The sequence below is a fragment of the Diadema antillarum genome, unplaced genomic scaffold (genome assembly GCF_040938485.1).
Source record: "Diadema antillarum isolate AM-2024a unplaced genomic scaffold, OU_Dant_1.0 seq00001161_RagTag, whole genome shotgun sequence".
NCBI classification, from domain to species: Eukaryota; Metazoa; Echinodermata; class Echinoidea; order Diadematoida; family Diadematidae; genus Diadema; species Diadema antillarum.
The window spans coordinates 140190-195000 of NW_027271970.1; the positions used below are offsets into that span (position 1 = coordinate 140190).

The window sequence follows — 54811 nt, forward strand, 5'->3', positions numbered from 1 at the left end:
TAGGTATATTATATCTTTTCATTTTCGGATTAACGAAGCTTATTTCATTTTCAGATTAATAAACCTTTTAAAGGTCACTTGTCATGATATCCATATATTTGTTATATTTTGTCAAATCCATGTATTGTATATGCCACCTTAGTAGACGGCAATGCAGTGAATGTGTAAATGAATGAATGTGTTTTGTTTTGTTTTGTTTTTTACTCAATTTCTAATCCAATCGCTCACTTCCCCTGTAGTTATGTGATGGGCGATTGTAAAATTAAGCTTATACAAAGGGGTCCACAAATTCAGATAAACAAAATACAAATGTTGAGCTTAATTATGGTTAGATAATTATACAAAACGCAATGAGAGAGAGGGGGGAAGGATGAACCCCATGCAGGTGGAAATCACATTGTATTCATTCAGTGAAAATAAAAGATCACTCCTTTTCTTCTTAATTGAGTTCTTTATCTACCGTAATAATCTTTTCATTTATTTGTATGTGCCTGTGCATGTTTCGTTCATTTGATTCCTCTTCCACGCATCTATCCTGTAAGTTTCTAAGTTGTATTTCATGGATATAACAACAACAACAAAAATGCTGAAAGTGACGAGTAGATTATTTTGTAAATGCAATTACCGATATGATCATTTTATCAATCTGAGATATTTGAAATTGATGATGCTGAAAAACAAAGAAAATAAGAAAAAGCGTCCGCCGTAATTTTCATGATTATCTTAAGATCATTTCTTTTGCCATGTTGCGAGTGTAGTATTTAGAATCAAAAACATTTTTCTCATCCCTCTTCAATGATTTTAGAAATTATCATAGTTTTTCTTCTTTTTTTTTAGTCAAACTTCTCATGTGTTGTCACTCTGGACATTGCAATCATATAGTAAATAGAGTTCGATTTTTCTTTGCCCTCTTTTTCTTTTTGATCAAGGTGTGTTTATTTGCCTGAGTGTGTTTGTCTTTAGAAACTTCATATTAATCGCATGGAGTATAATATTACTCACACCGTGGAAAACTGTCACCTTCAAGAGTTTCCACGTGGAGGGTTCATATAGAATTAACTTGCCCCCCTCCCCTCTAAAAAAAGGATACTATAATAAAAGTAAATAAAAAAGTGATGCTGCCCTGAACTGAATGGATCAGCAGCTGGAACACCGGTTGATTAACCTCTGGTGACTTCCCTTTCGTATCGTATCATTCGGACAAAAGAATAGATCACTAATGAAATGCGTCTATCGTATAATAATCATATATCTTAGTGTTCAAGGTGTATATCATGAAACTTAACTGACGCAAGAAAGTAATTCAAAGTGAAGTTGTTTGATTGCTTGACGCCTACTCTTTTTTTTACTACCGCTTAGGGAAAATCGTGGTTTTTTTTTCTATAATTATATTTTTGCTCTATGAGGGGAGTGCATTCTACAAGCCCTGCTTTTTAGCAGTCCCCTCCATTTCCAGCAATATTGTTTATGCATTTACCACAGTGACGTAATAGTTATTTGTATCTCTGTTGATAATTCATTTATATCTCTTTTACAATGTTATTCTGTTTATCGCATTGTGGTACTGATTTCCTGACGTCTGTGTATACGAGTGTTTCATTGTATTTCTAATTATTTGTTTGTTGGAAGTGAAATAAATCAGCTTGAACTTGAACTTGAAGGGATCTAGATGGAATGTCTCTCTCACTTGACGGATTTAAAAAACGATTGCCTGTGAATGAGTAGGGCCTATTGTCTCTGATAGGCATTCCCTACATTATAGAGTCAAAAAGAAAATAAGGGGCTTAAAACAACAAGAGTTATCCTTCCTATTCAAGTACTTTCTCTTATCGTGGTACTCACTTTTATGGGGTTCTAGAGTTCGTGTCCATTATTATATGAACGCGCGTTCAATATCAAGGCCTTCTTTATTAAACTTTGCCAAATTAAGAATATACAAACCGTAGAATAACATAAGAAGGATTCTTATAAGAATAATTGTACGTAAAAGAGTATAAAAAATTCTGGATACCTCAATAGTTGATTACATGTACATTTGTCGTTTACTTTGTAGAGACGCTACTCTTGGATGAGTATATGTACTATGGATTGGCCACTGCATGTGAAGAGTTTGTCCATTTTTGAAGATTTTTAAGTACGGTCTCTGTCATAAAGTACAAAATAATACCTTTTAAATGATCACATTGGTCACTACATAATTATAAAGGTACATTTTTGAAGTTATGGTCAAAAGAAGCAAAATTTTTCTTATTATTCTATTGATCTTTCTTGACCTTTAATCGCAAATATCTCCATTTGGCAAATGGACTTATCGGTTTTTGCGAACTAACTCTCCATATATTATAATAAATATCCTCCGTAAACACAATTATTACAATGGAGCGCGGCGACAGACAGCTTTACTGTTGTGTAAACAACGGTATTTATTGTACTTGCATGCTTTACGTATATACATGTCTAGGTACTGTTTGTTGGTCGGATTAGTTGTTGATTTTGAGGTTCGGGGAGGGTCAAATACCGCATATTACTCTCTAAAAAAAAATCGAGTGAAAGTATTCACTCTTAAAGGAGTGAATTAAAAAAAGAGTGAATTTAGAGTGAAATTGGAGTGTGAAATTTAAGTGAAAATGCTCATTTTTCACTCATTTTGGAGTGACCTCAAGGATCACTCGAAGATTTTGGAGTGATCCCTGAGGTCACTCTAAAACGAGTGAAAATGAACATTTTCACTCAAAATTCACTCCAATTTCACTCTAAATTCACTCCTTTTTGAAAAGTGAATATTTTCGCTCGATTTTTTTAGAGAGTAGATATAGGCAAACAGAAGACTTATTATTCTAAGTGATCAATATTGTTGACTAGTTCTAGAAAATCATGTAGGCTACTTACAAGGCCATCCGCACCTACAATATATGCAGGGACAGATCTATTGCTTTCAGTACCAAAGGGCGGAGGTTAGTTTTGGAAACTAATAAAACAAACAAACAGACAGACAAGCACATAAAACCTATCTTCATATTTTTGGGTGTCATTTCTCTCCCACTATTGACTGAAAAAGCAAAGCAAAACAAAACAAAACAAAACAAAACAAAACAAAACAAAACAAAACAAAACAAAACAAAACAAAACAAAACAAAACAAAACAAAACAAAACCGAAAAGAAAAAAAGTTCATCACATTTTTTTTTGCTCTCATTTGAAAACATCAACAACACTGAACGAAAAATTAAGCGGGGGGGGGGGTTAAATCAATTAAAAAAGAAAAAGAAAGAAGGAACACGTACCGTCCCCCCTCCTCCGGACCCCCCCCCCCCCCCCCCCCCCCGCCCCATCCGCCACTGTGCTGATGCATGCACTAAAGAAAGATCTAAGTCAAAATGTTACGAAAACTCCTCCGAACAGACGGACTGACGTATAAAAGAAGAATGACAAATTTTGGGTTATCACTACTGGACGGGTGGATTAGAGGCAAAATGCATGCTGGTTGAAAAACCAACGAACAAAAATAATGTAGGAGTGTTTACATATAAACAAACAATCCTGTGGTATATGACTCATATATTCCAATCTGGCTTTATCCACTCAAGCACACTTACAGGTATAACATTTATCAGATTTGTTTTATTCCACACATTCTAATTAGTAATTTAAACTATAAAAACAAACAAATAAGCAAGCAAGCAAATTGACAGACAGACGCAGACAAACAGACAAACAAACAGACTATATATAGGAACAGAAACAATTAGGGGCCTATACCAAAATACTAGTAGTATGCCAGTCAAGGGAGCCGATTTGTACAGCCGAACATTTTGACGCCGAGTTGCATGTAAGTTACGAAACGTCCCGGGCATCGCGCGATACCCTGCGAGGCTCTGCATCTGTTTATTCAGGCTCTTGTGTCAAAGGTCGGCACTTTCTCAACACGCCACTCAATGTACGTGTGATCAGTGAATGTCCGCCAGTTCATGCAGCAGGTTGACAGATCCACCGGCGAGAAGCAAGCCGGTCCGTCCGCGGTATGCCAACCCACCATACGGGTGATTTGTTGTGGCGACTGAACGATTGGGATGTGGTTTGGGAACAACTAAGGAGTGTTCATTGGAGATCTTTTCAAGGAGAAGGGAAATGCATTTTCCTCACGCGTCTCAAAGGTCAGCACCTTTATCCTTAGCATTCAAATTGTTGGATTTCAAACCATCTCTAGCCTAAAACGTAATTCTACTGTGACCGAAAGATCAGTCTGTATCGTCGGGACCGAGCGGGGATGTGCTAACTTTCATTCCTAACTTCAACAAGGTTAAACGTTGGAAATGTATTTTAGCATCATCTAGATTCTATGTCTGTAAGTTACTAACGAGTACCGTTTGTAAATTGCTAGGCTGGGTGACATTTAAATGTTAGAAGTCTACTCAAATGACAAATGTCAAATCATTAACTTAAAGTTAGAATTAATAGAAGTCTGGTTAAAGGCCCTAACGTTAGGTGTTGCCCTGTGTAAGCTGTTGTTGGTCAAGTTGGCCGTTGGCGTTGGTGAGCTGCCCTGCCCTGTCTTTTTCATTTGTGTAAAATAGAGTCTAGAAAACTAGAAATGTCTAACTGTTAGTTGTATTTTTATGTGATTAATTGGGCAATTATGGGAAACTGGATTCCGTCAGTTCTGTAAAGCAATTAGACAGAAAGATCTGTCTGTTTGGAAGAGTCTTATTTTCATTGACGTTATCACTCTCCTCCGTAGACACTGTCACTGTATCTGGTGGTAGAGTCTATAGGAGGGGATCTGTGAAGCCAGACGCAGTCTCCGCGGAACATCCCGACAACCAGATACAATTCAATTCAATTCAATTCAATTTTATTTGTTCAATTCCGCCAAGAAAACAAATTACAGAAATTGTAATATTGGGCAAAGACAAGAAATCAATGATTAGACAAACATGACAGATAGCTAAAAAGAGTTAACATATACATCAGGTGAAAAAGATAGGAGACCTGCTGAGAAGCAAAACTTGTAAATTGCAGAAACTCCTATTTACAAAATAAAAAGCCACCAGGTACACAAGACTGAAAATTTCAGCCTGAAAAATATGTACAATATATACATACAGTATGCGGAAATGAAATGATAATTGTGTGTGTGTGTGGGGGGGGGGGGGCAGCACACTAACGGATGTTAAAAATATTTTTAAAAATGTACTTAAACAGAATGAGGGATTTAATAATGGGGGAAAAAAATTAACCTGGACTTGGACACACAGTTACAGGGATAAGAGTAAAGAGAGTGAAATAAAGGCAATGACTTATAAGATATCCAGTGCTTAACTAAGATGTAGCTCAGCATTAATCAATGGAAAAAAAATTGTAAAACCAGTAAAGCAGATTATATCAAAAAGCCTACATATGTCTAATTACTCATGAAGATGTGACCGATCTTTCAGTCAATAAAGCAATGTAACTTAAGATAACATTAAAAAAAAAAATAAGAGACTTCTACGGACATACGGATCTGTCTGTCTACGTAACTTGAAAGTGTCTTTGAGTCAATGACCCAACCATTTTATTCACAAATTGCTATCAAAGTAACTAACCTTAGAACTGTACTAGATCTATCATCTAACCTGCTACTGTTAAGAATAGATCTGATGTCTAGATAGAATGTCTACTGAAAATCTTAAAGATTGTGATGTTAAACTTAGTGATCTTTAGCCATTGTGATAGCAACTTTGAATTTGTTTACCGCAAAATCTCACAACAGGTGTGTTGTTAACAGATTTTATAGAGCCCAGCAATGCCCCTTCACACAATGATTGGTCACTTACAGCTGTAAGTTGCTGTATGTTTATTTATGTTTCACAATTTGCACCAAATAATTAGGTTCTCCTCTGGACAAATAATAGAGACCTTGTGTAAAATCTGCATCTGTACGTAAAATACCAGCCCGTCAAAGACAAGGGGGTGGGGGGTGCATATGTTTCTTGCTCCAAGTCTAAGTGCCCATAACACCATTACATAACGTCAAAAGCAATGCACAACATCATAGCACAGTCTCTGTAGTCTATATCGTAGGGTTTCTATACCAAGTGTTGATTCTGTGTAACACATCTATAATGCATATGTCTATACTCTTCGGTTTGTGTTTTTCCTGCAGACCTGAGCAAGAAAATTACAAGTAAGTGATGGCATCTTCAGAATCCATGTTGACTGTCCTCCCTGAGGGACTTTTGTATCCCCTTGGAGTATCGGCTATCTTTGGCTTTCTTCTCTACCTCGTTCTGGGCAAACCCTCATCTTCGGTGAGTACCCTGGTGACCGGTCCCTTTTCAAGAAGAAATTTCAGCAAATATGAAGTTGCTCTAAATGCTCAATATAGAATTAGGTAAAAATGGCTGAACAAGCTGTTTCCATTATTGTTTCGCTCACTGTTCTTTTGTACCTGTTAGAGTGTTAAAAAAAATGAAAGAAAGAAAAAGAAAGGAAGTAGTGCTGTTCATCTACATCAACTAATGATATTACTGCAGGCAACTTCAGCTAGATCTTTTAAACAGTTTTTGTGGCAAAAAGTATTTGTAATTTGACACTGTGGAGAAATTGTTTACTTTGCTTTTAGTTTATGTGTAATTTGATGCTCACAAATTTCATAAAAAGTTCTTGTTATTGTGTCCATCTGTTACAATGTGATGAATTATGTTCCCTAATACATCAAATGTACACCCTCCAAATGCACGTTGCTTACTATCTGATATGATAAGAACATCACCCAAATTTCATCTACTGGCAAACCTCATGAATTTGGAGTTCTTGATCTTGCATTCCTTGTACAAAATGTATTGAACAAAGTTTGGAACTTTGGAAATGTCCCTTTAAACCAAATAAATTTTATACCCTGTCTTACATGTAAGGTTTACATTCCAGGATGCAATGTTGTACATTATAATCTCCATCTATTCTGTGTCTTATGTCTTGTATTCAATGAGCCATGCATAATGTTTATGCCTCTTTGTTATATATAGAGGAGACAGTTTCCCACTGCCAGTCATGTGACCTCATCTCAGTCACCTGACACTGAGGTGCTCATCATTGGGTCGGGGATCCTGGGCTCGGCCATGGCAGCGGTTCTGGGGAGAGATGGGCGCAAGGTGACAGTGATTGAGAGAGACCTCAAGGAGCCTGATCGAATCGTCGGGGAACTACTTCAGCCAGGCGGATACAGGGCTCTGTCGGCACTGGGCCTGCAAGGTATGATAAGGGCCCCCTGGTCCCTTCAAGCTTCTCCATCCGCCAGTCGACAGGTCTACACTGGTGTGCTTGTCTTGTACCAATAATGATATATTTCATTTGTTTTAAGCTACCATATATGTAATGGTGCTTTCTTGAGCTCCTCCATGGAAATAATGAGTCTGACGAGCTCCCAATTGCAGGAGCTTTATCAATAAACTCCTATACCAAGACAATAATTTGCTTTGAATACATGGTAGGCATAATTAATGATATTGCTCCTTTTCTTTTATTGTTAATATTGGCTGGGCAGTTTATTTCCAGTACAGCTATAGTGTACCATTGATGGTATTTGTTTACTACATCATAGTTAATTGTTTATTTTTTTTTCCTTTTTTTTTTTGGGTAAAGAAAGCAGAGATAAAGTAAACTGAAGAGTTTATAAATAAGTATGCAGTATCACCTATAAGGTAGGTGTACATGTAATTACACATAGTATTGAGGTAGATGATAAGTACATTTTTGGGACCTCTCCTGCTTAAAGGAAAAGTCCCACTTAAACCCAAGATGTTTTAACCCGTTGAGGACGAGTCCTGAGTATACTCGGGCAGGTGTCTATGGGAAATGTGTGTTGTAGCAAAATCAGCCCGTCCTCAAACGGGTTAATATTATATGAGATGTGGCAAGTATCGCATGGTTATATGAAAGGGAAATGGGTAGCTGATTCACAGGGAGTCAACTGAGGCCATGTAAACGGGTTGGCCTTGACATCCAGATACTGTTGTCAGTCAAGTAGCAGACTTCAAGATAAGGAACAGGAATCAAATATGGTCATAGTTCCCTTTGCCTTTGATAAACCTGTGCTGTTGGAAGTCATCAACCTTAGAGAAGTAGTTCAACGATAAACTTATGTAAATAGTGTGTTCTTTGGAGAGGTACTTATCCAGACAGCCCTTGTGTCATTGTCCTCTACCTGTCTGTCTGTCTGTTTATCTTTCTGTTGGTTTATTCATATATTCATCTTCATATCTAGATCTATCTTTTTATCCATCTATCCATCTTTATCTATCTTTTTATCCATCTTTATATCTATCCACGTATGCCACAACCTCATTTTCTTATCTACATGTTGTTACAGTCAATGTCAGTACTGTTTACATTATGCTAACCGGTGCTCATTGACTCATCCTTAAGTAAATACACATGCCTTCAGCATATGCAATTAACACATTTGACATGTGAGAATTTACAAGAGAAAACAAGCAAATGAAATGAAATCAGCAACTGAAAAAAAAAATAAATATAGATATATATAGATATGTATGTAAACACACACATACACACACACACACACACACACACACACACACACACACACACACACACACATAGTTTCTTAGAACTCTCAAGACAATTGTAAACATACCACTCACCCCTTCAACAACCAACTAGTTATTATGTTTTGTTCCAATATATTCACTTCACATCTTTTCCTGATGTTATCTTAAATATCCTGATGGTGACTTCAAATTGTGTAAATCCTCAGTTTGCGTAATCATTGTAAAGTCAGGAATAGATAAAATACAGACAACAAACTAAGCTTCAACCAACCGTTATATGTTATATTTGACCACGGAGGGCTCCCACATGGTGATTTGACTGACTAGCTTTTGTGCACTATTGTAGAGAAGCTCAATGGGACTGATTCCTTCATACCTTAGTTTCCTGTCTGGAGATGCTTTGTGATCACTGTAGCATAGACCTATACATTATGTAGATAACAATTGATGTGTATCCTACCTACTGATAGGAGTACGTATTCAAAGCATGATTAGTCTTACTGATTCAGACTGTTTCTTTGACATTCCAGGATGACTAATCCTGCTTTGAATAAAGGATTCTGGATACACATTGTCCCCTATGTCTATGCCCCAATGAGCCCAAAGCAGCACTGGACAGGCAGCATGCGCAGCAGGTGAAAAGGAATCATTTTGGCTTGAGAAAGTCCACAGTGAATGGGCAAAAGCTTGAGTCAGTCAAACATATCAGGTTTGGTTAAAGCTTGATTGTGTTGTGATCTTTCTCAACCAACGATAGTTTTTCTGTGCCATAAAGCCTACATTTTATTTCAATAAGTGTGATCTTCTGACCAAAATAAATGAATGAATTAATGGCATGTCATCATCTTGTGCCTGTTGTCCAGAGACATACACAGAATGTAGATTATGTATTTGTAGGAAAATCCTGGAAAGAATAATTATATTCAAACAGTGTAGATACACAGTGTCAGTAATCCCAAATAGGACAGACTACTTGTATACCTCAAAATATTAATGCAAACCAGTCATACAAGAAGAAAGTTTGAAAATGCCTGTCTTTTTTCCATAATGCATACAGCTTATTTCAGATACATTGTAAATGAATCCCTCCTTCCACCTCTTCTTCATCGCAGGCTGTGTGGAGCATCTCGACGAGCACTGGGTCAAAGGTTACGTCATCCATGACATGAAGTCTGGGTCACAGGTCACTGTCCCCTACCCAGAGGATGGTGCGTCAGGAGAACCCATCACTGGACGGTCATTCCACCACGGCAGATTTGTCATGGGACTACGAAAGGCTGCCATGGCAGAAGAAAGGTATAATATTGTACATTTCAGTATGTCTTGGAATTTAGTCAGCAAAATTGGCGACAGAAATTGAATGTCAATATTATTCAAAGGGAGAAAGTAAAGTAATGTATTGCTGAATTTGAAAGTGCCAGAACTACAAGGAAGGCTGTACAGTATGCCGGTGGCCTAATAAAGTAATAACATTATGGATGACAGTTTTGTCAAACTCTTTGTAAATCCTTTACTATGGTATTTTACAAGGCTTTGGTAGGCGCAAGAACATCGAGCTACATGTAAAGCACCCGACCATGACACCCACTACCATTCCAAACACATTGTTTGTTTGTTTTTCTTTTGCTGCATTGATTTTTCTTCAGCTTCTGAAGTCCGATTATAATTACACAATAGCGCTTGATGGAGACTCTTATAACATGGCAGAGTAAAGATTGATATGGATTTTGAGCAAAGTATGATTTATAACAAAACAAAAAGTATTAAAGAACACAAATTTATGTGTGCTATTGTATATATACAGTCTGTTTAAATGTGTTTGATTATCACTCATCAATTTTTGTCTCTTCAGGGTGACATACATTGAAGGTACGGCAACAAAGGTCCTGGAAGAAAATGATCGAGTTGTTGGTGTGAGCTATAAACTAAAAGGGACCCAGGATGTCAAGGCAAGTTATTGAATATTTGTTGATGTTCCATTTGATATGCAAATAATATGCAGGAATGAAGTTTCCTCCTCTGTCTTTTGCGTACAAATTAAAGTTAGTACTTTGCTGAAAGAAAGGAAAATATCTCTTTGCAAATGTCACTTTTACGAAAATTAATGTTGTCATCATATCAGTATTAATGTATTATTACCTTAATCAGACATCAATAGAGATCTATAAACAGTTTCGATGTCAGTGAGTCATTTGTCACAATAAAATACAGTATTGTACCTTAACCCATTGAGGACGAGTCCCTAGTATACTCTGGCAGGTGTCTACAGGAAATGCGTGTTGTAGCTAAATTAGTCCGTCCTCAGTGGGTTAAAATGATTTTCATTCTCAAATCATAACCTTTACATCGGGTGTATCCAAGTCCTCACAAAAGATTGTGAAGATATATTTCTGTGGATTTGTTAAAGAAATCAATTTGGTTTCATCATCTGAATACCATTGATATACAATTGATCATACAGTTGCTTGTCTCTTGAAAAGAAAAGAAAAGAGATCTGTATTTTATCTGTTGTGTCCTAGCTTCATTGAAACTAGAACATAATTGTTGAAATAAAAGACATATTTGAAAGTTTATTGTTGAGTAAATCTCATGTCAAAGTACTGTATTTCTTGGTGTATATGCTTTGCTTATTGATTTGTGTATTCTTATAAAATCTCTTGACTTGAATTTTTGTATTCATGTATTTGACTGAATAAATGTGTAATCATTTATTCAGTCTTTTAAGTCATTTGTTTATTGAATTGATGGTGTATGTAAAATATTGTGCATTGGAGCCTTTAGGAATATAATGCTGACTGCTCACATTATTATAACAGTTCTTACTCCTGTCATTTTACTCTTGGTTTATCACAACAGGAGATCCGAGCATCCCTCACGATCATTGCCGACGGGTGCTTCTCCAAGTTCCGGAAGCAGCTGACCACGGCCGCACCTCAAGTCTCTTCCCACTTTGTCGGGACCCTCATGCACAACTGTCCCCAGTTCACCAGCAACCATGCCGAGCTGGTCCTGGCCCATCCCTCCCCGGTCCTCATCTACCAGATCTCGTCGGAGGATACCCGGGTGCTGGTGGATGTCCGGGGAGGCATGCCAAAGGACATCAAGGAATACATGATGGACAGCATCCATCCACAGCTGCCGAGTAAGTGAACTTTCAAAGACCGAGTATCATCTCTCAGAACCTCATAAGCACGATGAAATAAATTTCAAGACAGGTGCGATAAAATAGAATAGAATATGTGGAGCAAAAAGAGAAATTATGGCCATAATTAGGAGTATGATCCAAAGATATACAATGTATGGTGCAGTGATGAGCAATGTCAATGTGCAGCAATCTCAATATGCGATGGGATGGATCAGTGGGTAGCATATTTGCCTTTTAGTCAAATGGTACAGGTTCGGGCTTTGGTTCCAATCTAAGTGAATCGTACCTGAGCAACGTTGTGTGTTATCATGCCATCCCCTCTAGTAAGGCAAAACACTCTGACCCTTGGATAGGACAAATAAAATGGAGGTCCCATATAGTGTGAGAGAGTCACAACCCACGCATGTTAAAGATCCCGCTTCATTCATTCATCGCAAAGAGCAGCGCGCATAACCCTCTGAAGTGCCCCCCTTCCCCCCAGGTATATAAAATTGGTCCCCATGGAAGATCAGCTAGTGTAGCTGAATCAATTATGGGCTATCAAGCTATCTTGTCAGATGGGAAATGAAAATAAGTAAACAAACACATGTATTGTGGACAGTCTACTGTATTTGTAGCATACATGGAAGATCAGTTTTAAAGGAAACAATCATGTATCACAAATTGAAACTTTGATGAGAGTGATGGCCCTCTAGAAATGTTATGCAGTGATGGTACTGAAGGTCGCAGTACTCGACATGTTGTGATATCTTTTGTCATTGCAGAGCATATACAAGAACCTTTTGCTGATTCCATCCAAAACGGCCGCATCCGCAGCATGCCCAACAGCTTCCTCCCACCAGCACCGGTGGAGAAGCGGGGAGCCCTGTTGCTAGGCGACGCATACAACATGAGGCATCCGCTGACGGGAGGAGGAATGAGTGTGGCACTGAACGATGTCAAGATCTGGCGGGAACTCTTCAAGACCATTCCTAATCTTGGTAGGATGTCTCAGTCTTCTTTTTCCTCTTGAGTCTATTGAATAGACAAATTGTCACTCTATATGATCATACAGAGTCTTACTTGGGCTTTCTTCAATTAGAATAATCGATTTAACCATACATTAAAGAGGGATTTCATCCATATTTTGATGTGAGATGAGATGCAATGTTTCATAGGACTGTGTCATGTGACATTGTGGTCTCACATTGACAATATGTACTGCTGAGCTATTGGGAGAATAATGCAATATGGTGGAGGCATACCAGTTGCCATAGCAACATTTCTAGTTTATTATAGTCGCACTTCAACAGCGGTCATCTATCTCAAAAGACTGGTCCATTTACTATTACTTTATACGCCATATATTTAGCGAGTCTAGATTTTTCACGAATTGGAAGTTCCCGATTTCGCAGGTGGTTAAATTCACGATCGTGGAGTCCTGTACCGAATGGAGAAATGTATACGCGTACGTCACATTTATAGCTTGATCAGAGTCAATACTTTCATGTGTCTTTAATTTTGCATATAGCACCTGACTCGCAAAATTCACAAAGATAAAAACCTTGCAAAATATATGGCGTAATCAGTAGTACATAATGAAAGAAATTTGACAGTGCGCTGAAACAGCTGTTTGCATTTACATTCATCCTTTTTCTCCTGAATTCTGACAGGTGATGATGAGGTGGTCGCCAAGGCTCTTTCCCACTTTCACTGGCAGAGAAAGTCTTCACATGCGTTTGTTGTGAACGTTCTTGCCCAAGCTCTTTATGAGCTGTTTGCAGCCACTGATGGTAAGTACAAGATTTAAAAGCAAAACTATGATAATGGACAGTAACCGTAAAGAGCTGTACAAGGAACCTTGTTATAACGAGTTGCTTCGGTTCACTGAAATTTCTGTGTTTTGTGGGGTATCTTGTAAGTTGTTATATCAGGGGCCTGTTTCATAAAGAGTTGCAATTGATCTTACGCTCGATTGATTGAGGGTAACTAGTTGAATCGAGTGGAAGATCAATACTGAGCATAAGTCCTGTTTCATAAAGACACGCTTGATTTCGAGAAAAATCAAGCGCAACTCTCAGTAGATGGAGTGTTACTTGCGATCAATCGCAAAGTTGTTTATGAAACAGAATTTGCAATTGATTGCAACTTATGCTCAGTCTTTATGAAACAGACCCCAGGAAAAGAATTTAAAAGGAATGGGATGTGAAAAATTACCTTATTATACCAGATACAGACTATATCTCACTATATCCAACCTCGTTATAGTGAGGTTACACTGTACTTACTAGTGTGATGGGAAGCGATGATTGTGATAAGTGGTCATTGAGAAGATTGATAATTACGGATTGCTTTACAAAGTGAATAAGTTTATTTTTGTGAGTATAAAGAAATTTGGACTTTTTCTGCAAGAATGCAACCCCTATTATCTATTATCTTGACCAACCAAAGGACCTCTGTTGGCAGAATATTTCCACTGTTGAGTATGGTTGTTCTTTGCATGGGGACTGTGTGTAATCTAAAGGATATGTAGTCCATTACAATTCAACCTAAAGGGTATCCTATTGCTTTATTAATTTTACAATGATGATCAACCTGTTGTATGCAGTTTCTGCATTCGTTCTGATTGTGTTGTGTTCTATGTTAACCTGAAACCTACTCAAAGGCCTCACTGAAGTAGAATAGAAAACGTCTACCTTTATATGAATAAAGCATTCTTTTTATGTGTGTCTTGCCTTCTTCCATCTTCCATCTTCCATAGTCCATTTGGTAAAGCTTCGTGAGGCGTGCTTCCATTATTTCAAACTTGGTGGCAGAGCAGTATCAGGCCCAGTTGGACTTTTGTCTGTGTGAGTATCAACTTGAGTCTGCAAAAATTACAATTCTCATTTTTGCAAAATTACTATTCTCATTTTTGCACCCTTAATTCTGTTTGCTGGATGATTTGTTTTTCTTTCTGGTGCTCTTGCTACAGTAACAATGATATTGCTCTTGGAATTGTTTTTGAATGAAGGGCTTGAGGATCGGAGCCCTACATTCTCCTTTTTCCCTTAGTAATTACATGCCAACTCTTGATGTTGATGTCACATAATGTTTGTCGATATCACAAAATATTGTTGACTTTCTGTGATGGAACTGCTGTTGGTGAAGATGTTCCTTGATACAGTGGACTCTTGTTATAGAGAACACTAAATTCAAAAAGAACAATTTTTGCTTGAAGTGTCATTTTTCTTGCCTGATAGTTTCTACGCATTTTTGTTCAAACCCCAATATGACAAAATTGTGATATAACAAAGCGATTCACGTATCCCAAGGATTGTCTTGTAATGAGGGTCTTCTGCAGATCAAAGCTTCACTGATTTGTGCAGAAGCATGGAATTGAGAAAAAGTTGGAAGCGAGATTGCTATCTGCATACCAAACATTTGTATGCACATTGCATGCTTGAAATGTTATATTAGCTTGTATAGAAGGATAATATGTGAAGTAAATTGTGTAGGGAAAACTTTTCATGTCTCCCCCTTATAAAAAAAGACTATGAATGGTGAGAGTAACATTCCGTGTGTGATCTATTTTTCTCCATGTGTGTATATCCCCTACAGATTGACTCCAAACCCATTTACGCTGATTGGGCACTTCTTTGCCGTAGCCATGTACGCAATCTACATCACGTTCCTGGACCAGCCGTGGTACAGCAAGCCCCTGGCCCTCTACGAGTCCACCCTCATCTTCAGCAAAGCCTGCTGCGTTCTCTTCCCGCTGATTCGCTCCGAGTTCCACATGGTGATGAGGTCGTAGTACAAGCTAGTGATCACCTGAAACAAATGTCGCTGTGATGAAAAGTTTTCCTCTCGGCACCCATGAAATTGTGGAATCGTTGACCACGTTCTTGTAGGAAATGGCAGTCAGATGATGGGGAAATGCACGGGGAGTGTGAGAAGACGGTAATCAAGGGACAATTTTCAAATTTGCTGTGTAAATTCTGATGTGTGATGTATCTGAGATGATAAATTGCTCCGTGGAATAATGTCAGTGGGCGAATGCAATCCTCTTGCGCACTAATATCTTGCCACCACCAAAGCTTGGTGCTGTAACTTGATATTGGACAGAATTTACCAGACATTACATTGATGTCCACTGATGCGCAACACCTGTATTTGCTGCATTTTCCAAAGCCAAGCTCGTGCCAAGACTTTCAGCCATGATCACAGTGACCGAGACTGTATGGAAGACGTACACTTTTTTCTCTTTTTTCCCCATGTTAGGATGACAAGTTTAAGTGCATTCACATGCAAATTGCAGCTGTACTTATCATGTACGTGTACTTGTAGTGCAACCATAGTGTAATAAGATTATAGTATACAGTGAAACCCTGTTATAACGAGTTCGGTTAAAATGAGGAACAGCTTATAACGAGATGATATGGTCAGTCCTGTTTTCCTTTGCGTGTAAACCTATGGCAGAAGGAATCGGTTATGAGGAGTTCGGTTATAACGAGGACAACCAGGTCATCATACATTAATGTATAAGATCCCAGCCGAAATGATTCATGAAACTATCGCTTTCCCGCTGGGCACCAACAGCGTAAAAATACTTCGCAAGTTACGGTAAACAACGCATGAATGTTACTCTATTTGCGCTGGTGTTTCGAAAAAGTTAGGCCCTAGCAAACGTATTTTACACAATCTGATTTTGTTCATTGTCAATTTACACTGTATTTTACAAACGAAAAAATATAATTTTTTCAGAATGGTTCAACACAAGCGGAAGAGATAGCAGTAGAAAGAATCACGAATATAATATAGGCATACTCCTCAAGAACACAATGTGCAGCTATTATGCTAAGAGATTTTTGAAGAAAAATGAAAAATGAACTCATTTCAACCCCTACTTTTTTCGTCTAATTCGCAAATGATTTCCCTTCATTCTCTCAATAATAATGATCGATCCATAATTGTGTAAAAACAGTGCAAAGGATGTTCTTAAGTTTCAGTGATGGATGGGTACAATTTTGTATATGACTTGCTTATGTTTTTCTTTGTTTTTGATGCGTACGGTTATAACGAGGTAGTATCGCCGGTCCCACAGACCTCGTTATAATGGGGTTTCACTGTACTTGTAGTATTGTTTCTGTGAACTTATAATTAAAAGTAAAAGATTCTGCTGTCCTTTAATGTCTGTTTCGTAAAGATGTGTACAAAGATTGTACCATGGCAGTTACTGCAATACACACAACTGATTGCTTGTTTTGCTTGGTGCTAGCAAAGTACAGGGAACTCTCTTCATAACAGATCAGACTCCTTGACACCAATAAATCAGTGTAATATAGAGAAAGTTGTTGTATTGAGAAAGTTGTTACATCAAGGTCTGAACAGCAATGAAATACAAAGAAACTTTGAACTCTCGGACAAGAGAACTTGGTTTGTTATAGCAAGCCATATGTTAGTGTTTTTAATGGTAAGAGGCCTTTCTTAACTGCAATTATTTTAACTCACTATAACTGCAAAACCTGTGATAAAATATGGCCCCACCTGTATTCCATCAGCATAGCAGTATTTTGTTGTTGTTTTAAACCAACATCACTGTTTGTTATATTTGATATTTCTGTTTTTCCTTTTTTACTGGGGGGGGGGGGGGGGGGGGGGGGGGGAGGGGGGAAGGAGGGTAGGGTGGATGTAGTATGGGTAAAGGTTTTGTTAGCAAAGCAAGCACAAATCATGGGCTATCATCAGTGGAATCCTGTGCAGATGATGAATGTCAGTACGAATGTAATTCTTGCTTTGGCCAAGCTGTAAAGTGTATGCTCATTATGACGTCCATCCATATCGCATGATGCCATCAAAGACTCTACAATGGCTGACTTCAGTGGTGGACTGAACATCTGTGCTCTACTGATCTAAGGTCAACGAGTGTGTTACATCCTTCTCAAGGTTGTAGAACGATTTTAATTAATTTTGTAAATAGGGCAATAAAGCGCTATAAAGCTATCTTTTCTTGCTGTCCTGTTACTGGCTGAAGTGCATGTGATTCAAAGTACTTTTTCAGACCCCACCTCTCCCCTCCCCCCCCCCCCCCCCCAAAAAAAAGAGATACACGTAGTAAACTAGAGATTGTAATTTGTCATCACTGACAAATTAAGGTGATCCGATTTTTTTTTTTATCAATGATTCGAGTCCTGATCGCAATAGGCATGACCATACAAGTTTCATCTGTGTTTAGAGACATTGGCCGTGTGATGTTTGCATTCTCATTTAGAAAAGGGAGTCATATCTGCCATCTTTGGTACCAAATTCTGTATACACTGAATAATGAAGATACAGCAATGAATACATATGACCTTTGACCCACCTTTGCACTCCCAAGATTGCATCTGATGAAATAGTGGTTATTTTGTGAAATGATTCTCGCGACATCGTCTATACGTGTGGAAAATATGGGAAAGATAGGACAGGTATTCACTAAGATACAAGATGAAACATTTATGACCTTTGACCCTAATTTACATACCCAAGATGTTGTCTGATCTAATAGTTGTTATTTTATGAAATAATGTACGAGACATGAACTAAACATGTGCAAAATATGGGGGTGATAGGGCGTGTTTTTCTTGAGTTATTGCAAAGAGAGTTGCAGAAAGAAAGAAATATCTCAATACATAGAAGATAAGCTTTAATTTCAACCAATTTTTTATCGTAATCCCGACATCGTATGAAAAAACAAAGGAAATAAAACGATAGCGCAAAGTCTCAGCTACAACATATTAAAATCTGGGAGAAATTCACCGAAGGGTAAGTGAGCTAGTGCTCGATAAAGACAATCATGTCAATTTTCACATTAAAGAAAATTCCCTCCCATAGAGATAACACGTCATAACGAAGATACAAAAAGAAGTACATATGACCTTTGACCTCAATTTGCAACGACAAGATGGCATCTGAGTAAAAAGTGGTTATTTTGTGAAATGATCCTTGTAACATGGTCTTTGCGTGTGCAAAATATGGGAAAGATAGAACATGTATTCACTAAGATACAGGGTGAAACACTTATGACCTTTGACCCTACTTTACATACCCAAGATGGTGTCCGATCAAGTAGTTGTTATTTTATGAAATAATGTACGTGACATGAACTAAACATGTGCAAAATATGGAAGTGATAGAGGCCGTTTTTCTTGAGTTATTGCAAAGAAAGTTGCAGAAAGAAAGAAATATCTCAATACATCGAAGATAAGCCTGAATTTCAACCCAATTTTTTGACGTGATCCCGACATCGTATGAAAAAACAAAGGGCACACTTACGGTAGGGTAAAGTCTCAGCTACAACATATTAAAATCTGGGAGAAATTTACCGAAGGGTAAGTGAGCTAGTGCTCGATAAAGATAGTCATGTCAATTTTCATTTCCAGAAAAACTGCACTCCCATAGAGATAACACGTAAACTGGTCAAATTTGACAAGATTACTTTTAATCCATTTTTACGAGGTGATACCGTTATCCAATCAAAATATTGTAATTTTAGGTTTGAAAGAACATTAAATAAACTACATCATACTGAAATCTGGGTGAAAATTGACAAAGGACTAGTGAGATACGCTCGAATGAACTTGAAATTTGATGGCGTCATTTTGAAAATTTACTTTTTTTACTTTATTAAGAAATTTGATATCTTTTAATCATTTTGTCAGCATTGCCACCCCATGAAATGACATGTACAACTCATCAGCTTTCAAAATATGTACAGAAAATGGAGGGTCACCGTCCATCCTGACGAGTAAAATCGGATTTAAAATTGACAGTTTTTTGGCATAGTTGTACTGTATATCGCCATTGACGCGCGCGCGGAATTTCAACTTTGACGGGCCCGTATGACCTCATATTGAGTCGGATTGACTTGAAACTTGGTAGAAATATTCCTTGACATTTCAGGCAGCCGATAAGTGTGAAAAAACGGGAAATTTCTATTGCATATGAGCTGTGCGTGCGTATATGAGCGCGCGCGTACGCGTCCGTCCAATTTTTTCAATTTTTCAAAAAATGCTCCAAATGGTCTGAAACGTGTGCAAAAAAAATTTGAGCTCGATTTGAGCTTACAAATATTTCAACGCGCGCGTACGCGCACGTTTTAAGATATAGAAGAATTTTGAGAATGTGAGTAGAATGCGCTTGACTTGAACTATATGTGACGTAAATTTGATTGAAAAATTCCATTCCATTAATGAGATATGAATGAAAATGTGTTTTCATATAATGACGTCATAGTGACGTCACGGTCGACTGATCACAATGATTTTACAAGATTTGTCGTCTTTGGGTCACCATATATATATGATATAAGTTTGACATTGATAGGCAATGCACTTTCTGAGCTAACCTCTGCACAACTTTTGGGGAGAAATAAAGAAAAAAAAGAAGAAAGAATCCGTACAGATACAGAAGGTGATCCGAGAGGATACTCGGATCACCTAATAAAACAAAAGAAAATGGAGACAAAACATACAGTTGTAGAAGCAGGTGGGCAGGACTGTAGTATTCCAATGCACTTGGAGAATATTTCTTTTCTTCTATTTTGCTCTCATTCAGTTGGCCTTAGTGTTATGACACCCGACTTATTTTCTATTCTCAGTGACTGTTATTTTCCTGTAGTGTGTGAATATTGCCTTTTAAAGGATTTATTGTTAAAACATATGTAACTTATCATGCAAGAGATTTTCTTTCCCTTTAATTATTGTAGATCACTCTTGTTCTTGCCTAACTGCTGTCACAGTCAATTTTACTCTAACCTTGGTGAAGTACAAGTGTATTCATGTCCTATCAAATCATTTGTAATTGTTTGTTTTTAATTATTATGACTCTTGTTTGAAAGGGAGTATGGAGGTGATGATGTCCCAGTCTTTTGTTTCTACATAGTGCTGGTTCTAAACAAAATATCCTTACGCAAGGCTTCAGGGAGATTTAGCAGCGCTGCAGATTATACACATGTATTTGTATACCGATATTTTTTTTTAAATTCTAACAAGTGTATTTCATATAGTGGTAAGTATATGAAATAATATGTGACATTAAACTATGATTACAAAATTACATTTTGTGTTTTATTTGTGATTACTTCATAATATGTGTTGATGTTATGTAAAGATTTTCTTCTGACAGAAAGAACCACAAATTTTCTTTGTCCACCAATCGAAGAAGGCAATTCTATAATATCAAGGCAGAAATGCATTTTGGTGTCTACACTTTTGTCTAAGGCATCAGGGATGTTATAAAGCTCTACCACCACCAGTCATGTCATAAATATCCCCCCCCCCCCACAAAAAAAATAAAAAAATTAAGGCCTTTCATTTTCATAGCCTTTTGAGACAACCCTGACATCGTGCATGCATTGGCCAACTACAGTAATAATTGACACAAATGACCAGCGGCTGGTGAACACACCCTTAAACATTCACTATTCCATTCTCAATGTTTTGCCCTCCGACACCCGAGTCACGGTTGTTGAATTCTTACCACATACATGTACTTGGTATGCATGTATCTTTATACAAACCCACTTTAAGACATTTGTATATTATGCACACACATGTGTACATGTAGTTTATATAATATCTTTGAGCTACGTGTACACTATGTACCAAGACGTGCATATGGTAAATATACTGTATGTGACCCTACATGTGACCCTGCATCACAAAATGAATATAAAGTCACCAGATGTAGATTTTTAGTCAAGGGCAGACTCTGAAAGAGCAGACTATAAGCTTTAAAATGATGTACAGTGTACATGTACATGTATAACTCAATTCAATTTTCAAATGGTCTCTCCTAACCTATCTAAATACTGGAAAGAAAGCAAATATTCTGTAAAAGCGTGTACACTTTAATTTTGTGCTTGTACTGAGAAAAGAAGCTCTGAAGTACAAGGACTATTCAAGTGCTTAATCTTGCAAAGCTGTGCTAGGTGCAATGAATAGGACAAAAAACAGGATGTAGAACTCAACAGCAACGACAATGAAGAGATTATCAGCTCCAGCCGATATTGAGCATGCTCCATCAACACATTCTATCCATGTCTAATGCCAACTTCAAAGCAGTAGCATCATCCTTTGAAAAATTCTTAAGAGTCGAGAGTGAAGAATGTGTACGGGGTTTTAAGAAATATTTAAAGGGGTCTCTATAGACAAACCTTATACTATTCTGCACGAAAAAAGTGTTCTAGAAAAACTGCTACATGCGCAGATTTCTGATTCATTTTCTCATCCAAAACCTTAGAATTATGTAGAAGAATTGCGTTTTCAGAAAATATGAAAATCTAAAGGTTGACTAGGTTGACATGTTATTGTTGAGACTCTTATTTAGAGTCCTGGTGTAAAATCAGGGCATGTGACTTTTTGTTTGATTTGTGATGCACAGTCGCATAATGTATACTGTAGTATGAATTAGTATGAATTCAGGAATCTTACCTACGCATGCAAAAGTATAAACATGAGGGAAAATCTGGTCTTGTTAACTGTGACTTTTGTGATTTGCCAACATCAAACAAAATAACACACTGTTAATTCAAGCAAGGTTATTAGGGTTTATGTATAGTAGATGGGGTAAAAAAAAAGAAAAGAAGACAACCTCGTGCACAACAATGATACATTGTACTGTATAGGTTTATTAATGAGAGTCAAATTTAATGTTCTCCCATTGCTAAAGAGTAAGTGTATAGACAAACAATATTTAGCGGTATCTTATGTACAATCTCAATGGTAGTCACACCTGGTTGAGCTTAAAACACATTCTGGCATTTGGTATCATTCCAAATGACAATGAAATACAAATTGTATTTACCATGATCGTAGAATAACATAAAATTACGATGCAGAGCCTGTTGTGTCAGACATGTTGTGTCAGACACTGAAAAATTTTGCGAATTTGGACCTGTAAGACAATTTTGCAAGTGCTTGCATTTGCCATCATGAACCAAAGTAATGAATGAGATTACTACGGTGGACTCCAGTTATAATGAAGAAAGCAGTTCTATTTTGTTGTATCAAAATTTTGTTGTAATCGAACAAATACACAATAAAAGATATAGAGCAGATAATGTTCCGCCCTGAATTTTTACTCCGTTGTAACCGGAATTTCATTATAACCGTATTCGTTATAACAGGAGTGCACTGTATCCCTTTTCAGGAGAAAACTTACAAATTTCTAAGCTTGGAGACCATATACAGCGCATTTATGTTACAGGAGGCACTGTATTTGCAACTCAAAATTTCACAGTTATTGGTCAACTCGCAAAATTTGCGATAATAAATAATGGTAGTGAACCACACAACATGCCTGATAAAGAACATCATTGAAATAAGAGAAAATAATATGTCAAGTTAAATTACTTGGACAGCAGGAAACAATATTTGAATCATTTTTCTCTTAACCATACGCATAACTTTGGGCTAAATTGTATCAATTTGTAAAAGACACAGGAAGGCAACATCCTGAGATTACAAATAATCAAATCTCATCAAACAATATTATGTGCCAGACTTCATCACAGCATAGTAGTAGAGGTGACACAATGTTTTGCCGGCGTTTTTTTTAACCCCACATGAGCAACATTGATATGCTATGCCTTGTCCAGCTTGTATCCCGACTTACAGACTTTTAGCACTTCAGTGTTGCCATGTGCGAGATGACAGAGGTACCACTTTGTCTCGGAGCATCTGTTAGAATGTATGGTTATTCTAAACCAATATTTCTGCATCCACATAATATAAATAGAGCATCAAGGCATGCAGAGCAGAACTAGTCGTAGTTCCAATCCAAGCCTGCAATGACAGGTAGTTCCTTATTCTCACTCTCTAAATGACATAGACACAGAGCCATCCTTGCGGCATCTGTGCAGGGATGAAACCTGGCCTTGATGTTCTCACATCCTAACTCTCCATTCCCCTCTGACAAGTCTGTCCCCGTCATGTTTTCATTCCAGCCGGCTATATAGTAGTTCCCTGTTCCAACACCTAAGTTGACAGAAGTACCGAACTGCATCACGGCAACTAACAAGGGGAAAAATCCTGACTTGCTGTTCTTTCCCCTGTCTCTTCACTCCAGCATCTTTGACATGTAAGGTCCATCAAGCTCATATCCCAGCTTGCGGTAGTAGTTTCTCGTCCCCACGCCCGAGATGACAGAAATCTTTCCTGACCCGTGCTCCTCTCGTGCTATCCTCTCAGCCTCCTCCATAAGCAGCATACCAAAACCCTGTGAAAGTGAGCAGAGAAACAACAAATCTGTAATACGGGGGTTGTTTTCTTTTAATATCCCGATTTGATATTCAATATATTGCAAGCCATTAAACTGGATATAGGAAATTTCAAATCAGCAATTTTGTTTTTCTTTCCCTGATGTGATAATCGACAGCACGAGGCGTTACTGTGGATAGATTCCCAGAGACTCCAACTCTCCTGCTTTGAGGCCACTTTTCACAAAATCTCCCTTTCTCCCACTCGAGTTTGAAATTCTCTTGCTCCAGCTGCATGTCTTCCCCTTAAGATGTATTTCTCCCACTTAGAATTCAGCTTAGTCCAGCCTGACTTTATTTTGTCCCAAATGTCAAAGAAATATGGGCTACCATTCAGCACCACAGGACATCTATGACCCTAGAGACAGGTCCCGTAAGTGGGCCTTGGACGTCAGTTGCAAGGAATGTCCCACTTTGCCTTCATGATATGCACTAAAGCGCACATTTTGTGCATGTTCACAGGATTAGAATCTCCCAGTTTGCTAGGAGACCTGGTAGGAGAATCTCCAGTTTAAGAGATGCCTAGGGTTGGAGTCTCTGGACTTTAAAGATATGAAGTGCACTGTCTGTGGAATTTGCCATTAAATTCTGGACTCTGCAACCACAAAGGGCTCACCTGATGTTGAAACTTGCGGGGATCCCTGGAGCTGACAGGAACAACACTGCCGTAGCTGATGTAACAGGTCAAGGAATCATGACTTCACATGATGACAGATTCATTCCCACAATGCAAATTTTAATTTTTACAGGATAACATGCTGAGGTAGCATCCTTACGGACAGTAATTTCAAAGCCAGATATGACCATAGATTGCAGATATTAAGAAAATTTACGTTAGACTAACTTTCTTCTTTCCTTTTCTTCTTAATTAGAGCAAATTCCATGAAAGTAAACATGAAGTTTAAACAATGACAAACACAAAAGGGGAACACAACTGCTTATTATGAATACCAGTTGAAGGAAAAATAACAATCTTATTATTTTAGCTGACATGCATGTTTTATCATTCCATACGTATCTTCTATCTTGACATACACTCCCCCCCCCCCCCCCCCCTTCAGAAGGAAGAGAAATGTTCATTGTTCTACCTTTCTTGGATGACTGCAAATACGACATAATGATCGAATAGGGTGTAAACTCTCAACATCCTTCATAACAATTAACTTGCAGTCATTAGTTCCAGTCATTTTGTAGTCAGTTTATTCACTGTGCTTCGGAGAGAGTGAAACAAATACCCATGATAAAACTCACACACATCTGAACCTAAGAGTAATACATGTATATTAAAAGCCAGAAGGGCATTTCTCACAGCACACCATCTCTTCTCAATAACACTACAGTCATAGCAATAAGATGGCAGTATAAAATGTAAGGATACACATGCAGCTCTCTGACAATGGACACGCCCCCTTTCAGCTCAGGTCGGAAGGTCAGCTCTGAACACTTCCTGAGTCGCAGCAGGCCAATCAGGATGTCCTGCTCGGGGTCCTCGTATGACAGAAAGGTCTCCCAGCCACTGTTGGCATAGTAATCTCGCCGGATTAGCTCCACCTGACAGGATACAAGATCAATGGGAATGAACTGTGTATTGTAAACTCGTAACGTACGTGTAATCAACTGAGCTATTTCACGTGAACATCCATCTACATGTACATTGTAAAAAGTGTATTTATAACAAGATTTGTGATTGGTCAAATTGGTACTACGTGACATTCATTGATTTTGTTATACAGTGTAGTTCGCTATTGCACTATTGGTTTGATTCATCGATATCCCAAATGCAGTTGTACACAGGCCATATCGAGCCTTGACAAATTAATGTTATAAATACACTTTATTTACTACAACAAACTATAAAAGTTCTTTCATGCACTATTCTAGCCAATATACACTCCAAATGCATAATTAGCCCTCGTGCTATTCTATTTCACCTCAGCCTAAGCCTCAATATTAAATGCATTTGCCATGCATATAATCTTATATAGTGCATTCAAGATCATACTATCTATATGCACGGGGCTCATCTAGAGGGCTGCAGCTTCTTAAAGTTGTAGTACTATCACCTGCTACTCAGGGTTAAGGGAGTTGGTTGGATGGATGGGCACCATGAAAAGAGAATCAGAGTCAAATGTTGCTTGATTTGACTGACTGCCACAAACAAATGATCAGTCAGATTTTCATCAAATGTATCCTGTAGATGTCCATACACAGTGTACCTCTATGCTTGTGTTGAAGATACTGCGTATGAAATTACAATATTTTAATCATGACTGCTTGGTGGAGGACTGCTCTCTTGGAGTGCTCCTTTAGTTGCTTTATACAGAACGCCGTATCATGTCATTTCCCTATGGTAATCAATATCACATGTGTGTGGTACAAGGAAATTTTTATTCTCAAGCAACGAAAGCATAATTGGAGAGTTATCCTCAAACCACCACTAAGAAGAATAATTAGAAAACTTTACCTTCACTACAAATATTCCAGTAAAATATAAAAATATCTGGAAATCTTGTAAAGCTCACCCTAATAATTGAAAAAAGATTATCAAAATGATTATCACCTTTAATAACCCTTTCTCTGCACCATACATTGTACTTTGGACATTGTGTACAATGTATTGATGTTTGCTGAGCCAATCAGCACTCAAAGCCAATAGAAGGAATACGGATGGAATAAATTCACAATGCCCCCATTATAATCTTTATTATTCACCCATCCTCCTCCTCATCATCATCATGTTCATCATCACCATGAACATCACTATCTCCATCTGATCTTCATCATCCCCCGTTCTCCATCCTCCATGCGATCTGCCACCACCCTTGGGGGTACAAAAGTTGTAAGTTTCTTCATGAGAATGACCCTAGCATTTAACCGAGGTGGTCTGGGCTTTGATATCCCTTCATTTGTCTGAATCAAGACTAATCGTGATACAAGATCCAAGTCAGAGCTGCCGGCACAGTTCTCCCTGGAGATTACTAATTGTAAACACATTATCATGAGTAGTGCACTTAGTCTACATTCAAGGCAGCAAAGGCCTTTAGAATGACCCCTGACCTGGTAAGGCTTGACCTTGTGATGTATTTCCTGTATGCCGACCTCCCTGGTGCGAACATCACGACACTGGGTTCCAAGGTCCTTCATGCGGGCCAGGGCCAGCTCTCGCAGGTTGCCGTGCTCCACCCCAGAGCTCACCAGAGGCATTGGGATGTCCCTGAGACAGGGAGGGGAACGTAGGAGGATCCATGTTAAGAAGCAATTACACTGCAATCTATTCTCATGCAAAATAAACACATACACACACTCAAACATTATACAACACAAACATATAAAGGAGACACAGACAAACAATATCCTTTTGCCTCTGACAAAAATTCTGCTAGGACTAAAAGCTCAGGCCCCTTTTGACTCCGATTTTTATTGAAATTAGAGAACTATTAACATGTCTAACACGAAAGGCATTTATACGAGAGCTTTAAACCCCCATACCCCCCTGCCCCCATAAAAAAAGCACCAAGAATGACATATGCCTACCACAACTTGTCACCTACATGTACACACTGCCTTTAAAGTAATACTTCACTCATATTTCTGAAGTCAACCACTTACCAGGTACAATGTATATGCTGTTGCCCAGCTCCATTTGGGATTCTTAACAAATATGGTGTTTTCCCATTCAAACTGCATAAAAATGAGGCAGCACACATCCAGAGCCACTTCTCCTCAAAACATCGCTCATACAGGCTATGCAGCACACACAAATTGCCATGTTTCTATAGTGTACATCTTTTATTGTTACTTATCCTTACGTGTGCAGCCATACATACACATATTCTATAGGTTAGCCACAAAAAATGGAAATACCAGAAAACAACTTTTATGATGTTTCTTGCACAGGACCCACCTCTGGACTCTGTAGACTCTGGTCCATGGTGGAACCAGGGCCAGTATCCTTGCGACCAAGTCTACCAGGGTGCTGGGCGGGTAGCTCTTGTACCTCCCTGTCTTCCAGAGTTCGTACAGACCGGTACCCCTGATGACGAGGGTTGGGTAGAGTTTGAGACCATCAGGTCGGAAGGCTGGATTCTCAAAGAACTCCTGAAAGGATGGCAGATCATATTTAGGTGACTATGAGAGAATGATGATGGAATACACTTGTGTTTGACACTTTATTGTATTATGTTAGAAATACAGAAGGGGCTCAATCAATTAAACTGCAATGAACAGTTGATCGGGATGCCTCTGCGGTTTTAAGCAATCACAATAGAGTCAAACTTGCTCTGGCGACCACTTTTCTACAATGTCCACTTCTCTTGTTTCCCTCGAGGGTCCTTGGAAACTGGTTTGAATGTGTTCTGCCAAGAGTACATACTTGTAGTTCTTTATGAAAGACAGGCTCTTAAAAGGATGAAAGTTTCACAAGCTTTTAACATAAAAAGAAGGTCCCCAGAATTGGGCACAATCTGAACTTCTTAGCCCCTAAGTTGGTGCATTGGGCCATATTGTCATTGTCATAAACAGCTAATTTTTCTGTATCTCATGAGTATCTAAATGCAACTGGATCTGTGAAAAAAAGATCTCTAATCAGTGAATAAGGCCTTTTGGCTCCTGTCCTGGGTACTCATATAGTCCACCTTAATCACCTGAACAATTTTGTATCCTCTCCCATTATTAAAGAACATTTCCTGCCATATTTGATGGATACTCACAATGGATTTCCAACAAGATGACAAAATACAGATGATGAAGCAACAACTGAAAAAACAGAAAGAACTAGAAATGTCGCTACAGCGACTGGTTATACCCCCGCCAAACAACATTTCATAAGCTTTGGTCAAAACAACATGTCATAAGCTTTGGTCAAAAAACTGAGGAAGTACTTAAATCCGCAAGATCTTTCCTTGATCTTCTGCCATTAATATGCCGTTACCATGGCAACGTACTTTCGGGTACTGTCGAAAAATGCGTCTTGCACATCTACAACCAAAGGCACATATCTGTACCAAGTTTCATGGAAATTGGGCAAAAACTGAGGAAGTAGTTTGCAACACAAAATTTTCCATCATTTTGGCTCATAATATGAGCTGTTACCATGGCAACATACTTTTGGTCACTGTCAAGAAATGTGTCATGCTGACCTATATCCTAAGACAAACATTCAATATGAATTCCATGAGAATTGGAAGAACACTGATGAAGCAGTTTTGCCATGAAGCATTTTGCCCTATATTTTACCAATAACATGCCGTTACCATGGCAACGCACTTTTTGCCACTGCGGAAATATGTGTCTTGCACATTAACATATTCAGATGAACATCTGTACCTAATTTCATAAAAATTGATCAAAAACTGTGGGAGGAGTTCGCGACGCAAGATTTGTACCCATTTTTGCCCATAATATGCTGTTACCATGGCAACATACTTTTGGGTACTGTCAAAAAATACGTCTTGCACATCTACAACCCAAGGCACACATCTGTGCCAAGTTTTATGGGAATCGGTTGAAAACTGAGGAAGTAGTTCGCGACGCAAGATTTGCAACGGACCGACTGCCCGACCGACCGCCCGACCGTCCGCTGATTCCTATATACCCCCTTCAAACTTCGTTTGGCGGGGGTATAAAAAAAAAGCCAACCAATTGCAATAGCTCACACGAGTTCTTGGCTCAGGTGAGCTAAAAAATGACTGCTTCAGCTCAAAGCGATGACTATGGTGCACAAAACATGCTCATGGGGCGGAATACCAAACTTACGATGAACTGCTCGATGTCTCTCTCCAAGTCGACGTTGGGAAGATCAGGCATCATGTGAGACACGACCTTGAAGCCTGCATCCTTGGACATCTGGAACGACTCGCACACTGCCCGCACTGTATGGCCTCTGGAATACAAGAATGCCATGCAATACACAGACATATAACTTTGTATTCCATCCACCAGTGAGATGTGTCAACACGATTACAAAAACTCACACTGTCTTCATACAGCTGCTTACTTTCATAACCCCCCCCCCAAAAAAAAAACAAAACAAAAACAAAAACAAAAACAACTTGTAGAATCACATTGCCATTTCTATTCTGCATCCGAATTTCAGTGTTCATGCACTGGTATATACACATGAGTACAAATGTGTTCCTACAGGAGCAAAATGTTCCACAACTTGCATGTGAAAAGCTACAGAAAAAGGGTGAGAGGATGGCATCACAAAGCATTCCATTAACAGATATTTCTACTCACCTGTTGGTGTCCCTGGCCACGTCTTCGTACACACTCTGTACTCCAATCTCCAGCCTGGTGCAGCCATACTTCAACATGTCACTGAAACGAAGACAAAAAAATTGTGAATACCTTTCACAAAATGCAATAACAGGTGGCCACCTTCTTGCTTTGCTGAGATAGACTACAATGTAGGTGGATCGCTTATAACTCAAGACGATTCAATCATGCTGTCAGGCTCATTTCTGGCTCAAGTCTGAGTCTACACTACAACTCAGCTCTTGAAAGTATTAACCCATCATTGGTGGGCTGTTTGGCGATATAATTGCAGTTTGGATGCAATAGAGTTGTGCATGGCATGGGCAGTTGTTAAAATCATGCCGGCAATTGAAATTACGCTGTGATTTCAACTAATAAGAATCGAGATTGATTTAAATGAGGTACATGAAGGGTCATATTTTCCATTCCTCCATTGTTTTGATTCTTGCAGTGATCTGTGTAAACTACAGATAGTGATAGCACCTGACAAAAAGCCACTTGGATTTCAGTCAACCACGAGAGTTACCTTAGATGTCTCTTGAGGCAGTAGTCTGGTCTGGTTTCTATGGTGATGCCGATGCACTTTGTCCTGCTCCTCTCAGAGAACCTGAAATATGGAAAACATGACCACACTTTATTATCATATTTTACAATAAACAATGCAGTTTTTGTTGAGCAAACTAACCCTTCATATGCTTTGGTTGCCGACTGGCAAGTATGCTGGAGTGCTTTCTACACAGACTGGCACAGATGTCTGGAAACCAGTTGTCAAGGAATAGAGATCACCTTATCCCCTTAATCCCTATTGTGTCACCATGGCATGCCTGTTGGACTGATCTAGGCACATTGCTACACCCGAGTGAGCTAGCTAATTTTACAACTACTGTAAAACGAGGAATGTTCAAGTGCATTTTGTTTTCGCAAACTTCGCGAGAGCCGAGTTTTGCAAAATTAAAATGCACGCTAAAGATGGTGTCTACACTATATGCATCGAATGTTAGAGGCAACTCGCGAAATGTTCATGCTGCCAATAAGGCCGTCGGCTGCCATTCCTGAAAACATTGTGTTTTACAGTATGCCAAGTTACTGAATGCTGATGAAGAGGCTTGGGCACATGAAGGTGTAAAATGAACACAAGTCACTCACCCATTTCTGATTATAACAAAATGCAGAGTATGCTTGTGTTTGAATCATGTTTCATATTAGCAATTCCATCATAAGAGTAAATGCGTTTGCTATCCCATACAACACACATGTTCATCATAGGACCCTTCCCCTTCCCCTTCCCCCCCCCCAAAAAAAAAAAGGATTTGAGATTTATGTTAGCACTGTACCAAGTGGTGAAGTCGTAAATCATCCTCATCTGTGTTGAGGACTCAACTCACTTTACGGCTTCATCCACATTGTTGCTTGTGTGGCCAGAGAGGGCGTCGTGCAGGTTTCGGATAAAGTAGTCCCGGTAGTCCTCTGCGAGGGCCATGAAGGTGCCACCCATCACGATGAACTCCACCTTGTCCACGCTGTGGCCTAGCTGCTTGAGCTGGTCCACCCTGTGCCTGGTCTGCAGGTAGGGGTTGTACCTGGCTCGGATGGCTCTCATGGACGTTGGCTGGTTGGAATTCACAAGCCCAGAAAGGATTGAAAATGTCATTACTATTTTCTCAAGGAAATTTAGCAGAAACAAGGAAAAGTAGAAATTACGCAGGTGCGTAATATATGTCCCCGCCGGAAGTAGCATTTAGTAGCAAAATGTACAATATAGGTAAAAAGATGAAGGTCAAAGGTCAAAGAAGTCAAAGGTCAAAATTCTATGTAGAAGTTTTGAAGCCCTCACCTAGTGCCATCACATAAAGCAAACGGAATCGAAATCGGGTTAGAAATGGCGAAGGAGTAGCATTTTGTAGCCAATGTACAATATAGGTAAAAAAATCAAGGTCAAAGGTCAAAGAAGTCAAAGGTCAAAATTCTGTGTAGAAGTTTTGAAGCCCTCACCTAGTGCCATCACATAAAGCAAACGGAATCGAAATCGTGTTAGAAATGGCGAAGGAGTAGCATTTGGTAGCAAAATGTACAATACAGGTCAAAAATCAAGGTCAAAGGTCAAAGAAGTCAAAGGTCAAAATTCTGTGTAGAAGTTTTGAAGCCCTCACCTAGTGCCATCACTTAAAGCAAACGGAATTGAAATCGGGTTACAAATGGCGAAGGAGTAGCATTTTGTAGCAAAATGTACAATATAGGTCAAAAATCAAGGTCAAAGGTCAAAGAAGTCAAAGGTCAAAATTCTGTGTAGAAGTTTTGAAGCCCTCACCTAGTGCCACCACATAAAGCAAACGGAATCAAAATCGGGTTAGAAATGGCGAAGGAGTAGCATTTTGTAGGCAATGTACAATGTAGGTCAAAAATCAAGGTCAAAGGTCAAAGAAGTCAAAGGTCAAAATTCTGCGTACAAGTTTTGAAGCCCTCACCTAGTGCCATCATATAAAGCAAACGGAATCAAAATCGGGTTAGAAATGGCGAAGGAGTAGCATTTTGAAGCAAAATGTACAATATAGGTCAAAGGTCAAGGTCAAAGGTCACAACTGAAATTCTGTATAGAAGTTTCAAAGCTCCCATGTAGTGCTATCATATAAAGCAAACAGAATCAAAATCGGGTTAGAAATGGCGAAGGAGTAGTATTTTGAACATTTTGATCACACACGGACGCACACACGGACGGACACACGGACGGACACACGGACGGACGGACGGACGGACACACGGACACACGGACACACACACGTACGGAGCCCGTTTCATAGTCCCCTGCTCGAACTCGTTCGGCGGGGACAAAAATGGCACTGGATCTCACTTTATTTGAAGAATAATAGGCTGAAAGCAGAGGTGGGAGTAATTATCATTCACCTTGAAGAATGGTATATCTTCACTACCGGTACTACATAAGATATAAGCACATGGTAAAGGTCATCTTTAGCTATAAAACACTTTGTAAGGTTTGGTTTCAAATCCATTTGGAAACAGTGACTTGCAACTAACAAATGTGTCACTTTAAACCCCTCCTTTTTTTGCTAATCCTTTATGAATGGTAAATGTAAATGAATGTTGTCACTAATATATATACATATACATATATATATATATATATATATATATATATATATATATATACATATACATATATATATATATATATATACATATACATATATATATATATATATACATATACATATATATATATATATAATCATATATATATATACATATATATACATACATATATCATGATATCGACATCTGTACTCATCAACGTACCATAAGTTACAAAAATAGGTTAAAGAGCGCTCCAACAATTGAATTGTTTCATGACTTAGAATACAATAATCATCGGTAGGAAGAAGTCGGTATAATAATTCCTGTTAAGAAACACATGAAATCATCAATTACAAAAGTCACAGTTCAGTGTCTCACTGAAATCTAAACAGATTTGAACAATCAATTTACTCTTATAATCAATTTACTCTTACAATCAATTTACTCTTATTTTGTATTATTTTCTATAGATGGATTCACACTGTCATCCTATTACTCATATTTGTATATGATACAATCAATTTCACACTTGCATGTTCAAATCTGTTTAGATTTCAGTGAGACACTGAACTGTGACTTTTGTAATTGATTATTTCAACTGTTTCTTAACAGGAAATATTATACCGACTTCTTTCTACCGATGATTATTGTATTCTAAGTCATGAAACAATTCAATTGTTGGAGCACTCTTTAACCTATTTTTGTAACTTATATATATATATATATACATACATATATTTATGTACATATGTATATATATATATATGCCTAATATGCTCTGCTTTACAGCATTGAGCACTTTTCGATCCTCAACAAACCATATATTCCCGACGGATATATACCCAACAGATATATATTTATATATATATATATATATATATATATATATATATATATATATATATATATATATATTAAATAGGTAATGAACATATACAGCTACCCAACGTCCTCTTTATCTTCAACCTGTTGACTATGAGATAAGTTAGGTGTCTCAAAGTTTACATGATTGTCCCTAGGGTGACAAGACCTTGCATCTCAAAGATCATACATTTTCAGGAGAGTGAAACCACTTTTTCAATTTCACAACATTTTTTTTTTTTAATGTAGAATGATATCACAGCTGACATCAACTAATGTAGAAATATTGCCTCAGATCACAAAAATCATTGCAATGATATAAAACTCATATCAGTATTTTTGAAATTCAAAATTTAGTAAGGAGATTCTGAAATATATTACAGTTGAGATACACAAGTCTTGTATAACCCTAGGGACGATATACAAATGGAACATCAAGTTCCTCTTAATATAGGGTTGACTTGTTGTCATTAGGCCACACAGAATAGCATTTTGACAAGGCCTCGTGGCTGATGATTGAGACTAACTCGCCACACCAAGCACTGCGAGAAACGGGTGAACGTGAGACCAAGTGGCGCAGCCACCAGGCCTTTTGAAACCTGGGTTTTTTTCCCTACCGCTTCCCGACGAGGGCAAATATGAATTATTCATGAGTCAGATCACAGTTGGTATGCTAATGAGGACGTGTCAACACTGCGCTGGCAATGCAGGCAGCTACGGATGAGCGAGCCGCCGACAGGCATACTTAATGCGTATTCGTTAGATGCGACGGCGTGGTGAGCAATGCAGTCGCTGATTGGCTGCTACCCGTTTTGGTAGGAGAATTGGCGAGAAACAAGGCTCAAGTTAAGAAATTCATGTCAGGTTTCAAAAGGCCTTACATTCACCCGTTCTCTCGCAGTTAGTCTCTTTTTCAGCCACAAGGCCTTGCCAAAAGGCTACACACAGAACAGCACCTTACCTCGTAGCCAGTGTAGGACTGAGTCGAGTATTCAAAGTCCGAGTCCGGACCACCGGGGCAGTAGACACAGATGTTGCCAGTCATGCTGATGTGCGGACATCGGTGGGGCTTGCACATTACGGCCACAACAGCGATCTGAAATGAGGGGAAAATGAAAATCGTTATTCTAGCCAATCCCAGGGCCCCATAATGCTGCTATGCATCCAGGGGCATTTGATAATTACAAGTCAAAATTACAGTTGCCATGGATTACGCAACAACCAATCAGCTCTCAGGATTTAAATCATCTAGTCATTAAAGCTAGCTGCAAGCGTTGAAGGCTATACAAATTGCAGCTCTCTGCAAAACTGAGCCAAGGTACAAACAATTGCTTACACCGTGCCACTCTTCAATTACTTGCCTAATATGCGCCTAACTTCATGCTTGTCTGCTGTTGTTCTTAGTCACACCTCCTCTTTTACCACTCCATTCATGAAATAAACAATATTCAGGGTTCGTCATCTTAAGGCACACTACTCACACTTTTTAAACTCAGAGACTATACTCAGTTATATTGCCTGAATCAAAAAGAAGGGGGCACTGTTCACAAGACATCACAGTCATGCTTTAACGCTATAGTAATTCTGTTGATGGGTCTACAGTTCAATAGAGCATTACACTAAAAGGGTATCACACTAAAATGACTCAATGACATTGAACACAATCAGTGTACATGTGTACCACAAACCCACTTGCAATGGGAAACTAAAGTCCTAAAGTCACTGTTGGGCAAGTGAAATTAAATGACAAAGTACAATGCCCTTGACCAAAGGCCATTTCTGGCTAGTAAAAGGTGTTGTTGTTGTCGTGGTGGTGTTTTGTTTTGTTTTGTTTTGTTTTTTGTTTTGTTTTTGTTTTTTTTGTTTTTTTTTTTGGGGGGGGGGGTTCCAGGAGGAGGGTTGTCAGGGTCAGGCCCTACAATTTTTAACAACATTCATGACTATCTAGGGATACTGGGAAAGCATGATATCACAAGCTCGTGGTCTAAATGACAGATGACAGACTGCGAAAGTTTCTCACCCCACTTGCGGTTCTGATTGGCTTGGCCTTCAGCTTTGGAATCAAGGCCTGTAATGGAGAAAGGACAAGATTTAGTAAAATATATGAATAACCCATCACAATATCATCATTGTCATTATCATGGTCATCATCATCATTGACATTATCATGGTCATCATCATCACCATTATCATTACCATCATCATCATCATAATCATCATCATTATGATTACCATCATCATCATTATCAACAACAGTATCATTATCATTATCATCATCATCATCATAATCATCATGATTATGATTATCATCATCATTATCATCAACAACAACAGCAGCAGCATCCCTTTCCAGCACCCAACTTGTAGGAGTGTTGCACCATAAAGGATTAAACAGGCACAAAGCAATACCAGTACCCCTTGAGAGTAAGTGCAGTGTACACTTTAGCAGCCTCACTGCCACTGTTATAAGGGCAAAAACTGCCTGCTCTGTGAATAAAATGTCCACTGTTGAAGGAAAAACTTGCTACAGGGTTATTTCTTTGATCAGATGATGTAAAGAATATTGGCTCATGGCTCACTACAAACTGCCATTGCAGAGACTCCAACTCTCCCGCTTTCGACGGGAGATCTCCCACCGAAAGCCCATTTTTGCAAAATCTCTCGTTCTCCCGCTTGAGATTTAATTTCTCCCGCCCTGGCTCTATGTCTCCCGCTTGAAATGATTTCTTACTTAGTGTCATCGTATGTTGACAGATAAGCCTGAGATAGCACAAGAAAGCATCTAGAACCCGGCCGCAAGGAACTTTGCGCTTCGTGCACATCAAGTTGGAGCCTCCAGTTTGCTAGGGGTTTCAGGCAAAAGAATCTGCAGATCAGAAGGTGCTTGGGGTTGGAGTCTCTGCCATTGCATGCACTCCCTTCCAACAGTTCTCAAGTATGGCTTGCCAATACGCAATACTAGATGCTTTTAGACAGTTTCTGGACAGATATCATTGTAAGTCATACCTTTTTGTGAGCCTGCGGCACAGCTGCGATGATGTCCACCAATCTTGGCTGAGAGGTCAGTCCGTATTTCTTGGCTGTCAAACTCTTGATCCTATTTCATTTGGAAAAAAATGCAATGTTTCATCATAAAAATGTAGCAAACCATGAGCAAATATAAGTGGGATTGTCACAGGGAGAAACAAGTCTACAACCATAAAATCACGTCAGTCTAGTGCAACTATATATATATATTTTTTTTTTTCAAATCATCAGCTTCATTTTATGGTACAGTATTCATCGCATAATCGGGCATCTGATAATCCGGAACCTCGCTTAAATGATATACGCTTCCCAGAAACATTTCCAATGCATGTTATTTTCACTGGATAATCGGGCGGGGACCTCTGATAAACGGGACAATTTTTCTTCAAGCGATCTTTGATTTTGTTAATATTTTACACAAAAAATCTACCAAAATACCACAACAATATTTCAAAGATTCCCTATCAGTTGTCGTTTACATCGAACTTACAAAGCAAGTCTCGGACTGGTGTGTTTTGACCTCCGTCCATCCAGTACACGTACATGCATAGCCACGAAAGCGCCATGTATAAGTATCCATGCCATTGCGAAACATGCTTTCGCGAACATTCTTCTCCCCTACATAAGCAAAGCCATGTGCTCGCTTGCAATTCCTACTCACATCCAATAAAAAACATGCCTCGCTCACACAGCTCAGGCTGTGTACGTTGTTTAATCTCAGTCATACAGTTTTGAGGGCGAAGTCCAAATTCCTCGTCTCTGAGTATTTCAACTTTCAACCCGGTTGCGATTACTCTACATCATTGCGAGAATGCAGGGAGAGCTAGAGGGTGGCGCCGAGGGGTAGCGTGGTTGTGTATTCATGTACATGTACAGTACGTCAGTATGCATGTGTGTGTGTGTGTGTGTGTGTGTGCACTACATGTACATGTCGTATGCCGTTAGTGTGTGGTGAGTGCTCATCACGAAATCGGGCACCCCGCTTAAAGGGGCAGTGTTTGCTACTCCCAACCTGTCCCGATTATGCGATGAATACTGTATTGTGAATTATTTTCACTAAACACATGGCTAACTCATCAAACTGCAGCATACATATAGTAGATTTCAGCTTTTGCTGACCCCATTCTGGTGCCTCTTGTGTGTGAAACATAATAAAAGAGTTTGTGAGCCCATAAGTGCATGCTGTATTTATACCTCATGTCCGATTGATATTTTTGTTGTTTGAGCACATGAAGTCGACCATGGAAAGGGGATAGACAATTGTACATGTACCAATTGACTGCTTTCGCTCAGGCCGATTACAAACCTGTGGCTGTAGACTGTTTTCTGTTGACAAGCAAAAAGAATCTCAGTTTAGGGCATTGAAGGCTCTCATAGAATTACGAGAGGAATGGGTAAAAGTAGCAGTGAGTTACCTATTAAGGTTGACGTCTTTGTTCTCTTCATGAGCACTGATGAGCTGGTTGACAATGTCGGAGACTGTCATCATCATCATTTCTGCATGAGAGAGGTTTGCTGCATCAAGAAAAAAAAAACACAAAGAGAAGCATACAGTCATATCAAATGTACACCCAGTTACAATGACAATACCCAGCTGACAATGACGTAATAATTAATACAGTAAGAGATAGAAAACACAGCATAACTTTGAATAGGGGAAAGATAATGCTATAAATTTATGTAAACAACCCGTCAGCAGCAGGCTTGTAAATGGTGCCTGTTTGCGGCAGGGTCCGTTTTATTTACTGATGATAAGGAGGCCCATTGGGTGTCACTTCCCATAACACTTGCGAGTAACTCCTGCTTGTGTTCTAAAGTGGGACTACGCACACATGATGTTCATTAGCCGATTAATTGATGAGTGAAAAGTGCCCTGCCACATATACAAGAACTATAGGCACCCTGCCGCAAACAGAGTTGTAGGTTACTCTACTGTCAAGAGTCAATACGGTAGCAGCCATCAGCATGATCAGTAAATTCATTGTCGAAAAGCTTCAGTTTCCCGTTCTAGTGCCGTCAATAGAATTTAATCTATTCATTCAGGCAAACAGTTGAGAAATACTCACGTTTCTTTTTGTTCTTCCCCATCTTGAAAAACTCAGGAATTTGGTATCAACGCGAACAGCACGGCTAGCGAATCGCGGATTGAGGACACGCACAAAACAACCCAAGAAGCGTCCGAGCTCCGAGATCCGAGTGACCGCGATCGCGAGAGCTGTGGCGAAAAGGGATGTGCGTACGTCGAGTGATCGCAGGCAGTGAAAAATCAAATGAAAATGTTCAACGAACACCCACACTAATTTGGGGGGGGGGGGTAACGATTCTAAATTGGCTGTCCAATACTGGTATTACGACTATCACAATTAAGCCGTCATTATTGTACCCTCGTAATGTGAAATCAGGGGGATCGGCAGCCGATTGGGATGATTCTTGCTGTCGCAATCTCGGGCACGATCCAAGACAACTGCCACTACCATGAACCACGCTTCGTACACACACTCGATCACACTTACGGGCCATGGGAGCAGCACTGCTAGTGTACGCCACGCCGGTGTACGCTCTTTCGTGTGTGGTGCTCTTCCGGTTTGTTGATGTTAGCTTGCTTGCAAGACAAAATGAGAATTTGTTCTTTATTGAGAATTATCATTTCCTTATATTACCAATCAAAATCTGGATTACATATTATCATGCATATGAATATCAGTATAGTATTCTTTGAGTATGAAAAAACATATAATTTAAACGTAATTGACGATACCATGAATTTATTTATGAAGAACATTACCTGAATTTAGACTAGAAGTGGTTCTACTCTGAGTGAAAAATCATAGAGATGTGTTGAGGCAGTGACACCTGTCCACTGTACGTGTACAGCTACAATACATTTATTCAATCAGTGAGAGGCAGTGAGATGAGCAAGGCCAAGGCCAACGAGGGTGACTGACTACCAAAGATCCTACTACACTATCTTTCGTACTACACACCGTGCATCACAGCGTACTGGCATGGTATTACGTTGAGGTGGTATTAATATGAAACAACAACCCTGCTGTGCAGCTGTGGAACAGTCGTGAAATATACTCTCCTCGATCTCTGAATAGGAACACAACGGCACCCACCCAGCTCCCCTCTCCAGAACCCAACACACGGCAGCAGGCACACCGCGCCGCAACTCAGGTACCAGTAATCACCACCCTGGGCCTGGGCAACCCCGGAAGAGGAGCGTCCGCCTGTTAGTGAATAGTGTTAGCTTTCTCATGCATCTAGCAGCAGACTTTTGTAGCGAAAGGAGACTTGTGACAATGTTATCTTATGACTTTATTTTTTTTTTTTTTGGGGGGGGGGGGGGGATGTAGAGTTATTGTTGGCGTTTCAAGGCAGTGAATACAGGACTCACTATCTTGTATTCATCAATAAGATGTGTTCATGTTTTGACTTTTAATGACTAGACTCTACCGCTAACCCCTTCCATATTGACCATAATTGTTATGAGAGAAATCTCAAGAAGAAATAAGGAAAAAAGGGAAGGCAGTCTGTGAAAAATATCCTACCTGCAAATGAAAGTCGACTAAATATCTAGGTCATTCCATTTTAATAACATTTTTATGCAGAGTTTATTGCATCTGTAACAGGAAAGTCTAGTTGTACTTGGGTTTGATGTGACCATATTTTTTTATAATGCAGGGCTGCCAACTCTCACGCATTGAGCGTGAGACACACATTTTGGTCCTTTCTCACTCTAAAACTTTATTTCATTTGCATGATGCATTTCTATTGATCTCACTCATTTTGACTCAATAGCATTGGCCTATGGGAGTCTCACTGTCAACTACATGTACAAACCGTAGTTTCCAGTGTTGGCAGCCCTGATACTGTAGTTATTAACATAAGTTATTCGGGCTGTTTGTTTTACAATTCCTGGCAGGAAACAGCATGGCTGATCGCGTGCAGGACAAGATCCCATTCCATAGCGATGAAGGCCGGAGGATGCTGGACGAGAGTCCCGCCCACCAGAAGCTCCTCATCCGACTCTTCAAGGAGCAGGAGAACAATACGTTCTGTGGCATCCAGTCCTCGGCACTGGTGATGAGCGCCAGGCATCTTGGAAGAAAGTATCCCAAACAGTCAGACCAAGCTGAGTGCCCCCTTGAGGACGTGCCGTACAAGGAGGGCAACATGTTTGACTTTGACGAGACCAAAAGAGCTCTGGACTTTGAGACCATCGACAGAGATGGGGCAACGATGCTGGAAATTGAAACCCTCCTGAAGGCTCACGGACTCCCAGTGGTCAAGGTTCATGTCGATGAGAGCAGTGTGGACGAGTTTCGCACTATGGCGTCATCGGCTCTATCTCTTGTCGACTCCCAAAAGGGCGTGATCGTAAACTTCGACGAGTACGACCTGGGGCAGAATGATTTTGTGCACGGTCACTTCAGCCTGCTGGCAGGGTACCACCAGCCGTCGGATCGGTTCCTGCTGATGGACACGTGGTTCAACACCACCGACTGCTGGGTCAAAGCAGAAGACCTGTTCCGTTGCATGAACACCTTTGATAAAGATGCTGGGAAGTACCGCGGTTTCATGATAGTAGGATGAGGGAAAATAAATGATCTTTTAAAGTACAGTGCGCTGCCATTATAACAACATTGTAATAACAAATATCATATACAACAAAATACAAATTTAGGCAAAAACATTGTCTATGTATCTTTGCTATAACAATATTTTGATATACTGAAAGAAAATTGCCAGTCCTGAGTACTTCATTGTAGCAGGAGTCGCCTGTGTACATGTGCTGTAACTTTGCAGAGTTTGCATGTTCTTGGCCAAATTATGTCATGTGGACCACATACGTATACCTATGAATGAGAGGTATTGGCTTGTGACAAAAGTGATTCCTTTTTTTATTGATGTTTTTACCTCCAGTTGATTATCCTTATTTCAGGGGCTTTCAATCTACTCTGTCGGGAATTATTGTGAGAGATGGAGGTTGTTTGAAATTAGGCTGATATTGCTCATAGTCAACTCTTGCTAATTGTGTGACGCTTGTCAAAAATTATGTACTGTGGTTACAGGTATTTATGAAATTGTGTGTATCAGGTAATTTTGGTGGTGTGGTATTTGTTTCCATGCTCAGTACATTTTAAAAAGTTGAGCTGTCTTTAAGGTGGAAGGTTCACTGTGTAGCATCTACTAGTGATTTTTTTGTTTGTGTCATATGAAGATAGTCAATCAAAATTGTATACGTGTAGATTAAAGTAATGTTTTGTCTGTATATGAAAGGACTTGTAAAATTCTTACAGAAATCCTATCTTTTGAAAGTAGACGTTTTATGTGTTCTATGATTACCTTGAAAAATCTTCATACATTCTATTACATATGTTGATCTTATTATGTGCCCACACAATAGTTATCTGACTTGAAGAAGAACTTGCTTTAAAGCAGTGTGTTCTAACCACATTCTCTATACCTTTGAGTAAAGATCTATGGAACCATTCTTGTGGGAAGGGCATTGAATGTTTACGGCATTCACTAAGGACATGCCCAAACACAGCTTTTAAATCTGGTTTCATACTGGACACTGATTTACAGAATTTTTAGTATATTGTGGTATATGGCATTATACACGTGTATGTACAGTACGTTCCATGAGTCAACATACAACAAAAAAAAAAAAGAAGAAAAAAGGTTGCATCGTGTTTGCTGATGAGTATGCAAAACTATCTTTCATTCTGAAAGTACCTCTTTTGACCAGGACTTAAAGAACTTCCTCTGTTTAGGAGGGGACTCATATATTTTTCTTATATTATACCCTTATATCGTTATGACACCCCTGTAGGTGTACAGGGTGCTACGATGATAAAAGGATGAAATGGAACAGGCAGCTGCCTGTCCAGCATTCCTCAAAGCGTTGTCATAGACCTGTGTAATTTGTCTCTGCCAGCATGTGACAAAGGTCTCCCTGTTCTCATTCTGTCCCTCTGTCTCATGCTCAAATCCAAAGGCAAGGTCGATCAGTAGTCTTGGATAACAGCGGAGCAACAGGAATAAGGGGGAGAAACCTGTTGTTTCATTCCACATGCAGTTGTATGCGTGCACGACTTTGTCAACAGATGCCTTTCAGTTGGCATTTTCCGCTTTTGGAAGTGAACGCAACAATCCTAGCATTGTGCGGGTATACATAGCCATTACCTTGAGGATGGTGTGGGGTAGTCCTAGAATGGCCAAAGGCAAAAAGTTCTTGCAGTCTTTTGAAGAGGTTCTTTTCAAACTCTCTCCCTTGGTCATGGTTCAGTTGTTGGAGGAAACCATACTTCAGACAATAGTGATTGAAGATGATATCTGCAGCTATTTTCCCACTCTTGTTCCTGGTGGGATATGCCTCTGCAAAGCGGGTGAAGTGGTCTACAATCACTAGAATATATTAGTATCCACCTTTGCTGTTCTCCAAGTGGACAAAGTCGTCAGAGACTAACTCGAAGGGATGGGTAGTTTCAATGTTGACGAGAGATGCCTTAGTAAATGAAATGAGTGATATCGGCCTCCATGTTCAGCCAGAAGAAATGTTCTGTGGGAAATGTAGTGCTGTCTCTTATCCAAGATGACATATATTGATGTCCAGTTCCCTATAGTGAGGGCACAATATTCTTTTGGGAGGACAAGCTGGAGACATGATGCAGTTCTAAGATGAAGTATGTCATGTTCCTCAATTTCAAGCTTCTTGTCTGTCTTGGCAGCTGCTGCCTCTCTCAGATACTGGGTGGTTTTCTTTCCCAATACACTTTCAGAGCCATCCATATTCTGCACGGGTGGCGCTGAGTGTTGTAGGGGAGATGCACTGATAGTGAAGGAGAAATCCACTAGCTCTCCCACCCGGACCTTCAGCATTGAGCTTGGCAAAAGTCAGAGCATACGTGAGTGGATTATTATTGGTGTACACTGTGAAAGACTGGTAATACAGGTAGTCCCGAATTGATCACATGGTCTATTTCAGTGCGAGAAATTCCAGTTTCCCAGAATGAAGGTAATACTAGTTCTCCGTTGGTGTCAAGGTTAGTGAGGCATAGGCAATCTTCTGGTACAGCACAGCCCCTAGTCCGTGATTCGAAGCATATCTGTGTCCAACACAAACATATTCTCAAAATCTGGGAGTGCTATGACAGGTCCTTGCAACAGGTTATCAATCAAGGATCTCAGGATCTTGTGGTTGTCTGTCCACTCAATTGGGTGATTAAAAAGAAGTAGGCCCTACATGGTCACTCTTCTTGCCTTTCCTGCTCGCTTTTCCTTCCTTGTGCTCAGGGGAGATGGAGAGGAGGTTATACAGTGGTTTAGCTATCTTTGAAAAATTTGGAAGATACTGCCGGTAACTCAGGAGTCCAAATACTCGCTTCAGCTCACCTACTGTCTTGGGTGTCTTTTCCTGAAGAGCTTCCACAGCCAGGACGTCTGCTGGATCTGAACAATAGCCCTCAACCTCCCGCATCGGAAGCAGTGCATGCAGTTGTCTCCTAGACTGACCTCTTGTTGATTGGTGCACCCACATGAATGGCGCTGACGTGGAGGAGGTTGGCAGGTTGTTGTGTCTGTGTCTCCTTCTGAACTATTGCTCTTATGGCAGCTTGCATATCCTCCTAGTTGTGTAAACCAGGCTTCTGCTGTTCATTTCTCTTGGGTTGATTGGTTTTGGGGGTTTTCTGTTGTTGTCTGATGTGCAGAAACTTTATTGACCGATGGGTTTTTTATGCTGGGTTTCAAAGCCAACTTCTATTTCCCCCTGCCTCATTACCAATGGCAAATGTCTCGTCTTCAAGAAATGTCTCATCTGGCTCATCACTACTCAGAAAGGGCTTGAGCACCTGCTGATCATATCACAATGTAAACCCTTCGTGATGGCGTAAAGAAACATCTGCACCTGATGCTCCTCATATGTTTTGCAGGATTCATTCTCGTTACAGGCATACAACATCTTTTGTCTTAAGTCCTTTGCCCCGAGGATAAAGTTGTGTTTGCCTCTTTCCTATATTGGGCTGTTGTGGAGAGCTCCTGAAAAAAAAAAAAAAAACATGGTGGCATCCTTCTCCCTATAAGGGTTGGAAGATATAGTCCTGTTCTTCCTTCATAACTGCGAAGCCTTAATCCGGGGACAATTGCTCATATTACCTGTTCAACTATGTCCTCTTCCGGGCATCCCTTCCTTGAGCCACTATCTATCTGTCGAATCAGGCTAAAAAATTAGGTGATCTTTCAATTGTGGTTCACCTATCTGCCCAAAGATCTTGAACTCACGGCGAAGAGACAAGTTTCGGACCTGAAGAGGAAGTGGGAGGATTCCAGGTTGGTCTTGTTGGGATCCAGGGATCTGTAATGGTTGCCAATTGCAGCTGTCTGCGCTTCCATTACCTCCTCCCTCGCTCATTGATCTGGTCCACCCATCTGGTCAGGCTTTTCATCAGCGCCCTCCTCATCTGCACTCTTGCCAAGAACCTACTTGAGCTTCAACCGTAACGCCTCACCTTCATCATCCTGATCCTCGACTTCCTCACTGCTCAGGTACCAAGCAGGAGTCAAAGGAGCCCAGTGTGTCCTTTCTACTTAACCTTGGCAACATCTGCCTCCTTCAGGTGCAGCATCTCAGCTATCTCAAGGAGCTCCCCCTCATTGCTGGCCTTTGATTTTCCAAGCATGTTGGTCATTAGCTCTCCCATCTGCCCTGTCATTGTCACTGAAACCCTAGTGATGACTTGCATGCAGCCAAAGTCGCAACTCTTTTGCAGATATTACAAGGCTGGTCTCCAGTTCTCTTAGGGTGTTTGGATGATGCATTAACTAGTAATGCCGCGTAGGTGTTGCAGACATCACTGGTTATACACCATCCGGGCAGTGCCTCCAGAAAATATAACACCCCTGCAGGGGTACAGGGTGATGGAATGATAAAAGGCTGAGAAGAAACATGTAGATGGTTGTGGTAGCAATGTATATGCATGGAATGGCACACAAGCTGCTACGACTTCTGCCACTGCTTCTCCTCACCCAAACTCCTTGGACTTTTCCATTCTCCATTTGGGGGGGGGGGGGGGGGTATGTAATGGGGAGGTCCAAATTATTAAGCAGATAGCTTCATCATTCTAAAAGCCTCTTAATGTGTACACCAAGTACCCTTGAAGTACATGTATATAATTTAAAAAAAGGGGCATTTTGGTCTTGCTCTAAGGGTCACATCATAAAATACTTAATTACTGTATTTTCTCCCCTAAAGCAACACTTTCGTTGGCTTTGACAGAGATAAGATGAGCATTACACGTTGTGCCTGATGCATCACAGACAAATTTTAACCCTGTCAACTTTGCCTGTCGGTGGAAAAATATTATTGAGAGTTTCAACACAGTGTATGCTGTTGAAGGGTTTGATGAAAGATTTTTATCTGGTAAACATTGATGTAGAGATGTAAGAGGGCAATGCTGCTACTGAAAAGACACAGTGCTGTTGCAAGTGATCAAAAAGTTGTCCTTCATTGACATCAGTAAACATCAGTTATTGAGTAGTTGCCATGATAAAAGTCATGGACATACGTACTCGGATGGGATCCTGTATGCCCATGATTTTTATCATGGCTAATACTCAAACACTGCCATAAATGGTAGTTATTTGCCTCAGTGAACAGCAATTTTTTTGTCTATCGGTTGCAATAAGATAAAGTCGACATTGTACTATTGTTGAACATGGCACATACATGTAGCAAGCTATTTGTCTTGTGTCAAAGTTAACATTGTCTACACTGTACCAGGTACACTGTACTGGATGTATGAGTATCATATTGGTTTGATTTTTGCAATGTCTATAAAGATTACATGTATTACACTCTGACAACCAACACTAGTAAGTCAATGTCTTGAACGTTCTTGATAGACCAGACAAAGAAAAAAAAAGAGGAATTTCTCTAATATAGCCACAGTGCTTTCATTGTCGTTATTCAAACACACAAAAGTATGACACTGATCTGTCTTATAATATATGTTGTGTTATTGTGTAGATTTACATTTTTGATGGTGCATGAGTACCATGCTCTTGACATACAAATCCGGAAAAAAATATGTAAATATGAGATTTATTTTTAGAATTATGTACACATTCCTCGTCTTGTGAGCATGTATGATATTTACAGTATATGCTTATTACTACACATACATGTATGTAGTAAAATTGTTGTAAACTTGTATCCAACTATAGCATCACATCCATGTAGAGGTTTGCCAAGATTCTTCCATTCCAGAAATTATTTGTGATTTTATTTCACAACAGCAACAGAAGATAATGAAGTATGCTTTTAGACTTGTTCAGATTTTGAGGGCAGAGATTGTGAGATTTAAACGATATGAACGTAAATTGTCAGTTACATTCAGATGGTGATCCTTAACCTCGAGGATAAGCTTACATCGAGGGTAAGCTTGTAGTTAAGTATGGGGCGCCAAGTGTTGCATGTTCTTTTTCATCATGAAATGACAAGTTTTTGTCAACGAAATGACTATTTTATGACGAAATTGTTATTTCGTCGACAAAATGTCAAGTTTCTTAGGAAATTGCCATTTAGTGACAAGAGAAACCATGTGACACTTGGCGCTCCATACTTAACTTCGAGCTTATCCCTGCAGTAAGGATTACCGTCTGAACACAACTACATGTACAATGTATTATCTCTAATGCTCCTTACCCAGTGATGTTGTTGTGTTTGAGGCGCGTCATTCACATATGAATATTTGCGTCATATTTGTAAAACGAGGTAATTATTAGTCTGTGAGTCAGACCCTTTGAAATCATTGCAAATGTCATGGTACGACTTTGTCTTTCTTTGACCTGGAAAGATAAAAATCGAATAGACGATTTGTGTATCACAAATGTTCATTAAGCCATACATGCAAAAGGATTAATATGCGCCTTCATGACAAAAATTGAATCAAATCTCCCAAGAAAATTGTGAAGGAATATCTTATGCCTAGGCAGGGACAATCACCAAAGGAAATTCCTTCACAATGAAAGCAACGTTTGAGAATAAGAGGTTTGTGGTGGAAGGTCTGTTGAAATGTACTGATTCACACTGTATTACAAATGGGAATTTAAAGCTACAGTAGATAACAACCATGTAGGTGTTATGATATTATCTTGAATATTGGGAATACAGGTTGAGCACAGTTTGTTCCCAAATATTTTCAGGTATTGTTGAAATCATTTGCTTCAAAGTTTTTGAGGTGTGTTCATGCATACTTATGTGAACCTTGTGGTTGTTCATAAAAAGACAAAAGCAAGGTCAAATCAATAAATGTACTTCTATAAAACTGTAAAGAATGTTATGTAACTTTTACTTGTGCTTTCAAGCTTCTGATGTACACTAACCTGGAAAAAAGGGCTACTCTTTCAGATTAAATGATGACAAACCCCAAAGCAGCTTATATTTTAATAGTTAAGAAACTCAAAGGGATCGTATAGTTTCGGTTGAGACCTAATTTCAGGTTTCTAACACGTTTTGGTGAGATAATGAGAAACCTCTTATGAAATGTGAAAGAGCATGTAATTCCATCAGGAATTCAACATTTATTTGATGAAAATTGGTTTTGAAATGGCTGAGACATCCAAAACAGAGCGATTCTTATAAGTGTGGGACCCACACTTTATTATGATTATTTTGTTTTACTTTTTTTTTATGTTTCAGTCATTCCAAACCCGATTTTCATCAAATAAACTTTGAATTCCTCTTAAAATGGTATGCTCTGTACTATTTCATAAGCGTTTTCTTGGTATCTCACCAAAAGTTAAAAGCCAAATTCTCATCTCCACCAATACTATACTATCCCTTTAAGTATCCACAGCCCCAAATCTATCATAAGATAGAGAGGGAGAGAGAGAAAGTGAGAGAGGGGGAGAGAAGAAAGTACAGTACTATACCTACTGGCATTTCCATTTTTGTCAGGAGATTAGTATGGCAAGATAGAAGTGGGAACTTGAGTACAATGTATATCATAATATGGTACTTGTAAAGTTTTATATTTTCTGTAAACATTACAAATATAACAACAGCTCAATTTAGGTGAGCAAAAAATATGAAGAAGAAAAATAGTTGAAAAAAAAATGTTGGGTGAGCGTGTATAATTATACTTCTCATGTTGCCATATTGCTGAGAAAGTACATGTAGGATTACGTGTTCAGTACTGCATGAATGGTATCATAGAAGGCTTTTCAACACAAACAGAGACGTTGTTTGTGAAAGAGGTTTATGAATTGGGTCGAAAAAGGTACGCTGTATTAAATAAAAAAGAATGAGAGAGAAAAGAGAAGGAGGGGGGTAGCTGTATCCGCACACAGTGCATTCACGTTAAAACGAACACGGTTATAATGAAATGCTCGTCACAACGAAGTAAAAATTCAGGTAAGAGATTATCTAAGACAGTGCTTTACTGTTCGGGTATAACGAAATTTGGATATAAGGAAAGATAACCGCGGGTCACGAGGATTTCGTTTCAACGAGAGTAGCGTGTAGGCCTACATGTACTTCAGATAATTAACTGCATTATTATTTTGCATTGACGGCAGGCAAATCTGTGTGAAATGAAACACACACAAATACAAGCAAGATACACCGCGGAAGTAAAGAATAATGATACGCAAAGATATTTTTCTGTGACCATTGATCAACCAACATTCGATTTTGAGTTCTCTGAACTACGGGGAAAACTTGATAAATTGTAAAGGTCTCTATTTTGTTTCACTGAAACAAAATAGAGACCTATTACAATTTATCAAGTTTTCAGATGGTCTTTTTTGATGTTCATAACATAATTACGCCCCCCAACTATACTACGCGAGTTCGTGGGTCACACGTAAAGGATCAAGCAGGTGGACAGAGCATCTGTTAGGCAATTACCGTACTGGATTTTTCTCTTGCTGTTATAACACGTTCTTCTTCTTTTTTTCCGTTAAAGTTTGAAAACCATGAGAATTTGCTGGTATCTCTGGTAGCCGATCTCAAAAAAAAAAAAAAAACAAACTTATATTAGGCCTTCATTGCTTTGTATGGATAAAAAAGCGGGATCACAGAAACAACCAATACTTTTGGGGTTTTGTTTGTTTGTTTGTTTGTTTGTTTGTTTGTTTGTTTGTTGTTGTTGGTTGTTGTTGTTGTTTTTTTTTTTTTTTTTTTGGGGGGGGGGGGGGGGTGAGGGGTTTTATCCCCCCCCCCCCCCCTCCTTAGGCTAGTAGATGTGATTTGCATAGAAAAACGCCACCATGTGTCCAGACTCTTGCAATGTTCCCAGCGCACTCTGTCTCAGCACAACGTTGCCAGAGTTGGTAGGAGAAAAAAAAAAGACAGTTTCGATTGTCAGCGAATCGGCGAGAGAATCGTCATTGCCCCCCCCCCCCCAAGAAGCTAGATCCCCTCCCCCCCCCCCCCCCCCCCCCCCTGGTCGTTGTATGTGACATGCGTTATATATATCGAGTTTTCACTTATCATCACCCAGGATCGGACAGGACAAAAGTAGATGGCATTATTGAGAATTTGCCCTTTGCTCTAAGCCGCCAGGACTTTGTACCCTAGCGGTGCATGGTTGCCTATACGGAACTTGCGGATTACATCAAGATCGGGTGTACGATACAAGCAAGACTATTATTTCTGAATTTGAAAGTTTCACAAGCGTTATGGTAACAATGATGTTCAAGTTGGTCATAATCACACGAATTTTTCTAATGTGATCCTGTCACAATTTTTTCTTATTGGTCTATAACTGAAGGATATAATAGGCCTACTTGAAATTTTGAAATTGTTAACTTTTGCGACTTTTGATGGAACTATCTGACTACGACTGTCGCCATGACTTACGTCTCTTCTGATGGAAGTCAGTGTGAACACATCAGAGAACGGCGTACTATAAGTCAACGTATACTAGCTATTAAAGTAAAAGTGTTAATGACCCATGAAAGTCTGTCGGATGTCAGGAACACAATCCCATTATGCAGGAACGATCTCGTTAATACGTGTGCAAACTGGACATACTAGACAAGTTAGGCCACGCAATCTGTAAAATGCAGTTAAGATTTTCAGGGAATTAAGTGCGCCAACTTTATTTGTTATCAACATTTTTTTTTTTTGAGCCTGTTAATTTGATCTTTACTGTTTGTGTCAATTTTAATAGTCAAGTGCACAGATTGGGTGCGCTATAACATTTTCATGGACCTGTTTTGAACAGGGGCAGGACCCGCGGTTGTATGGAGGCAACACAGTCATGGAAGAATGAATGTGAATTGGTGTGCATTGGTGCGATACGCCATTTAAGCAGAGAGCATGCATGTTTAAATCGAGTTTTTAGTCTATTCAATATACCGGTACACGCGTACACGTGTACAATATAGGGTCTTTCATCGCTAGCCACCTGACAGACAGCTTGCATTGTAGAAGGATGGTGTACATATATTCCAATTTACAGTTCGTATACCTTACGAGTTTTCCCATTCTTGACCGGTTATAGGACTGTTCAGCACCTGGTAGATCGAAGCAATAAAGCCACACAAAATCAGCAGCGATAATTGTTATAATACCAAAACACCGATGGCCTCGATGATTAGCGTGTAAGTGAGGTTGTCTTCAACGGTAGCGAGAAATCAACGCAGATGACACATCAAACATATCAGCGTAGCTGATCGGTAGAGGTGAGAAGCAAAAACTTGCTCTATATGTCTATATCATAATCACTGCAACTTGTCTGCAAGCACACTAATGTTAGATACTGCATCCTGTTTTAACATGTTTAATGTGAGAATAGTGTGTAATAGACCTATGAATATACTGATGAAACCGGCTCTGTGCTGCTGTAGAATATGCCCGAAACAGTAAAGATAATTATTCTACAAGTATGTGAATATGACCTTGCGAAGTGCATGCATGCTATGCAACCGGGGAATATTGAGCAAGACAACATATCAGTTCGTAGGCTTTAACAATGAGTGAATGACAATGCACATATTGCATAGTGCCCTATCTATACCGATATCGCACAGTCACGGTGTAAAGTAAAGTCCTCTACCTATGTTTACTTAGCAGGTCTGACATATCGTATCATATACTAGTATGCGATATCTATATTTCACCAGGATCTATGGTCGGCGCAGCTTTATTCGTGGTACATGGCATGCCAGTGGCTACAAATGATTTTCAAGGAGGCTGCCACCAAGGTTCGCTGTTATACATTGATTTTCCGAGTAAGTTCTCTTGTCAGATTTCTGCCGTAACATTGATCTATCTGCAGGTAATATAAAACGGAGTTTTTGATCTGCGTAGAAATGGAATAAATATGCCAACCCCGAGGAAAAATTAGTAATTTTGTCTACATTTTTAAGTGCGTCATTATACCATACCTTTTGCTGTATCTGTGGTACATTTTGAATCATCATTATCAACCAATATGGCCATTGAAGAAATGTATCAGTGGAAAGCAATCAGGACTAGAATTCCTAGTTTCTCTATTCTTTTTGCTGGTATGCTTGGCGAAGTATAAAGCTAGTCCGTCAGCGGATACCTATAAATACGGGATAGTATAATTTTGTGTTGAATTCTCGATCAATATACTCGACATGAATTATGGTTATCTATATTATCCTCAGAATGTGAAGCTTAGTATGAAATGTGTAGTGTATACTAGACAGAGATTGTATCGTTATGGTTTTTGATAGATGAATAAACACCTTATACTATTATGCATATTTACATAATAACACATTGCAGAAAAAAATATTTATTGTTTGTGATTACATGTCGAATTCCAGTACATCATCTGATCAGAAGAAAACTGTGAAAAGCCTATACCATCAGAGAGACCTGTGTCCCAATTCATAAAAAAAAATAGATATGACAGCAACTCTTGTCGGAATGACAATTGTCGTGGTAACGACAAGAATCCAACTTACTGATTGGCTGTTGCTATTGCACTTGCCTTTCCAGCAAGAGTTTTTATCCTAACATCTTTTATGAAACGGAGCCCAGCAGGTCATTGTATAATGCCAAGAGTGCACTACTAGAATTTTGAAAAGGGTCATTTCAAAAACATAGTCTAATTCAAGTGGATGTTATAAAATGTATAATTATGATTAATACATAGATACACCAGATGATTTACTGAAAGGATAAGCTTTGGTAGAAAGGAACATTATATATGTCTTTCAATTTAGTTTACCGTATTATGACTTTGTTATGCCTTGTATTTGGTTTCTATTCACGTTCCAGGACTAAGGATGCAGTCCAAAGACCTCGTACCATTTGAGTCCGCGAAGGGCCAGAACCTTCTGAACGACACTGCCATCAGACAGACACTTTTAGTCCGCATCTTCAGCAAGCAGCGCGCCATGGGATACTGTGGAGTCCAGACCGCCGGTCTACTCATGAGTGCGCGCTGCTTCGGGAAAAAGTACCCTGAGCAACGGGAACAGACACTCTGTGACGTCAGCAACGTTCCCTACAGGGATACCAATTTGTTCTCCTTTCCACATACTACAGCCGTTATAGACGAAGATCGGCTGCTTCGATTTGGAATCACCTTGAAACAGCTCCAAGAATTGCTCCAGTCGTTTGGACTTCCCGCCAAAAGAATTTATGCAGACGACACCAACGTGGATGAGTTCCGTTCCCTAGCAACAGCGGCGCTCTCACACGCCGATTCCAGCCAGGGAGTCGTGGTCAACTATGAGTACCACTGGGTGAAGGATGGCAAAACGATGGTGGATGGTCACTTCTGCGCGCTGGCAGCCTACCACGAGCGAAGCGATCGCTTTCTGATGATGGACTCGTGTCTCGACGGTCAAGTGGTCTGGGCTCCCACGGTGGACATATTCCGCCAGATGTCCACCACCGATTCAGACTCGGGACTGGGCAGAGGATTTTTGATCATGGGTTTGTAAACTCAACCATGCGGTCAGACCGGATGACCAGACCAACGCACTGCTTGTTCTCAATCTCCTATACTTCTCTGAGGTCATTACAGTTATTTCAAATTAAGCACAAAATTGCACAATCGTTTGGATGTCTGGAAATACCATTGTATCAGGGTGCAAGTATACTCATCACATTTGGTGCTTGGTAATGTGTTTTCTTAGTCTACCTCAATACTGCATGTTACTCAGCGTGATCAGATCACCACAGGAAGAACATTCTTCTTTTCCATTCCTTGTAATATCTCATACAGCTGTAGAATGCTAATTACTCAATGACTTCAAAATTGATGAACACAATAAAAATATTGTTAGCGCGGTCACTTTTATCCTTAAAAGATATCGTCTAATCAATTATATCATCTAGCCATTCTTGTATGACGAAACAAGTTATTGCATTTTTTTAAAGTTGGAACTGAAACAGCATGACATTCAATCGCATGGAACAGTACAGCATGACGTCGTCATTCTGATCTCAAAAGAATAGGCCTATACATTCAGAAATACACAATCTCAAACTGAAACGTTTTTTTTTTTTTTGTGGGTGTGTGAAAAAGTGTAGTGTTCATTGTTGTAATGTGGCGACTTCATGCTTGTTTCCTTTGTAATGGATGCTGTTTCGGTTAGAATTTACCTCATGGGCAAGTGCCATATC

General features: G+C 39.3%; 4 protein-coding genes across 4 annotated transcripts; 3 read left to right on the plus strand and 1 right to left on the minus strand.

The window, feature by feature from the left end:
* Nucleotides 1-4033: 4033 nt before the first annotated feature.
* Nucleotides 4034-17071, plus strand: LOC139744335 (squalene monooxygenase-like). The gene is made up of 10 exons (XM_071654777.1): nucleotides 4034-4153; nucleotides 6145-6289; nucleotides 7007-7232; nucleotides 9664-9847; nucleotides 10404-10500; nucleotides 11408-11693; nucleotides 12461-12676; nucleotides 13349-13468; nucleotides 14437-14524; nucleotides 15276-17071. The coding sequence occupies exons 2-10, from the start codon at nucleotides 6173-6175 to the stop codon at nucleotides 15469-15471; spliced, it is 1530 nt and encodes a 509-aa protein (XP_071510878.1). The 5' UTR covers nucleotides 4034-4153; nucleotides 6145-6172; the 3' UTR covers nucleotides 15472-17071.
* A 6685-nt stretch (nucleotides 17072-23756) lies between these two features.
* Nucleotides 23757-39376, minus strand: LOC139744336 (elongator complex protein 3-like). The gene is made up of 14 exons (XM_071654778.1): nucleotides 39255-39376; nucleotides 38604-38703; nucleotides 37168-37258; nucleotides 36182-36229; nucleotides 35123-35257; nucleotides 31596-31819; nucleotides 30737-30817; nucleotides 30193-30273; nucleotides 29710-29836; nucleotides 27860-28053; nucleotides 27013-27169; nucleotides 25334-25506; nucleotides 24572-24626; nucleotides 23757-23915 (listed from the first exon to the last, which is right to left on the minus strand). The coding sequence occupies exons 1-14, from the start codon at nucleotides 39274-39276 to the stop codon at nucleotides 23757-23759; spliced, it is 1647 nt and encodes a 548-aa protein (XP_071510879.1). The 5' UTR covers nucleotides 39277-39376.
* Nucleotides 39377-41121: 1745 nt separating this feature from the next.
* LOC139744337 (uncharacterized) lies at nucleotides 41122-41784 on the plus strand. Its single transcript, XM_071654779.1, has one exon. The coding sequence runs from the start codon at nucleotides 41122-41124 to the stop codon at nucleotides 41782-41784; it is 663 nt and encodes a 220-aa protein (XP_071510880.1).
* A 10574-nt stretch (nucleotides 41785-52358) lies between these two features.
* Nucleotides 52359-54182, plus strand: LOC139744338 (uncharacterized). Its single transcript, XM_071654780.1, has 2 exons — nucleotides 52359-52434; nucleotides 53456-54182. The coding sequence occupies exons 1-2, from the start codon at nucleotides 52365-52367 to the stop codon at nucleotides 54124-54126; spliced, it is 741 nt and encodes a 246-aa protein (XP_071510881.1). The 5' UTR covers nucleotides 52359-52364; the 3' UTR covers nucleotides 54127-54182.
* The last annotated feature ends 629 nt before the right edge of the window (nucleotides 54183-54811 follow it).

What these genes read in the sequence shown, in the direction of transcription:
- LOC139744335 (XM_071654777.1), top strand. Translation starts at nt 6,173, where the DNA reads ATGGCATCTTCAGAATCCATGTTGACTGTCCTCCCTGAGGGACTTTTG. An exon ending in AAGGGACCCAGGATGTCAAG is followed by an intron (nt 10,501 to 11,407) that starts GCAAGTTATTGA and finishes TTATCACAACAG; the next exon opens with GAGATCCGAGCATCCCTCAC. An exon ending in CCAGTTGGACTTTTGTCTGT is followed by an intron (nt 14,525 to 15,275) that starts GTGAGTATCAAC and finishes TATCCCCTACAG; the next exon opens with ATTGACTCCAAACCCATTTA.
- LOC139744336 (XM_071654778.1), bottom strand. Translation starts at nt 39,276, where the DNA reads ATGGGGAAGAACAAAAAGAAAC. An exon ending in AAAGACGTCAACCTTAATAG is followed by an intron (nt 37,259 to 38,603) that starts GTAACTCACTGC and finishes CAAATGAAATAG; the next exon opens with GATCAAGAGTTTGACAGCCA. An exon ending in ATTGTCAGAGAGCTGCATGT is followed by an intron (nt 24,627 to 25,333) that starts GTATCCTTACAT and finishes CTGTTACATCAG; the next exon opens with CTACGGCAGTGTTGTTCCTG.
- LOC139744337 (XM_071654779.1), top strand. Translation starts at nt 41,122, where the DNA reads ATGGCTGATCGCGTGCAGGACAAGATCCCATTCCATAGCGATGAAGGC.
- LOC139744338 (XM_071654780.1), top strand. Translation starts at nt 52,365, where the DNA reads ATGCCAGTGGCTACAAATGATTTTCAAGGAGGCTGCCACCAAGGTTCG. An exon ending in GTTATACATTGATTTTCCGA is followed by an intron (nt 52,435 to 53,455) that starts GTAAGTTCTCTT and finishes TTCACGTTCCAG; the next exon opens with GACTAAGGATGCAGTCCAAA.